This window comes from Homarus americanus, unplaced genomic scaffold, assembly GCF_018991925.1.
Source record: "Homarus americanus isolate GMGI-L3 unplaced genomic scaffold, GMGI_Hamer_2.0 scaffold54679, whole genome shotgun sequence".
Lineage (NCBI taxonomy): Eukaryota > Metazoa > Arthropoda > Malacostraca > Decapoda > Nephropidae > Homarus > Homarus americanus.
In genome coordinates, this window is record NW_024722701.1 from 2,080,792 (window position 1) to 2,152,880 (window position 72,089).

General features: G+C 42.5%; 1 protein-coding gene across 7 annotated transcripts; it reads right to left on the reverse strand.

The window, feature by feature from the left end:
* Positions 1-1,822: 1,822 nt before the first annotated feature.
* On the reverse strand, positions 1,823-38,234 carry LOC121863060 (cyclic AMP-dependent transcription factor ATF-7-like). Of its 7 annotated transcripts, XR_006088314.1 has the most exons (15): positions 30,720-30,821; positions 27,177-27,383; positions 26,208-26,322; positions 22,471-22,604; positions 19,908-20,119; positions 18,223-18,360; positions 17,654-17,812; positions 16,550-16,709; positions 15,627-15,761; positions 15,250-15,374; positions 14,036-14,226; positions 11,329-11,579; positions 7,275-7,499; positions 2,747-2,933; positions 2,375-2,511 (listed from the first exon to the last, which is right to left on the reverse strand). XR_006088314.1 is itself a non-coding variant. In XM_042361538.1 (14 exons), the coding sequence occupies exons 2-14, from the start codon at positions 27,225-27,227 to the stop codon at positions 2,305-2,307; spliced, it is 2,103 nt and encodes a 700-aa protein (XP_042217472.1). In that variant the 5' UTR covers positions 27,228-27,383; positions 38,207-38,234; the 3' UTR covers positions 1,823-2,304. The 7 variants fall into 7 exon arrangements, 6 of the variants coding, with proteins under 6 accessions (XP_042217472.1, XP_042217473.1, XP_042217471.1 ...); XM_042361538.1 differs by lacking the exons at positions 2,747-2,933; positions 30,720-30,821 and adding an exon at positions 38,207-38,234 and having other exon boundaries at positions 1,823-2,511; XM_042361539.1 differs by lacking the exons at positions 2,747-2,933; positions 30,720-30,821 and adding an exon at positions 38,144-38,233 and having other exon boundaries at positions 1,823-2,511.
* Between the last annotated feature and the right edge of the window lie 33,855 nt (positions 38,235-72,089).

Here is a 72,089-nt window from a genome sequence, read left to right on the forward strand (position 1 = left end):
TTGATGACATAAACCACTGACTCTTCAGGCTTCTATGCCCTTGACTCTTCAGGCTTCTATGCCCTTGACTCTTCAGGCTTCTATGCCCTTGACTCTTCAGGCTTCTATGCCCTTGACTCTTCAGGCTTCTATGCCATTGACTCTTCAGGCTTCTATGCCCTTAACTCGTGAGACATAAAGGCAAGCATGAACTTAGCATGCTTCCCTGTTGGGCACTGTAAGCGCTTCTGTGCTTCACCTTACACAAGAATGTAGGGGAGTGCCCAATAATATATTAAAAAAAAAAAAAATAATAATAATAATATATATACAGTATATATTTTATGATCTACTTATTTTTCATGTCAACTGACTAGAAAGTGTGGCGAGAGGTTCTACCACTTGGTGTTGACTGGGAACCAAATGTACCCAGCCAAGGATGAATGTTTATTGGATGGTGGTCACTTGGTTGTGGTTGACACACCTGAAAAACTGGAAGAGATTATCAGCATCATCACACTAGAGGGCATGATGACGAACACCAAATTATTTTTATGATAATTCTAGTGTAAAGAATGCAGAAAAAAATTTGTAAATGGCATAGAAGATAAACTGTCAAAACGAAAATATTAACATTAGTTTCCCATACAGGACTGACCATGGTTTGGATAAATGGTGAACGGGGGGAGGGGATTCATTAGGAGACAGCAACTTCACATATAGGACACAGTACTGTATGATTTTTTTCGCCGTTTTCAGACATAAAAGTGTGTCTTATATGCCATAAAATACGGTATATTTAATAGGATCATCAGCTTCAGCTTGTCCAGTTTGTAGTCACAGCTCTTAAGTTTTTCAGGCTGGATATCAATTTTTTTCTTCTTTTCTAAATATTTTTTATATTGTCAACAACTTTCATTTTTGTTAAAAAAATGCTTAGTTCATCTGTATATATTGAGGGTAAGAATAACTTATTAATCATTTTTTATCTATTTAACAAAACATTTTACAAATATATTTTTTTTTAATTTTTACATAATTAGTATTTCATATTCAGTAGTGGATTTCTTAATGTGTCCTAAAAAAAGAAGCTGATGCAACATCAGTCTCATGTTGTGCTTTATACTGTACTGTTAAGTCCTCTGTAAGTCTTACACTGGCCTCTTTGTACACTACCGTCCAAATTCCAGATTATGGTACAGTGAGTTCTGCTATAACGCGTGTTTTGATAACGCGAATTTGCTCTAACGCGATTTATGAATTAGGAACGATATTTGTATAACGCGAACGCTTGTTTGCTATAACGCGATTTTTGCTTACTATTTCTCCAATTTTGTGGTATTAACTGTGAATATGGTAAAGAAGAATATCTCCAAGAAGCGTTCTGGTGATAGAATTCCCGGTGATGATCGTAAAAGAAAGGATATAACACTTGAAGAGAAGCTCGATGTTATCAACCTCAAAATCACCCTTCTCCCCCATCGTTACAATCATATTTTGTCAAGGTAAAGTATTACATTTACTGTATGATTTCATTATTAGATATGAATGTAACATTTATTTAGACTGTGCTATCCTTTGTGTTAGGCTAAGTACTAAATTTTTTCGATTTCGAGTAATCTGCACCTAACCCTATTTTCTCCATAAGCCCTGTTATTTCTATTACGCGATTTTCTATAACACGATATTTTACAAGAACACAATTATCGCGTTATAGCAGAACTACCTGTATACCTTACTGTTACACGAATTACTAATTCATGGCACTCTGAATGCCATATCCTGATTCTTTATGAAATAGAATTTTGACATTTGTCCCAAAAGTTAATTCTAGGAGATGTTGACTTTTAATGAAAATTTTTTTCGTATATTTTATTTATTTATTCTTTTTTTTTTTCAAATTAATGTGACGACAAAAATATGGAGTCTAGCGAGATAATTATGTGTGAGGTACGATATGTTGGGCCTGCCGATGGAGGGGAATCGGTGGCCCGAGGCAGTCGCCTATGGGTCAGCAAAGAGAGTACAGTACTCGTTCTAGCTGGATCCCCGTATATGTGTACTCAAAAAAAGGTACCAGTGATCTTGTACTACTACATTATTTACCAACCACACAATAATGTAAGACAGATAACTATTTAATGTAATGCATGTTTAAACCCACTTGGCACAGACTAAGACATACTCAAGAATCTTTACCTATAAAAAATGGAAAATCCACCGATTTCTACACTACACAGTAGTGATTATTTGAACATTAATCCATGAACATACTTACCATATATCAGTAAATAAACAGAAACTTAACGCTAAAAAACTAATCCTTCAATAGGACTTGCGAAGAACTGATGGAGACTTGCTTTGAGGAGCATGATGCAAAGTTAAGTTTAACAGTTGTGGTCGGCTGAGAGTTGCTGTGTGAGTGACTGGAGACCCATTGGCTCCCATGATCATGTTGGATGTGCCAGTCATCATTATTGTCTTGGGGTTTATTTCTGCTGTTATTATCTCTGGGGCTCCCATCACTGTTACCTTTTCAAGTAAAAATTGTTATAATTAGTATTGATAACAAATAAAAATTACACAGAACAGTTTTGTCAGGAAACACAATCTATACAGATCATATAATTTTGATACGTTATATCCCCCTACAAGTTTTATTTCCTTCAGTCATAAACTATTTTACCAGACTAATTATTGCACTGGATGGTCCGGAACATTGGAAATTCCAGAGTACCACAATGATGCGTTTATCACACTTCTTCACCTCAAAGTGCAGTAGAAACTGGCATACTTGAGCTGTCCTTGATTGAACCTCCTTCCTGTTTGTCATTGTTTGAATGCCCTCATTGTTGATGTTGAACCACCAAAAAAAGTCGTGTCAGTCCTTTCTCTCCCGTCCATGACACACTGCACCATCTATGGACCCAACACTGTGTGGTGTCTCATACTCACTGAGGATCAAGGGGTTCACTGATGGGACCGACAACATTTTTTTGTGGGTGTACATGTTATACAGATACTAATATCAACTTGTACAATATGTCATTTTTACAAAATTAATATTTTTTTTACAAGGGGATCAGTCCACCCGGGCACAGGTCACTGGCCCACATCAGGGCCTGGGGGCAAAAATATAATTACTGTATAATTATAATAATAATAATAATATCTATTATTATTATTATTATCATTACAACAATTAATAAAATTAATAGCAAATTAATAAAAATAAATAATAATAATAATAGTAATAATAATAATAATACAGTATAGTCTTGATTTACGTGGTCAATTGAACCCGTGGAGGTCCGCGTAAAACGAGAAAACCGTAAACGAAATAACAGAACATACGGAATTAATTGAAATAGAGACTGGGCCGACCCCCAAGCTACCCTTTTTCCGACACAATACGTACGTTGTAGTAAAAATAATATCTTAATTTTATGATGGTATGAACACACACATAATATATAAATAAAAAACTAACACTACTGTACAAATATGAAGGTGTTTAACACTAACGTTAGTAGAAGAGATGGGTGGGCACACGGGGATGGCGGCTAGTTCCGAGGCAGAGGGCAGATTAGTGGCCCTCCGGTGAATCACTTGTATCACTATCCACCACAGAGGTTTGCAGGGCCTCCCTGACAAACCTTTCAAAGTCCATATCGTCACTGTCACTATCACTGACTTGGGCTGGCTGTGGTTGTGGTGGATTGCGGGCGAAGAACTCGGTAATGTTACTTTGACTGCTAGCATTGATGTGGTCGTGATACATCTGGACATACGGCTCCATAAATTTCGAGAGGAAGTTATTAGACACTTCATACCGATGATTGACTGTGTCTTTGTCAAGGATGAGATTGATTTTCTCCGCCAACTCGATGACTTCCTTCACATAACCATGGCTTGGTCCAGGTAGTTCAAGGTTTCTCGGGGGTGGTGGGGGTCCAGCAGACGCCATTGTGAGGGGAATAGCGGGCACAAGAGAGAACAGTATACGCAGAGACTGAGAACAATGAGACTGGCACAGCTTAGGTCAGCGGCTTATTCCCTCTGGTGGCAGGGCACGTCATGTTACATTAGACCAATCACAGCTAGCGGCGGAGGGAGGTAAGGATGCGTGGCCCAATCACAGTCCGATACGTCATATGACGTCAGCGATATCGTAAGAGTGACCTAATGCGCACCCTCCCCGGCTGCTTCCCGCATAACTAATAATTGCCGGTCTGGCCAGGTACCGCGTAAATGACCAAACGCGGAAAGGAAATCCGCGCAAATCCAGACTACTGTATACTGTAATAATAAATAAATACAAAAATGAAAAAAGTAAATTAAGATGATTGAGAGACGATATATATTATTATGTATGTTGTGTTGTCCAAGTAAGAGAAACAATTGAGATCCTGCAATTGTGTGTAAATGAGGCAGAAAGTCAGGTCATAAACCTGGGACTTGGTCACATATGGCAGCAGGGTCTACCATTAGACAACACATTATGCTTCCAATATCTTCCCAGGCAGTAGTTCCTCTCTGTTTGGTAGCTGCTTACTACCTACTTAAACTCTATGGGGCAGATACTTGTTCTAAAATGTGAAAGGTTTGCCTTCCTGCAGATTTATATTCCTATCTGAAATACTCTTATGGTTATTGCAGTCATTAGTAGCTATAAAACTCGTGAGTCTGTCGCTAGCCATTTTGGATGTGTCCAGGAGGTGACAACATGGCAAGGAGATAGAAAAACAACATTAATCAGTGATATCCCTGTGAGCCAGAACGAGCGGTATGTGGCGGATATTATTATGGTTTTCAAGTGACCATATCTATTAGCTGTATGACCACATTTTATTAAAGGTATCATTAGTTATGGCTTTGTTTAGATTTATATGGAATTACAACGCTGGTGGTTGTACTCTCTCTGGGATCACCCTATTGTTTTACATGACAGCCTTGCTCCTTCTTCAAATAAATAATAACATGGAGATGTTTTATCCATGTCATAATCCAAGAAGAAATGAACATTTTTGGAAAACAGTATTGTGTTCATGATGACAGCAGAATACTAAAGTACTGTACATGTAACAGTTATGACCCGTAAATCAACAGCCTTCACAATATATATCCACAGAATCAATTAACTCACAGTTTGGTGGAGGTGAGTAGTTGAGAAAACTTGTGGGCAAAAACTGAAATGCAAAGGAGAAATAATGACAGTAATCCTGTGATTTTCGCGGGAATTACATTCCAGAAACCGCCGCAAAAAGCCCAAACCGCAAATACTCTTTAGGAATCACTGTACCTGTGGCCACCAAACAGCTCAGGTAGGTCATGCACTTAACCACGCCATGCTCTCCTCTCACGGCCCAGTGGTCACACTGATCACTGATGCACTGTACCGGCATTTACGAACAACATTATTTGAAACTAATCATATTGTAGTATAATAATGGAAAAATGTAAACACAGTTATATACAAAAAAAATTTTATTTACAAGTAAATACAAATGTTTATATTTCGCTGAGGTCGGCAACACCCGCATTGCCAGCCTCTCCCTGCCGTCCCGGCATCTGCCCGCCCTCACACAGTCACGCCAGCCAGTCCTCTTCCACCCACATTCCTCCACTTGAAACTTGTATTCTGACAAAAAGACACAAATGACTTGTCAGTCTTCACCACATCTCGAGCCATAGCTCATACCACCTCTGAGCTCGTCCAATAAAACTGTTTTTTCTGTTAAGGTCATCACTATTCTTGTTCTCTTGGTCACTTTAGAGTCTTTGCAAGTAATATTTGCCTTTGATGAAACTGGCTTATGTCCCGGACCATGTGGAATGCACGTGAGAGGACAAACAGAAGAGGTAATCACAGTAGCGTTCACAGTACGGTAGGCACGTGTGGACTGAGGCTTCTCGAAGCAGCGGGTGTCTGAGGCGGGAAAGGGTGGCGTCTGTTTGCCGCACCACACACGGGAATATCAAAAATGGATATTTTATATATATACAGTGGACCCTCGATTAACGAACGGTCCAATTAAAAAATTTCAGTTAACTAATTAGCTCCCATAAGGATTTTCAGTTCAATTAACGAACAAAACTTCGAATAACGAAAGCTTTACTAGAAACACGTTTTGCTGTGCGCATCAGCTGATCGGCCAGTCCGCCAATACAATAATTGGTTCTATGTTTACATTCGTTTCCAGTGGAGTAAATATCAAGAAAGTTGTGCACTTGAGTATTTTTGCATTTTTTTTTTAAATTATTGGTCATTCTAAGATATAGTTAACATATTGATAATATAGACAGTGCATAGAACAGTTTTTGTGCACCCATCAGCTGATTGAATCACCCAACAAAGCTTCTCAGCTGTTTACAGTGGAGTGAACATTGAGTTTGTTGGTCTCTTGACTATTTTCGCATTTTTACATTAAAATTATTAGTCATTCTGAAATTTAGTTCACATATTGATAATACAGCCTCTACAATCAGGTGTTTGATATGAAAACAAAGCTGCCGGTAATACGACATACACACCTCAAAGTAAGTTAAAATACAGTATTCTATTGTTTTTTATTTATTATTATACTGTACAGTATACAGTACAGGTGTACTGTACAGTACAGTTCTGTACAGTAGAAGTCCAAAAATCCGGACTGCTTGGGAATTGTATACTTTTTCTGTGAGTTGGAACAAATTACCCAATATCCCATTGAAATAATATTCAGTTAACGAAATTTTCGGTTAACGAACAACTCTGTGAAACGAATTGTGTTCGTTAATCGGGGTATCGCTGAATAATTAAAAAAAAAAAAAGCTAATGGTCAAAACCGCGATTAAAAAAAATGCAAAAAACACGGGATTACTGCATATTGAAAGAGGTTGTATAAAAATATGATAACAGCATAAAAAGCTAGAAATAAGGGTGCAGTAGATGCATGAGAAATTATAAAATAAGTGATAGGATGGGAACAAGTGTTTGGTGGTACCTAACACAAACAGCTGTGGCAATATATCAAGCAAGAGTTCTATGTTTGGGAAAGGATTGTGACAACTGATGTTTCACATATATGGATGCATTTTCAAATGACCCAGTTGAAAATGCAATGAGTATGTTTCCTAAACACGAGGAGTGAACGAGAAGACACAAAGTGCATCAATCTTTCCGTCATCTTTATCACTGCACTAAGCGAGAGAGATTGGAGTCAGTCAATGAACATCTTAAAACTAATTACCTACATTTCCTGATCACCAAATCTAAATCTTGTGTTATATAATGAACATAAAAGCTCTCTTACCTGAGAGGCTCCTGTGGCTGGGATAAGCAGCTGAGGACTGGAGGTGTGTTTGTGGGCTAAGGGTGCATGTGAAAGCTTAAAGATTGCTCCAGGCTGACTTAGACGGGCACTGGTAGTGGTAGGGTTGAGGGCAGCTGGGTGTTGGCTAGTTGTGATGAGACTGTTAGTCAAGTTGACAGGGCTCATGGAGGCTGCTACAGGAGATACTGCTGGTATAACACCCACCTGTAAGAAACACTATGGTTAATTAAGCACACAAAAATTAGTTGACATATTTCATTAAATGCATGTAACAAAAGACCAGGATGCAGGATATATCTTTATGGCAACACTTGTCTCAACCTGTCACTGATAACATCCAGCTCCCCTGAGTTTATCTAAGATGACTACAGTACATGGATTACTAGACATGGCAGTCATAAGCCACAAACATGGTCTTATCATTAACAATCTTTGGTAATTCCAATAACATACAGTACAGTAAATTAAACAATTATATTGCCATAAAAAAAACTTAAATGTTTCTATTTTGAGACTTAACATTAGCTACAGAATAACCTAAGTACCACATCTACAGCCATTATAATTATATCTAAGAAATATCACACCCAACACATACACACACACCCTCCAACACCACACACACACCCTCCAACACCACCAACACCACACACACACCCTCCAACACCACCAACACCACCAACACACACACACCCTAGCCAGCCACACACCCCCCAGCACCACCAACACACACCCCCCAGCACCACCAACACACACACACCTAGCACCACCAACACACACACACACCCACCCACACACACCCCACCAGCCACACCAACACACACACAGCACACAACACCACCCACACACACACCCCACCACCAACACACACACACACACCCCCAACACCACCAACACACACACACACCCCCCCAGCACCACCAACACACACACACACCCCCCCCCAACACCCCACCAACACACACACACCCCCAACACCACCAACACACACACACCCCCACACACCACACACCCACACACACACACTTGCACTTCTTCCTGCACACCCCAACACCACCAGCTTACCCCAACACCGCCAACACACACACACACCCACACACCCCCTTGCACACCCCCCAACACCACCAGCACCACCAACACACACGCACACACACACACCCACCCACACACCCCCACCACCAACACACACACCCCCCACACCCCGCAACACACACACACACCACCAGCCACACACCCCCCCAACACACACACACCCACACACCCACCCACACAACACCCACACACACCAACACCAACACCACCACCACACACAACACCACCAACACACACACCGACACCACACACACACACACCCACACCACCAACACACACACACACCACCAAACACACACACCCGACACACACACACACCCCAACACCACCAACACACACACCCCGACCACACACACCCGACACACACACACACACCCCCAACACCATACACACACACACACCCCCCACACACACCCCCAACACACACCACACACCGGCACACACACACACCCCGACACACACACACACACCGCCAGCACACACACCCAAACACACACACACACACCCCAAACCACACACACACACCACACACCCACACACACACACACACACACACACACACACACACAACACACCAACACACACACACACACCCAACACACACACACACACCACACACACACACACCAACACACACCAACACACACACACACACACACCCACACACACACACACACCCGACACACACACACACACACACCCACACACACCCACACACACACACACACACACAAACACACACACACACACACACACACCCCCAACACACCAACACACACACACCCACACCCCCACACACACACACACAACACCCACACACACACCCACACACACACACACACACACACACACACACACACACACACACACACACACACACACACACACACACACACACACACACACACACACACACACCCCACACCACCACACACACACACACACACCCCACACACACACACACACACACACACACACAACACACACCAACACACACACACACCAACACCACCAACACACACACACCCCAACACACCACACACACACCCAAACACACACACACACACACACACACACACACACACACACACCCAACACCACACACACACACACACACACACACACACCACACACACACCACACACACACACACACACACACACACACACACACACACACACACACAACACACTGTACACACACACACACACACACACACATCCAACCAACACACACACACACACACACCACACACACCTACACCCCACCAACACACACACAACACCCACACCCCCAACACCACCACACAACACACCCCCCAACACCACCACTACACACACCCCCAACACCACAAACCCACACCCCCAACACCACCACACCCCAACACCACCAACACACACCACGCCAACACCACACCCCAACCCCAACACCACCAACACACACACAACTAACACCACCAACACACACACACACCCCCCCCAACACACCACCAACACCACCACACACACACCCCCAACACCACCAACACACACCACCCCCAACACCACCAACACACCACACACCCCCCACCAAACACACACCAACACACACACACAGCACCCCAACACACACCAGCCAACACCACCAACACACACACACCCCACACACCACCAACACACCACACACCCCCAACACCACCAACACACACACCCACCAACACCACCAACACACCACCACCCCCAACACCACCAACACACACACCCCCCAACACCACCAACACACACACACCCCCCAACACACACACAACACACAACCACACCACCAACACCACCACACACCACACACCCCAACACCCCAACACACACACACACCCCAACACCACCAACACACACACACACCCCCAACACCACCAACACCACCAACACACCCCAACACCACACACACACCCCAACACCACACACACACCCCCAACACCACCCACACACACACCCCAACACCCAACACACACACAACACACCCCAACACACACACACCCCCCAACACCACCAAACACACACACCCACACACACCCACCCACACACACCCCCCAACACCACCAACACACACACACCCACCACATTGATATAAATAATTTTTTGAACAGGCTTTTTCTATAATGCTTTCATTTATTTCAATCTCTCTCTGTTATACTTTTGTTAATAGTAAAAAAATGAATACACGTAAATAATCAACAGGACTCCTCCTTTCTTCTAAAATGAAGGGCCATTATTATTGTCCGTAATTCATTAATTTTACCTCTTGTGAATTACTAGTTATAAATAACATGTAATTCCTTAAGCTGTCCCATTTAAAACAATTCAGAAGAGTTACTGGTTGCCTAAACAGACTTCTCTAAGATTGCTTTCAAGCATTTTGTTCTCTTTCTCTATACAATCTTTATAAAATACCAATATACAGTAATAATAATAATCTTCTGCTCAAAATTCCCACGGGAACGCGAGATAATTTTTTAGAATATTATCGCCAATTTGGGCACACGCTCTCAAAAAGGTTCATTGCCCCTGGTCTAGAGTATAATACAGCTACTTCAAGGATACACAAGAAGAAAGTTATTTGTGGAAAATATTAGTCCAACAGCCCAATGATCATGGCAGGATAAAAGTTTTGCTTCTTGACGTCTAAAAATTTTGATGACGAAACTGCTAAAATTAAGCCGAGAACTACTTTTAGTCCTTCCCTTCCTTTTCTTATCTTTTCTCTCCACTCTCCTCCCCTTCTTTCTTTCCCCTACAACCCTATCTTCCTGTTCTGGTATCGAAACCTGGTTACTTTCTTGGTCTCCCACATACCAATATATAGTACTGTACAGCACATCTTTAGGCCCTGCAAATGATTCCCAATACATTAAGCACAAATCCTGTCCTATTGAAGGGTAAGCACTGGCTAAAACTTTACAATGTACCTTGGTTGACGAAGATACAGAAGTTACCGCTGTACATGCTGGGGAAACGGTGTAAGTTGAACACGATAAGTTCACTGGCAGAGGCTCCATCACTGTTCCACTAGACGAGGGTATCGATGGTAGAGAGAGAGAACGGGTGCGAGGTTTGTGTTGAGGCTGGCCAGAAATGTGAACACCCACTGACAAAGGTGCCAATATTGGTGGTAAGGGAGCCAAGTCACTACTGCAGTTTACACAGTCCAAGCTGCCATCTGTAAGAGGTACAAACAGTGAAGGATTCTATCTGAGCAACATAATAGAATTAGGCTTTACAAAAAATAAAAATAAGAAATTAAATTAATAAAAAAAAAAATCTAAGGTTAAACTAAACTTTCCCATGACCTAAACAAAAATATGCAATAAAGATTGGTTACCCCTTAAAATTGTGGTGAGTATTAATGTAGGGACAAAAATTCTAAAGTTGACAGGAAAAGAAATAGTGGCCTCGCGAGTTTTGCGATTGCTTTGTTCTGGGTACCCTGCGTAGAACTCGTGATATATGTTTACATGTTAAAGGTACTTGTTTGTTCTGGCACTAATGGCAAAGTCCCACTTCTTTTTGTCTTTTCACTCTCCAAATTTCAAGAATACTCTAATGTGACTTAGAAATAAAAGTACAGTACCTGTATAAAATAAAACTATAAAATAAGAAAAATAATGAGTGGAAAGGAATTAAGTGTAGGGAAGTACTAGGCATGGCAGTTGAGGGTGGAATAACTTGGCCAAAGCAGGGATGTGATTGGGTCTTGAAAAAAAAATAATATAAAAAGTGAGCTGGGGAGACAACTACTAGGGAAGATTTTATCACATTTAACTTAATTTCTCACATTGTTACTCATTTCGTGAGCACCAAATAGTTAAAATACACAATAAACAAAATCAAACATGTTTATTGTAACAATTTTAGTTGTTACTAAACTTGAATTTGTTTAATATTTTTAATTGTGCACCATTACTGAGAGAAGATAAACTAAAAGGTAAGCTCTTTTTGCACTGCATTGTGTGAGAATTCAAAATTTAGTATTTATCAAAGGGATTTATCTCTAATGCACCAGGAACTGGAGTTTCAATGGCATTTATAGTACTAAAATAAGAAAAATAACCAAGTTCCATTGGGATTTGGCTTATGTAACTGGGTGTCACCTGGTCATAGAGAGTAGACCCAGGCTCTTAACATGGGTTATTGAAGTAGTATCGGCCAGAAACTTGCCTGTCAACCTTGTTTTGCTCTAAACCACAACATACAAGTTCTTTCATTCTATTTCAGTCACTCTTTTCATTTTATCCCCATTAATCCACACACATTCTAACACCTCGGTATTCTTTAAACACAGAGAAAGACAAATGGTTAAGTAGAGGCTGTAAGACTAGAATGCTGACATAGCTGGATGCAACACCTAAAGTGTTTAATTTTTTTTTATCAACACTGTATTTAGACAAAGTTGTTACAAATGTAGAAAATTGCTTTTTAAAAATAACCCAATAACCCAATACAATAGAATCTCAGTTATCCAATATCCAGTAAACATGCAGAGTCAACTAACCAGCACCAAAATTAAAAATAACAAAAAATTCCTTCCAAATCAGCTAGAATCATAAGTTTAAATACTGTATGCAACAGGGATGAATTGCCGTATTTATTAGTGATAAACAATAAAATATATACATAGCCAATCATAAAATACAATAGCACATACGTTATGTATAAAAAATTGCTCCTTCCACATTCAAACCATCTTGTGGGCAATGTGACACAGTTTATACAGCCAACCAGCAGACTTGCACATGTGTAGCTGCTTTCGCCCCGGCTGTGTGTATACCGTGGCATCACATCGAGAGGGAGCGTAGCCACACAGTTATAGCCATAACTCACCACACATTCACTTCCCACATATACACACCAATGCTCCTCATGTGTTAACCTTCCTGGCCAAGTACTCATAGTTGTTGTGGTCTTGGAAGGGGTCATGATAATATAACAGCAAAATTTATGTGATATTTTATAGTTTCATTTTATATTTTCCCACAACTTTTATAGTTTCCTAACAACTAATAACATACGAGGCAGTTGGGCGAGCAAGTCGACGCCATAGTTACAGTATAGCCAAGGCCTTGGCTATAACAGCCTCCACACACACACCCATACTCTTCATTTTTCTTATCTTATAGTTTTATATTATATTTTATTTATTTATTTATAAGTCATATTAGAATATTATAATGATTTTTCAACAACTTTTATAAAGTAGTTTCATTACAAGTAACAATAAACATGGCAGCTGGGCTAGCAAGTTGACGCTGTAGTTATAGCTCGCCACCTCCACACACGTTCACTTCCCACACACACCCTTGCTCTTCAATTTCTTTATTTTATAGTTTTATATTAAATTTTCTTTATTTCTAAATCACATCATTTATACTGTATCGAGTGGAATAAGTGTTAAAAAAATCTGTTTTTCTGAGAAACGAATTTGTACTGTACAGTCAACCTGTAGCACTGGGAATTGTAGAATTTACTGGAGGATCCTAAGAGTGAGTTCCAACTAACCAGAAAAACTCTTTCCCTGGCACCTCTCACTCCCCGCAGATGCCGGATAACTGGGATTCTACTGTACATAGTTAGCTACACAATAAAAGGTTCACTGTTTGCATAAATAGACACACACACCTCCCTGCATGGCCAGAGTAACTGGACAGTCTTTGTGTTGTAAAAGCATTGATTTTAGGATTGCAACTTCAGAACGTAGAGATGATACTTCAGTCTGTAGTTTCTGATTGATGGATCCCAACTCATCATATTTTATAGACAAATTTTCAATCCATTTTTTCTTTTTTTCTCTACATCTTATGGCAGCTGCTCTGAAAGACACAAAATGAACCACAATTAGTTAACATTAAAACAAAATGATATCGGTTACATTGTTATACTTTCAACCCATTTATCTTAATATAGTTCAAAAGCAAATAACATCGTCCTATCTCCAGTAACATTTAACACATCACATTAAACCACTTCACACAATGCTTCCTAAATTATCTTATTTTTCATTCACATATTTCAGCTTACATTATACTCCTTGTGAGAACAGTACTGTACACAGTACAGTAATACCCCGCTTTACGCGTTTCAGTTTTAAGCGTTTCAGTTTTAAGCGTTTCAGTTTTAAGCGTTTCTACATTTACGCGGTAACCCGCCAGAACCGGAATTCCCGCTTTAAACGGTTCATCTACTCATATACGCGGAGAGCGGCTGGCTGTCATCTCGCGCCGCGCCATTTTTGGATTCAAACCTCCCGCCATGTTGGGTAAGCGGCGCGAGTAGGTTGCGCAGTGTATGTCTTTGTTGAGTTATCGGTGACGTCATATGACGTATCGGACTGTGATTGGGCCAAGCATCCTTACCTCCCTCCCCGCTAGCTGTGATTGGTTTAATGTACTATGACATGCCCTGCCGCGGGAGGGATGAAGCCCCTTGACCTACCTAACATTTTTTTATATAATGGCTCTGAAGAAATCTTTGAAAAATCAAGATGGAACAGATTTAGAAACACTGTCTTGAGGCAAAGGGCACTGAAAGAGGAAGAAATTATAGAGGATATCAAGCAACAAGACTGAAAACATATGGATAAAAAAATAAATGGGCAGAGACTTCTGAAGATAACAAGAGACAATTGATTTAAGAGGAAACAGAGAAAGAGGAGGCAATGGTGGCCAAGGAGCAGATGGTGGAGGCAAAAGGGTGACTACTCGGTTTTCATAATGCAGGAAACTTACAGCTTATGCAAAATAAGTTATAAGTTATAGTAATCTTTGTTGAGGAATCTGCATGAAACTGAAATATTTACAACTATTAACATTTTCAAAATACAAACTCAATCTTACCTGTTTCTTTCTAGGAATTTTTTTCGTTTCTCTGCAGGATCTTCATTATCTGAAGAATGGCGGCGCCTTCGCTCTCCTTTCAAAATGTTACCATTACCACTTGTGCTGTCTTCCTCCCCCTCACCCTACTCAAACACAACAAAAACTAAATGTTTTGGTTTACATTATATACCAATACTGTACTGTACTTTATATTATACATCAGTTATCATGATTTTTTTTAGAACAAATTAAGATAAATCACCTACAAGCAAATATAATGATAGTCAATAAAAGGGTCACAATAAGGCCATAAACTGAGTATGTATGACCCTTAACTCCTTATCGCAATACATCAACTACTGAATATTACTGATTGTGCATCAAAAGCAACTGACCTCAGTACTACTGGTGCCACTGAAATTACGTGACCTGGTCATTTCAGCAATGCGGTCAGCTGTATTGGCTCGTGATATCTTACTACAGCCTGGCCGTGCTGCAGTACTGCTGGAGGCCAAGGCTTGTTTTAACTTCTGAAAAAAAAAACTTAGTTCAGAATTGTTGCTGTTTAAAACATGATGCCTCACACTGACACCTCTCCCATATGTGCCTTCACTAAATACAAGACTTTACACTCTTTCACACCAAGTACCTCAAGTCACTGTGTTGTTCCACCTTAAATCTGGTATCTTTGTCTCTGCCTAATTCAACTTTTCTTCTAAACTAACCTTTAACATCTCAGTAAGAAACACTGTATCCTATACAAGTCATCACTTCTCATGCATTAAATCATAATAGTTTTTTTTACAAAACTGCTGTGATTTTTCTTTGAACTTTACATGTTAATATAATATTTTGAACTCTTTTAACACCAAAATGACAGCCATCAACAGTGGATGTTAGCTACAGGAACAGTGGCCAACATTACTGGATGTTTCATGTTTCTTGCATTCCATTTTTGTGTATGTAGGGGATAAAGCTCACCAATCACACTTAAAATTAATTAAATTTTGTTGGGCAGGTAACACAAATCTTTTTGTAGAAAAATGGAGCACGTTCAAAAAGTTACTAAATGAGGTACAATAAGTTACACGACTTCACCCAGCAGGAGGGACACAGCCATACCTTAGGTCACCCACAACTCCCTACCAAATTTAATCTCTCTATCTTCAAAACTGTTGATATGCATAAGTAACACACAGACAGACAGAGAGAATGGATATTATATACTGTACAGTACACATAGTTCACAAGGAAATGCACAAGGGACAAGAATGGATGGAATAACACAAAAGTCCTTCTAAGGAATCCAAGTTCTTACCATCTTGGCAAGTGACTGATGTGGTGATCTACTTTCTACTGAGTGAGGTAGTGAACCAGCAATGGAGGAGACTGTGCCATTTGTGGTTCCACTTGAATTGGATGAAGAAACAACTGGAGTTGCAGGAATTTCAACTGGGATTGCTTGACCATTGGGTAATCTTAAACAAAACATTTAATAAGTTAATTAAAATATTAGTGAAATAAAAAATCAACTGACCACGAGCCTGTAGAAAGCAAATAAAATATGAAATTTATTCAAAATCTACAAGAGTGTATCAGATGAAACATCATATGTTATTGTGCTGAAAAGTACAGACATAACTAGGTTAAAAAATTAAGTGATATACAGTACAGTAAACCCTCGAAGATCCGGACTCGGGAAATCCGGACAAAAGATTTGGGGGTTCTGGGCTAAGAAGCCTCCTAGAAGCTTCCCTAAGAAACATTACCAAACCAGAGCAAAGAACATTTTAGGCCCGTGGGCGCTGCTTGACCCATCAGTTGCTTGGACACAGGTGCCCAAGGAGGTGGGAAACATAAAACAGAGTTGACAATTGTTGTTTGTGGTAATATTATTTAATTCACTCTAGTAATGATACAATGTTTCTTATTATGTTATCGTAGGTAAATGCTTGGTTTATATATGCTAATTTGTTTATCACTACATTAGTACTGTATTTTTGGTGTTTCTTTTATCATTTATTATTTGCAGGGAAATTCGGACAATCGGCTTTTCTGGACAGGTGGTCCCCCACTTTTAGTCCGGATCTTCAAGGGTTCATTATAATTAAATTTAATCAATGAAAAGATCTGGTATTCACTTAAGTCAAAGGTTCCCACTTACTGAAAACAATTCCTGTCACTTTTGACACTACTCTTGCACCATCTTACCCTACTCTCAATTTTGAGATTCCTAAATCCCTTGATGTGATCCACATTAAATTTTCCTTTCAAAATTAAAATATTCTGAGATATGTTAGTGTATCCATCTACTGTACTGTAAGTTAAGAGAGGAAGATAAAAATTTAAATTTTATATTACCGGAGAACAATATTTTGTGATTTAAGTTGAGTGGAGTACTTGTAAGGTATTGGTAACAGACCTGAGGAGCAGCTGAAGGACAGTGGCACTTGGAGATGGAGGGACACAGCTGGCGGCAGCACAGAGGGCTGGCTGCTGGGGGGAGGACTGTGCCAGCCCATTTATCTTCACACTCCCACCAGCCACATCCACTACACCAAGGGACTGGGTCACTGATGGCCTGCAAGACAATAATCCACCAAAACATTTCAAAGTTGTTAGTCTTTCTTTCCTAACATTTTGGACAACATAATCTACCATCAAAATTATGCAAGTTTCAGAGAACGATAAGTCAGTAAACTTGTTAAACTGTACATTATTATTCCGTATCAGAGCTCATGCTTAACCCTTAAGCCCTGGGTTAAGGTGCTGCTGGCAGTACCCCCCACCCCGCAGGGATAAATTGGAAAAAAAATCAAGTTTTCCAAAAATAATAATAATAAAAAAGGCGGGAAAATAGGCAAACGTTCTGGAACGTCACCTGGGGCCAAAGGGTTAATATTTTCTGTATACATAATCACAATATCTACATAAATTACACCTAAATCCCAGTACGCTGTATTTAGAGATTAGATGACAGATACAACTTACCCTGCAGTAATGACAGGTGTAGGTGTGGATATCACAGAGCTTGACTGTTGACTTGCTTCAGCGGCTGAAGAGACGTTGAGAGAGAGCCGTCTGGGTAATTGTTCAGTCTTGTCTAGGTCTCCCTCGACTTCTATGACTCTGGAAGACAAAGACACACAAAGGACCTACTTAGATTTCATCATTTAGGTCACCTGGTCTTTTTACCAGACATGGGTTATGACCCTCCCTCCACATGTAAGCTTCAGCTGAGTAAGATCCAAGCATACAAGAAAGTTCCAACACCTTGAGCCCAGGTCTGGTACCCTAGGGGGGGTGAAGTGTTAAGGATGAATAATCTGTTAACTATATTGCTCATAATGACTCCATGATGAGTTGTTTGCTATTTATAAATAAATTATCTTCTTTATGGATAATGATTTGATGTAATAATGCACAAAAAAAAAATTAATGGCAAGAAAGAACAACAATATTCAACATTCTGTACTGCCTCATATCCCCATCTTACACAAATAGAACCACTCATCTTTACAGTTTACTGCACTACAGTATTACCCCGCTTTACACTGTTTCACTTTCCACGATTTCTCACTTACGCGGTACCTTGCCAGAACCGGACTTTCACTTTCCGCGGTGCATCTACTCATATACGCGTGAAGTATATTTTTTTGTATTTAGCTCATAAAATTCATACAAATTACCCGGCCAGAATATAATTTACATTGCTGGAATTCTTACAATATGATGATCATTTTGAATATAAACATCATGGATTTGGCATTAAACATACAAATTTTAGATCTAATGTAATAATTTGGTTTACACAAAGCAAATATTTTATCGTTTGTGCAAAATATATGAAGTTTACATTCAAAATATTCCCTGACCTGCAAGGAATCCAGAAATGTCAATTATATTATCCTAACTTTAGTCTGAGGTATTATTTATTACTAAACATTAAAATCTAGTGTTTTCACCGAAACATTTCTCAGAGGTAGGAGCTAGTGAGCTGGGAGGGAATTTAAGTCCATTATTTGAATGGACATTAACCTGGCGACTGTATTTCTCTTAAATATTAATTGTGTGAGCATACCATCATAAAATTAAGATGTTATTTTTACTACAACATAGGTATTGTGTTGGAAAAAGTGGAGTTTGGGGGTCAGGCCAGTCTCTATTGGAATTAATCCCATATGTTCTGTTGTTCACTTTACGTGGTTTTCACTTTCTGCGGTACCCCATGGGTCCAATTGACCGAGTAACTGGGTACTACTGTATATTAAAATAATTGATTTAGAACAATTGACTGTGAATTTTTAAGTTGGCCACTCAGGGTACTACTTAAAATTAATCTAAATAATCTATACATTGTTGCAGCCATCTCTGATTTATGTCCACAGAGCAATATTTAAAATTCCACATAATCAACATAATTTCAATAATGCTCAAATTAGACATTTTGGCCTTGTGAAGAGAGAATAACTTAACAGAACACATGTTACAGCAGCTAGGGAGGAGTGAGTCTTCACCCACTCTAAATTTTGCCTACCTTGTAAAGTATATTGTATACAATAGGAAACAGCATCCCAGACTAATTGATTGATTGTGGTCATAACATCCCTGGCAACGCAACAGCTTAGGTCATATGCCATTGCATTATCCAAGACTGAAGAAAGAAAGTTTCTTACCTTGAAGAGGACTGCGGTGGAGTGCAGCCCGAGGTGGTAGTTTGTAAACGAGATGCAGAGATGCTAGACGTGGTGATGGTGGCAGTGGTCATGGCCGTGGTTGACGTGACAGACACATCATCTCGAGACGTGGAAGAAATAGTTTCATCAGAATCTACAGGTGGGAGTACTCGTGGTGTGTCAAGGCTTTCTCCTCCATTCCCTCCAAGAGCCTGGACGAGAAAAGTGAATATTTACCTAAAAGAAACAACGATACTGAAAAAATTAAACATGAATATTTACCTAAAAGAAACAACGATACTGAAAAAATTAAACAAACATTTGAAATAAAAAAATGAAATAGATGCATACAGGTATAGTTTACATGTATAAAACATTGATGTTTCTTAACACTCTCTAGCCTATTTCTACAATAATAAGGAGCAGCAAAAACTAGGGTCAAAGACAGACTCTCTCATCACTTGTTGTCATTTGTCCATTCTTACTGCTGTACTCTAAAGGATATGTTCCAGTATTAGACCTCCAGAAGCAGATTATCTGTTAGTTGACTCAACATAACATTACCCACCAGTTGTATCTTCATCCCTAAGAATACGCAACCCTTGAGGCTGAAGTATCTCACCATTCACACACACAGCTGTTTCCTGGATGCTTATTACCCTCACCTACTATGACCTTCACCGAACTCATCCATTTCCTTCTAGGTCTTCCCATATTTCTCTTACTATCTACATTTGTTAAGTTTTTCACTTCATATGCTCTCACAATTGCTACATCAGCTAAGTGCACCTTGGTTAGCTCTCTATCTCACAATTCTTACATTCCCACAACTCATTATTTCTGTATTCCAACACACTATCCACCCTGTGTACTGCTCTCAAGAAAATCATTCTCATCACTTCTATATTTAATTCTTGCATGTGTCCTTCATCCATGACTCACAGTCAGACAATAAAGTAAGTGTAATTATTCCTCTATAATTCCAAACTTTTGTCATTTTTTAATATATTTCTCTACTGCCTCACACATGTTCCATCCATGATCAGGTACACATCACTTTCATTCTCTTCATTCAAATTATCTTTTTCTCTGTCTCCTTGATTCACTCTTATTCGTTTTCTTTCACTCATATTGACTATAAACTTCCTATTATTACAAACTTTTCTTTCAATTTATTCACTGACACTTGCAACTTCTTTCTACATCACGTTACAAGAGCCAAATCATCTGTATAAAATAGCTCAATCAGTTCCTAATTTGTGTCTCTTATCCTACTGATTTTTAGGTTCCTGTTGTAATTATGTAAGACTGTATGATGTCTTAACCTTAGTGAGAGAGTGACGTGACCTGAGAAGTGTCTTTACCTCAGTGAGAGAGTAACGTGACCTGAGAAGTGTCTTAACCTCAGTGAGAGAGTGACGTGACCTGAGAAGTGTCTTAACCTCAGTGAGAGTGACGTGACCTGAGAAGTGTCTTAACCTCAGTGAGAGTGACGTGACCTGAGAAGTGTCTTTACCTCAGTGAGAGAGTAACGTGACCTGAGAAGTCTTAACCTCAGTGAGAGAGTGACGTGACCTGAGAAGTGTCTTAACCTCAGTGAGAGTGACGTGACCTGAGAAGTGTCTTAACCTCAGTGAGAGAGTGACGTGACCTGAGAAGTGTCTTTACCTCAGTGAGAGTGAGAAGTGTCTTTACCTCAGTGAGAAATGCGTGACCTGAGAAGTGTCTCCCTCAGTGAGAAGTGATGTGACCTGAGAAGTGTCTTAACCTCAGTGAGAGTGGCGTGACCTGAGAAGTGTCTTAACCTCAGTGAGAGTGGCGTGACCTGAGAAGTGTCTTAACCTCAGTGAGAGTGACCTGAGTGTCTTAACCTCAGTGAGGTGGCGTGACCTGAGTGTCTTAACCTTAGTGAGAGGACGTGACCTGAGAAGTGTCTTAACCTCAGTGAGAGAGCGTGACCTGAGAAGTGTCTTAACCTCCAGTGAGAGAGTGACGTGACCTGAGAAGTGTCTTTACCTCAGTGAGAGTGGCGTGACCTGAGAAGTGTCTTTACCTCAGTGAGAGAGTGAGACCTGAGAAGTGAGTGAGAACGTGACCTCAGTGAGAGAGTGATGTGACCTGAAGTGTCTTAACCTCAGTGAAGAGAGTGAGAGTGACGTGACCTGAGAAGTGTCTTAACCTCAGTGAGAGTGACGTGACCTGAGAAGTGTCTTAACCTCAGTGAGAGAGTGACGTGACCTGAGAAGTGTCTTTACCTCAGTGAGAGAGTAACGTGACCTGAGAAGTGTCTTAACCTCAGTGAGAGAGTGACGTGACCTGAGAAGTGTCTTAACCTCAGTGAGAGTGACGTGACCTGAGAAGTGTCTTAACCTCAGTGAGAGAGTGACGTGACCTGAGAAGTGTCTTAACCTCAGTGAGAGAGTGACGTGACCTGAGAAGTGTCTTAACCTCAGTGAGAGTGACGTGACCCGAGAAGTGTCTTAACCTCAGTGAGAGAGTGACGTGACCTGAGAAGTGTCTTAACCTCAGTGAGAGAGTGACATGACCTGAGAAGTGTCTTTACCTCAGTGAGAGAGTGATGTGACCTGAGAAGTGATGCTCTTCTAAACTGTTCATCAAAGGGGTTCAAGTTTATTTCCTGGAACAGTCCCACTTCCTCACATTGCCGTAAGAACCTTGTTGGAGTAGGTGTCTGGTCTGCAACACAGGAAAAAAAAACTTTAAGTGATTTTTTAAATCTGCAAAGACCTACAATTCTTATTCTCAGGATGAACATTAAAGACATGAAAGAGTTAAGAAGAATGCTTATCTTGGTGAAACCTACAACAGATATTGAAAGGGAATATAAACGACACCAAAGTAATAATCGTTTACAAAAGATGTATAATTTCAGTGAACAGTAATAAGCTTGACAGAGAAGAGCTGACGAGACTGAATGAATACAGATCTTCAGAGTTAATTATACAGAACACCTGCATAATTCGTGGATTTTTATTTCCCGGTCCACTATTATTCGCAGATGACACCCTGGATGTACCCAAGAATGTCTAAGGGTAGTTTTAAAGTTGCTGGCATTTTTGCAGCGGGGACAGAGCCATTCGTTCTAGACAGTAATTTCCTTTCCCTGTACAGTATAGTCTCGTTTTACGCGGTCAATTAAACCCATGGAGGTTCGCATATAACGCGAAACACGTAAACGAAATAACAGAACATATGGGATTAATTGAAATAGAGACTGGGCCGACCGCCAGACTACACTTTTTCCGACACAATACTGTACGTACGTTGTAGTAAAAATAACATCTTAATTTTATGATGGTATGCACACGCAATTAATACTTAAGAGAAATATCAATAATATTAGGTTTTTTAACACTTACGTTAGTAGAAGATATGGCTGGGCACACAGGGATGGGGGGGTTGGTTCCGAGGCAGAGGGCAGATTATTGGCCCTCAACTGTGTCTCTATCCACCACAGAGGCTAGCAGGGCCTCCGCGTCAAACCCCTCAAAGTCCATACCCTCACTATCACTGACTTGGGCTGGCTGTGGTGGGTGGCGGGTGAAGAACTCAGTAATGTTTTGCTGACTGGGCAAGCAAGGTTAAATAGACCAATCACAGTCCGAAACGTCATCTGACATCAGCGGTGACATAAGAGCGACCTCGCACGCAGCTTGTCCGCGCCACTTCCCGCGTAAATTCAGGAATGTACAGCGTAACTTTGAGGGATAGACCTACAACTAAAGAGCAGTACTGGCATGTGTGAAGCATCAGGGGTAGGCCAGATTTGGGACCATGTAGAGGAAGGGAAGCACCAAAGTAGACTACATTGATTACAGAAGTAAGAATGGTTAACTAACAAATTCAAGGAGACTGAGTGTTGTGTATAATTATGCTCTTGATTCTAACCATCTCCCATTAAGTGAGGTAAGGGCTAGAGGGAGCATAAAACTTTCCATCTTCTTACATCTCTCAAAAATATCCAGAAACATTTAAAATACAGTGGGGTATGCTATAACGAATCTTATTGGTTCTAGAACCTCGTTCGTTATAGGATTAATCCGTCCCAGGCCCCCAAATACAACCACTTAACACTGAAAATTTTCTGTGGAAAATGTAAAAAATACGGTACTTTATCTTACCTTAGTGTTGTTAGCATGCAGGATAGGAGGCAGAGGGGGAGGGGGGAAGGGGGAGGAGAGGTGGAAGGAGAGGAGTCATCCTTCCTAGCCCTCTTTGGTGACTGTCTTACAGGCACTTTGTCTGTAGGTTCTTTTGTTACTTTTTTAAAGAAGGAATCCAGGGTTGGCTGCTTCAACCTTGATTTCTTGACCTTCCAAAAGTAGTTCATAACATTGTCATTAAACACAATGATGGCCTTTTGCACAGAATCAACATCAGGATGATAATCCTCAGCAAGCTTGGACAGTTTGCTCCAGCAAAAGAACACATCCTTGAGATCTTTGGCTGGAATGATGCGGCTTTCCTCCTTGTCCTCATCCTCCCCTGACTCCTCAGAAGTTAAGCTCCACTTCAGTGTCTCATTTTCTTCTTTGTGAAGCTCAAGCAGCTCCTCAGTGGACAGCTCCTTACTGTGCTCTTCCACCAACTCCTCAACATCATCATCATCCACTTCCAGGCCCATGGAATTATCCAGAGAGACAATTTCATGTACAACAGCCTCTTCCTCTAACTCTTCAAAGCCTTCAAAGTCTCTTTGAAGCACACATTCAGGCCACAATGGCCTCCAAGCAGCACAGACACACCTCACAGTAACCTCTTTCCAGGCTGAGGTAATTAAAAACACAGCATCTGCTATATTGAAGTGACTCTTCCAAAATTCCTTCAAACTAGCATCACTGGAAGAAGTGGACGCAAAACATTTTCTAAACAGTGCCTTTGTGTACAGCTTCTTAAAGTTAGAGAGGTGTTGTGTTGGGTGGCAAGAAGTGCACAGTGATGAAATTGAACTCCTCTGGCAATTCAACCATCAAATTAGGAGGGTGGGCTGGTGCATTGTCCATCACCAACAAAGCTTTCAGTGGAAGATTATTCTCCCTGAGGTATTCCCGAACACTGGGTCCAAACACCTCAATCACCCACTCAGAGAAAAGACTCCTGGTCACCCAAGCCTTTGGGTTTGACCGCCACATAACACCAAGGCGGGTCTTCCTAATGTTTTTGAAAGCTCTGGGGTTTTGTGCATGGTACACAAGGAGTGGCTTTATCTTGCAGTCACCAGAAGCATTAGCACAAAGAAGGAGGGTAAGCTGGTCTTTCATTGGCTTATGGCCAGGGACAGAAGTTTCCTCCTTGGTAATGTATGTACGGCGTGGCATTTTTTTCCAAAAAAGTCCAGTTTCATCACAGTTGAATACCTGCTGAGAAACAAAGCCTCCCTCTTTAATAATATTCAAAAAAATGTCATGGTGTTCCTTAGCTGCTTCCTTATCTGCCCTAGCAGCATCACCAATTCACCATGTCTCACAACACTATGTAATTTATCTCTCCTTCTGAAACCAGTAAACCACCCCTTGGTACCCCTAAATGCTGGCACATCACTATCACTTCCACTGGGAGTCTTGGCTTTAAGATCCTCAAACAATTGTCTGGCCTTCTCACAAATTATAGCTTCACTAATGCTATCACCTGCCATTTATTTCTCCTTTATCCACACTAAGAGTAAATTTTCCGTCTCCTCAATTACATTACACCTTGCTTTGCTAAGTCTAGAGATTCGCTTAGCCACTTGCACAGTTTTCAACTCCTCTTTATTCTTCAAAATCGTACATATAGTCGATTTAGCCATCCCATACTCATCACTAAGTTTCACAATGCTTGTTCCATTCTCGCGTTTCTTTATGATTTCTTTCTTAGTTTCAAGAGTTATGAGCTTTCTCACTCGCTTTGGACGATTCATTGTTACAATTGTACACTTGTATAACAAAATATTTATACAAATAACTCGTATTTCCACATCAAAAGACGAAATTTCAACAATAACAGTGGTGCACTGGCTACACAATGAGACAAAGATGGCGCCTGACGCTCTTGTTGTGGGTCGCGGTACAACAATATTCATTTGCCAGACGAAATAGTCCCGTATTCATCCGCGTTCGTTGTAGGAGTTGCGTTCGTTATAGCATTCTCAATTTTATAGGTAAAACCGTTCGTTATAGGAATATTCGTAGTAGGATCCGTTCGTTATAGCATACCCCACTGTATAAAGAAACATAAAAATTATTACACTGTATAACTGTACAGTACTTATGTTATTTAACTTCCAAAAGTGTTCCTTACCAATTATGTATCCATGATGTTTGACTAGAGATGATGTGTGATGATCTCCGTTGACTGTAAGTTGCATCTCATGACGTCTACGATGCACTGTCAGATGATCCTCATTAGTGAAGCTCTATGAGAAATACCAAAATTGTACCAAAAATTTATTCACTGTGGTTATTATAACTTGTAAGCTTAAGGGTATTAGCATCAGCAGCCTAAATGTTTTATTTTTAACAGAAGCAACAAATAAATAGTTAAAGAATTTACTTCCAAATAAGATACAGTAATACTGTATTGTACACTAATACCATAGTGTTAGAAAAATGGTTTTGTGTTTGAAGATCCCTAACTTAGACCATCAAGGCAAAAAAGACTTTACCACACAAACACAAGTGATCTTGGTGAGAGTCCAGGGATGATAACTTCACACCATTATTCATAATATTGTCTTTTACAACTATGGGTTTGTTAGTTAAAGAGCCATGGTGACATACCTCAAGAAACATAAACAGTACTGTACTTACAAACTGTAGTTTCTTTAATCTGTAGAGGTTTTTTTAGCCAGTATAACGAATTCAAATAAAAAAAATTATGATGCAAACAAATGTTAACAGTCTTATGTCACTTCCTTATAATCTGCCTCTCACTGTGGTTCAACTGGTCAAACATTTTCTCATAAAGATTTTCTATATTTGCTTAAAAACTCCACTGATCCTCCCATGATATTTCTTGTAGGCTCTGGTAACACAAGGAAAAGCCTCAGGCCCCAGTAGAGTAGTTGCTGTCAGTCACCAGGCTCTCTGATTACATTAATACTGTACTTTTCACCAGGGTTATTTTGTATATTCTACCATACATTCAAATGGTATTTTTGTCAGATAGTCTACCAAATCATTCAATATTTTCGATTAAGTTCTATATTATACTAAAAAAAAATTCCTTGTGCTAGCAATAAAATAAGAAAATTCATAATAATATTCTTACCATGCCACAGCCAGGCTGGGGACACCCAAAAGGTTTATCAACCTCTCCCATGGCTGAATCTGGACTAATGCCCAATTAAGGTTTTCCTTCAAGATATTTGATAGTAGTAGTGTGCAGGACTTGGACCACTTATGTTGGGAGCCTGCCTGGCCCAACTGGATCTTAAAAAATTGTCAATAGCCTGCCAGCGTGATGCCTTTTACGGCTCTGAAAAAAAAAAGACATTAAAATTCTTAATAAGAAACATTAAAATACATACATACATATATAAAGTACAGTGCAGTAAAAAAAAAAGTGTCGATAACCCTGTCGAGCGTAACAATATGAAACACAGTGTGAAAACGGTAAACGGGAACCTAACCCATTTGCATATCAAGGGATACTTGTATACATTAGCTACAGTATACAGCTCCTCCCCGACTTACGACGGGGTAAGGGACCCAAATCCAGGTCATAAGTCGAAAATGCTTAAATAATACATAGACAATCTAAAATGAGGGTCTCTTTTTCTTCTCAGCACCACAGAACTCTCACTTTTAAGCTTGCCAGTCACTTTAAAAAGTGAATAACAAACAAAAATGTTCTCTGTGTACTGACGTTGGGACTCGAAAATACGTAATTTGACAAAATTTTGGTACGACCGAGGCAGGTCGTAAGTGCGGGCGGTCGTAAGTCGAGTAGGTCGTAAGTCGGGGAGGAGCTGTACTCGTATATACAGTAGAGGGCATCTACAGTACAAGGAGTAGTACACTGTACTGTACTCATAAATTGAAACCTTAAAAAGCATGAATATGTATGAGTGTTTTATGGACACCCTACAAACAAGTGTAATGTACAGTAAGTAAAGATCTCTTCCCTGTACTGTTGTGTTCAGTATTTTCTCAATTTTTAGTGTTGTAGTTGATGGAACTTTGAGTTTCCTACTGCAAAGATGAAGTGTACCAATGCCTAGTCATTAGGTAAGGCTAGGTTAGGTTGGGTAGGGTGAGGTTAAGTTAAGCAGTGGGACATTACAAATAGGGTACCCAACACTCAAGATGGTAAGACATTTGGGCCATGGGCCACGACCCCGGATGTTTGGGGCCATGAACTATATGTAGGGAGGGCATTTGGGCCATGGGATTTTATTACACCTAATGATGAAGATTTACACCATACTGTGTAATAGAAGAGTTATGTAAATTGTAAAAAAGAAAAGAAAAAAAGGCAGACAGCTGTAAACAAACCGGTAAATTATAATCCACCTTAATACCTCCGGGAACCTTGAGTTCATCACATCACCAAGAAACATGTCAATATGGATGTTTTTGTTCACATATTTTAACTCTGGTTTTCCCAAGTCAACAAAGGTGGTAGGATGACCATTACATTTAAAAAAATAGTGAATTTCTTTTGATTACTTTGTCCCATGGCCCAAACATTACAGTTAGAAATTAAATATTCTAGTTTGATTCAATACTGTATTTAAATATATTCTGAATAAATTATTCGGGAACGGCCATCTCTCGATTTAGACGATAGTTATGTCCTGGAGATTAGCCGTGTAAATAAAAAATGTGTAAATCAAACTTAAATATCCCATAAAAAATAAAGGCAATGACAGGGATTAGGGGAACGCTCCTTAAAAAGTGTAATTTGTTTATCTACGTACATTCTTTCCTTCAATATGTTTTATTTACAATAATAGAAGGGAAACTAATAAAACACTAGTAAGAAAATAGATTTTAAATAAAAATTTGTGCAAGTATTTATGTTGAACAATGGCCGGGACGGTGTGCGGGAACTAGGGGTGTGGAGGAGAGATGGAGGGGGGAGGGAGTCACCTGACAGAGCTGGTGATGGGGAAGAGAAGTGGGAGCTTTCCAGATGCCAGACGTTGATTGCCGAGGGTCAGGTGCCGTTAGGTTTTCCTTTCTCGTCAAGTAGGAAAGCAATGAGGTACTGAACTACTCTACCTGGCGCTCGTTTCAAAACCGAGCTATTTTAATAAACTTTGTGTTATTTTAAAAATAGGCATTAATTTAACACTAAAATACATGCAGTGTTATTTAAAAACAGTGCAAATTAAATCCATGAAAATCGAGAGATGACTCTATTGTCTGAGAACACTGCTACCACCAGAAGGACTCGAAAATGTGTAATTTGACAAAATTTTGGTACGACTGGGGCGGTCGTAGGCCCGGATGGTCGTAAGTCGGGGAGGAGCTGTACTCGGGTTCATACAAAGAAGTGTTAGTTACAAGACTAGCAAGGTCATCCTAAAACTATATCTTGCGCTTGTCAGACCTCACTTGGATTACGCTGTTCAATTCTGGTCACCGTATTACAGAATGGATATAGAATCCTCGGAAAGAATTCAGAGGAGAATGACAAGACTAATTCCGGGCATTAGGAACCTTGAGTATAGAGACAGGTTAAAGCATCTTAATTTGCACTCCCTCGAGACGTAGAGTGAGGGGTGACATGATAGACGTGTATAAATGGAAGTCAGGGCTAAACAAAGGGGACATTACAAAGGTACTCAAACTATCCAACCAGGAGCGAACTTATAACAATGGTTTTAAATTAGACAAATTTAGATTTAAGCGCGAAATAGGTAAACATTGGTTTGGAAATATAGTAATGCACGACTGGAACAAGTTACCAAACATCATCATTAACTCGAATACGCTGGATAGCTTAAAACGAATCCAGGAAAAAAAATCACAAGAAAAAAGTCACAGATAAAAAGGCACGGAAAAAGCCTAATCTAACCGAAGCTAACCTAACCTAACCTAACTTAACCTAACCTACGTGCAATGCCATCATATATATATTGTGTTGTCAACGTGTACAAGTTATGTGACTTTTTCTCCTGTGGACTTTATTTCAGTCCAGCCTTCAAACATAGGCTGGATGGATATACGAGCAATAGGGGTTGGGTGTAAACGGGACTGCCCAGTATGGGCCAATAGGCCTGCTGCAGTTTCCTCCATTCTTATGTTCTTAATTACCATACATAACTGTTTAAAAACACTCCCAATAATTACCAAACTGCTGACGGTCACAAGTCGTATATTAGCCGGAGAAAATAACACACAGTATATACATACATTGTTAGGTTAGGTAGAGGTAGGTTGAGTTAGGTGAAGGATCACTTTATAATTTTTAGGTAATAACTCTTAGTAGTTTATAACCGGTAATAGACATTCTGAGAATATATGACGGCATGGGAATTATCCTTAATACCCACCTCGTATAGTTGCTCTAAAGTTAACTAGTTTACTATGACGCATGTGTAAATCAAACACAAGGTACTATGCATCATATAACACACATTACATCTACAGAAACACTGGTGGAAGGTTTACACTGGCCATATTACACCTCGAGTCAACTTGTTATGCAATACCTGTCCCATGTCGCCCTTCCTTCACTTACTATCCAACTTAACACTGTTAAACTTTCCTAAACAACTTTTTTTCAGATACTCAAGACATGTTCACAAACAGAAAGCTTTCAACAGTACAACAACAGTGATAATTTCTTGATTATTTATCTTACCATCGCGGAAAACAATATATTCTCGAGTACAAACACCATCCACTCTTGAACTCGTATGACGTAGGCGGAGCTTTGTTTACCTACACCACCGAGCTAAAGCTAACGATAAGGTGCCGAGATCTTTACGACAACATAACCATAACCCCTGAAGATGTGAATTACACGAAAGCGCTTGGGAACTTCGTGTTTTCCTCTTTCCTTGTGGTTATCAGCATATATATATATATATATATATATATATATATATATATATATATATATATATATATATATATATATATATATATAAATAATAATAATTAACGGTTTATTGAAAATTCTGCAGCCCGAAGGCTGAAAATATACATTGGACATAAATGACTTATTACATACATTGGTGGTTTAACAAAAGCCTTCATTAGAGAAAGGTAAAGGAACATACAGTGAACATACAGATTAATGTAGGTGTTGAACAGCAAACTCGTAGTGTAGTAACTCCCTCCCAGATGGTGTTAGGAGGAACTCACGTGCAGTAGTTCCCTCAGATGGTGTTATGAGGGACCTGGCGTGGTGTAGTAATTCCCTCGCAGATGGTGTTATGAGGGGCCTCACGTGGTGTAGTAATTCCCTCACAGATGGTGTTATGAGGGGCCTGACGTGGTGTAGTAATTCCCTCACAGATGGTGTTATGAGGGACCTCACGTGGTGTAGTAATTCCCTCACAGATGGTGTGATGAGGGACTTGACGTGGTGTAGTAATTCCCTCACAGATGGTGTTATGAAGGACATGTGGTGTAGTAATTCCCTCACAGATGGTGTTATGAAGGACATGTGGTGTAGTAATTCCCTCACAGATGGTGTTATATGAGTGAGGTTTGGTCCCAGGCCTTCCTATCGTAGACGGATTAACACATCGCTGGTTGTTGTTGGGTCTCACGGGCCGTTATCACTGGGTACCTGGGACCTCACTGTGTGAAGGTTATCTTGGGTACGACTGTTACTGTTGAGTTGTTCTCACTGACTTAAGCACTGTTCACCACTGTTCACCTCGGTTTAACACTGGTTCCGTTCCTTTCCTAAATGAAATTGTAACTTCTGGCGAGAACTTGTTGATATTCCGGTGGGGAGGAGGGTTCAGGGGAGGGGGTTGGTATGGGCCAACTTAACAGTTGATATGGCTGCTCCGAGAGGAGCGCCAGGTACGTCTTGACCCTTCGGTGGTCAAGGATGTGTGTGTGTGTGTGTGTCCAGATGACCAGAATCTAACAAAATTAAATCAAAACACTGCCACAGCTGACAGTGATGTTTCATCCATCTTCACCCACAAGAAGCCTCCGGAGATACAAAATAGGAATCTCACCTGAGGTTTTAGGTTTGACATCATAGCGGAAGCGTCTGGCGTTATGTCACCCCGTCTGGTCCCCGAGACATGCTAGGGACTGTCAGTTGGTTGAACATGTTCAAAGGAAGGCCACCAGACTGATGCCTGCACTTCGGCACCTCAGCTACCCTGAGAGATTGGAGAGCCTGAACTTGCCAAACTTATACTATAGACGGGCAAGGGGGGACCTAATTGAGGAGTATAAGTATCTCAAGGGGCATTACTCAGTCGAGTGTCCTTGCTTGGAGCTGGCGGTGGGGTCCACTACACGCTCGCTCCACAAGGGGTCACAGCTCAAGATTGAAGAAGCCGCAAGTCCAGAAAAATGTAAGGGCAAACGCTTTCGGAGTGAAGAGAGTCTGAATCTGATACTTTTTTGGGGACCTGTGGGTATGTTTATACAGTATAATAAAAGGCGTTTTTAGTCAGTCTGTGCACCCAAAATAGTATTATGTAAACTTTGAACCTCACAACATATCCATATCGTAAGATACGTATATGTTGGGGGTGATAAATTTTCCCTAACAAACCTGAATTTTCATTTAAATTCAAAGTTTCAAGTTAGCATTACACATGCTTTGCCACCCCCCTCCCCCCTCACATAAACACGAACCAAAACAGTATCGTGCCATATTTGAGCCCCTGATAAGACCCCTCAACCTCGGGCCAAAACTTACGAGGATTACAATACTAACTGTGATGGCACGATGAAGAGGTAAGGAGCGTTGCAACACAGGATATGAGCAGTGTGTGCATCGTCACGGTCAACACCCGTCTGCCAGAAGCTGCTCCTTTACTTTTTTTTACACCCCTTCATTAGTCCCTTTCTTATTTCTTATAATACTTTGTCGTTAAAATCTAGAACAGTCTTATTTTCACCCTTAAGATTGCATGTCTATTTCATTACATCTTTACTCCCTCTTGTGTGCCCTTGTTCTTTCATCTGTTGCAACCTCCCTTTCTTCTTGTCTGCTTGATGCCTCATTTCTCTACCACCATTAAATGTGTCGTTTTTACATACATTTATATTCATATCGTGTTCCTTGAATCTGCATTAGTCTCTCCTTCAGCCTTTTCCAGTGAGTGCTATTTTCCCGCCTCCCTGCCGAGCCACGTATACTAGACCTGGTGTGTAGGAAGGTGGGCGTGTACGTGGTGAGGCTGTGGCCGTGCACCACCCTAACACCAACCAGCGTTTGTGACTCCGCCCACATTAACATCCCAACTCACTTTTTTATTGTTCGTACCCTTGTTTTTCGCTGTCAGCTTCTCTCTCTTTATTCAGTACTTATTTCATAGTGATATTATATCTGAAAGCCAGCTGGTTCAAAAGTATGGGGACTATTTTGTTTACGTGTCGCGAAAGGATTAAAACACTTGCGAGCATTCATCTTCTAGGGGAGTATATATTTCACGGGGGTAGTTTTATCACTTGTCCCAACACTATCACTTCCCTCCAGACAAATAAACTCTACTTGGATGGTGTTTCACTTACAGAACAAATAATAAACAAGGTAGTGTAGCTTTCTTGAACGTTTTTATTTTTTTGCGTGCGCAAAGGAAAAATTATGTGTAAAACAATCACAGTAACTATTTAGAGAATATTTAGCATTTACACACAGAGCGCACCTGATAACTATAAATTTCTCCCCCTTTCCAGTAATAATTTCATCATTCGCCAAATTATACGTTTCAGTTTTAAACGATCACGAATGATTGTGCATAACATGTGTATGTCAGCTTCTGGGGAACATTCGGGGTTGGCTGTTAGTCTTGCAGAGTGGGTGTGCATATGCCTTCCTTCTTACAGGCGCACATGTGCCTTCCTTCTTACAGGCGCACATGTGCCTTCCTTCTTACAGGCGCACATGTGCCTTCCTTCTTACAGGTGTATATATACCTCGGCTCTCACTGACCATCACCACGATCTCATCTGCAAACTTGGTGTGAAGCTTCTGCACCATCCTCGACACCGGCTCCTACTACCACCCGAGATCCCTCGTCCGCGAATTACTATTCACCACCACAACCGCATTCAACCCACACGAGTACGTATTGATCGCTATAAGAACAGCCCAGTCCCAACCATTGTAAAAATTATCAACAACTCGTAATCAACCAGTGTATTCATTCACTCCCAGTCAATATTACCCTTTTGAACTGTCACTGTTGAAATGCCGTGTAGTATAACATCCTCCCCACCTAGTTATTATATATCATATTTGTAAGTGTATATTTTCAGCCTTTTGGCTGCCATGCTCATTCAATAAACCGTTAATTATTATTATTAGTAGTAGTAGTATTTATACCTTGCTCCATACAGGTGTACATATGCTTTGCTTCTTGCAGATGTACATATGCCCCTTTTCTTACAAGTGTAAATATGCCCCTCTTCTTTCAGGGAGAAAGCATGGCACATAGAAACTACAAGTATAAAAAGATAAATATAAATTTAAATATAAATATTTAACACATTCCGTAACATATGAAAGAAACAGAGGAGAATGTGTTCCAGTGTATACTGTGAGGAGGCGCCACTGTCACAACAACAAGGTAAGCTAATGCACCTAAACCTCATGATGTCACTATTGATACATATTGCTTCTATTTAAAAAATACAGCTCAGAGAATAATAAAATCTCAAACCAGTGAATTACCGATTGGTTTCTTATGTTATTTTTGTTTTTTGCGGAAATATTATAAACAGCGACCAAACAAATACCAGCAAACAGAACAATGGGTGAGATTTCCTTACCAGCAAACAAGATACTGTTATAAGAGGGAAAAAATGCAGTGAAAACAAATAAAAGTTATGTTGCATTATATAAGATGAGCAAGTGGAGAAATAAACAAGAAAAACACCAAAATGGTGAGAACAAAACACAAATACAACACCAATAAAACATAAATAAAACACAAATAAAACATAAATAACACATCAATAAAATACAAGTAAAACACCAACAAACCCAAATAATACCCAAACAAAACACAAAACACGAATAAAACACCAACTAAAACTAAAATAAAGCACCCAAAACCCAAACAAAAACATACATAAAACACCAACAAGCTTAATGTACAGTACAATACTATTACAGGACGACACATAATTGAGTGACCAATGGAAAAAGAGGCTACGTGTGGATATCAGTAGGTAAAATGCCACACACACACACACACACGAATAGATGAAATATAAATGTTTTTTAGTCATATTTTCAATGAAGATTTACTAATCATATATTTGTACATATGTGTCAGGTGACTTGTGTGTGTGTAGCTCTACTTACATTTACTTAACTACAGAGGAGATGACCACTCATACCCCTCCCTCTTACCACTCTGTCCACCACTAAACAAACTTATATTTCTTGAAGATTTAAGAAGATATAAAATCTGTCCTTAAAACAACGATTTAATTTAAGGAATAATAAACCTAAGACATTGAAACTATAACCATAAAGTTTTAGGCTCGTTAAACACAGATTGGTGGAGAAAACCAAAAATAGACAAGATAAGGGATAACACATATAATGGTCTGAAATTACTATACATGCAGCAGGAACCATGCGAAGGAAGAGTTAGGGAGAAGTGGAGGTAAGGGGGGTAGACAGCGGAGGTGGAAGTCTTGGGCGTTTGGTTGGTGGAGCCAAGAACAGCCACAGCAGCCTCACGCCCTTGACTATCTTTAGCGCCACACCGATTCTCCCAGAGACGCAAATGTGGACGACGACGCTCATCTGACGCTCCAATAGTTTATGGCGGGAATATACAAGTAATGTTGTTTATATCCCGCTTCACCTTGCTGCCCCACGAGGGATGTTGGTGGTGACATGTGTGGTGTAGGTAGTGACTGTGTGGTGTGGGTGGTGACTGTGTGGTGTGGTGGCGTGGGTGGTGACTGTTTGGTGTGGGTGGTGACATGTGTGGTGTGGTGCCGTGGGTGGTGACTGTGTGGGTGTGTGGTGGCGTGGGTGGTGACTGTGGTGGGTGGTGACTGTGGGTGGTGGCGTGGGTGGTGACTGTGTGGTGTGGTGGCGTGGGTGGTCTGTGTGGTGTGGGTGGTGACTGTGTGGTGGCGTGGGTGGTGACGTGTGGTGTGGTGGGTGTGTGGTGTGGTGTGGTGTGTGGTGTGGTGTGGTGGTGAGTGGTAGGTGGTGACTGTGTGGTGTGGTGTGGTGTGCGTGGGTGGTGACTGTGTGGTGGGTGGTGACGTGTGGTGTGGTGGTGACTGTGGTGTGGGTGGTGACTGTGTGGTGGTGAGTGGTGACTGTGTGGTGGCGTGGGTGGTGACTGTGTGGTGTGGTGGTGACTGTGGTGTGGGTGGTGACTGTTTGGTGTGAGCGGTGACTGTGTGGTGGCGTGGGTGGTGACTGTGTGGTGTGGTGGTGACTGTTTGGTGTGGGTGGTGACTGTGTGTGGTGTGTGTGGGTGGTGACTGTGTGGTGGGTGTGTGTGTGGTGTGGTGGTGTGTGGGTGGTGACTGTGTGTGTGTGTGGTGGTGTGGGTGACTGTTTGGTGTGGTGTGTGACTGTGTGGTGGTGGGTGACTGTGTGTGGTGTGGTGGTGACTGTGGTGTGGGTGGTGACTGGTGGTGTGGGTGGTGACTGTTTGGTGTGTGTGTGGTGGTGGACTGTTTGGCGGGTGGTGACTGTGTGTGGTGTGGGTGGTGACTGTGGTGGTGTGGTGGGTGGTGACTGTGTGTGTGGGTGACTGTGTGGTGTGGGTGGTGATTGTGGGTGGTGACTGTGGTGGTGTGGGTGGTGACTGTGTGGTGTATGGTGTGGGTGGTGACTGTGGTGGTGTGGGTGGTGACTGTGGTGGGTGGTGACTGTGTGTGGTGATTGTGTGTGGTGGTGGTGGTGGTGACTGTGGTGGTGGGTGGTGACTGTAGTGTGGGTGGTGATTGTGTGGTGTGGGTGGTGACTGTGGTGGTGGGTGGTGTGGTGTGGTGATTGTGTGGTGACTGTGGTGGTGTGGGTGGTGACTGTAGTGGTGTGGGTGGTGACTGTGGTGGTGTGGGCGGTGAGAGGTGAGGAGGACGAGGGAGGAGGTGAGGAGGAGAAGCAAGGTGTTAGTTGGGGTGGGGTGTGACCTCTTCAACAAGCATCGTACTATGAACCCTTTAACAGAACGAGTATTCATAACCTACATAAATTTGGTCAATCTATTGGATCTTCAAACTAAGAGAAAAAAAAAATAAGGTAAACCAGAAAATTTTCATGAAACATAACTACGCCAGATGACACTGAGCGGGAGGGAACAAGTCGCCACTTACTGTTGTGCCCCGCCCATGGTTGCAGAACTTTAAAACATATTTTCAGCACATTCTCGCAGAGCTAACATGCCAATTAAAATTCTTATCTAGATCATAACTAAGGTTACTCTCACTACATGACAGCAACACAAGAGTTGGCCAGAATGTAAACTCCTTCTCGTCCTGGCCATTAATGAAGCACCTACAACTTCAAGAGGCACAAACTCCTCATCTAAGCCTCTGTTTTTATTGATATTTTGTTTTACATGTCAAGAAACCAAGACTGGACAATGTTATAGGGTGTCGTTTTTCATCTTTACCAATACACCAAGGAACCAGATTCTAAAAGATGAGAAATAAAAAAAATGTAAACCCTTTTGACAAACACATTACGGTCCACTATTTTCAAAGACTTTTCAGGAACACAGGTAATCCCGACACTGATCACGTGTTCAACACACTTAAAATTCTTTCGTTCTCGTTCACGTCTCTCCATCACAACGAGGATATCCCTTCCACACCTCACAAACCACTTTTCTCGTCATATGTCAGACACTAATTTTCAGCGCACCGGAAATTATTACAAGCGAGGCAGACGTCAGTTCACTGTGGTTGATGAGTTTTAAGATGCACAAGTATGGAAGAAAACTCCTTAGTGACTGAGAACCTTGGTCAATGGTTCTTACTTATTATTTGGGAATGAATGATAAGCGCACACGTTTCACTACCCCTAGTACCATAAAACACCTTGTTTCGGGCCTTTACGATTGAACAGGTCACAAACAGGGATGATTATTCTATTACCTCACTGTATATCACTTCAACAACACATGCTGGTGGATACAGGGGTGTTAAGTCGCGTGTTACCTCGTCTAGAGATCACCGCTGCACTGGCTGAACTAGGCTGATCAAGAGTTGCCTAAACTGCTTCACTCACCGAGTAGACCATCGTAATTCCCAATAAGCATCGTTCACTTCTAATTATCTAACATGAACTCGGTCTACATTGTATGTCCTTTACCTCGTTTACTTTTATTCTCACTAAAATACTAATATTTTTTATTATATGCTTAATATTTTGTTAGTTTATATCTAGTATAAGAGTTATACTGTCCAGGAACATGTTGTTCATTCTGAAGAGAAACTCAGTTAAACAGAATGAATAAAAACTTATTTCGCTGTTGCTTAATGTAACTAACAGTGAATTATTTCTTTAAATTACTTATTCCGATCCAACAAACCCGATAAAACAGAGTAAACAGTGAAATTCTTTAGTAATGAATAAAGTTTAGCTGTACAAACGGCTCTAGCAGCCCTGGCAACAGATAATATAAACGAAAATGAAGATCGAAATATCTGGGATGTGACTTGCCAAGTAGCACTATGGCTTGAAACAACACAGTCGGGACATGAGTTTTTTCCCCGCACCCTTATATAAGTAGCTTTATGGAGGAGTCACAACAGGATGTGCATCTGTATCATTAACTCCAATAAACCTCCAAGGAAAGTAATCACCAAGACAACTATTCCTGTGTAAGAAACACAAAGTAACATATTTATATAGTTCGTCTTTATTTACCCAAAGAAAACAAATATATTTCCTTCATTGCTCATAGTCTTACCATTTGAAGTATTAATTATTCTGATTAGTTTAAATTAAAGACATGATTTAGGTAGATGTGTAGATTTACAAGAAATTTAGCTACCACAAAAGACTTGTTTCAGAGTCGAAATACAATAACAACGACAAAATCGGGAAAGAAAAAATCCAACGTGTCACCCCTCAGCTGTTGCCTGCATGTATTAATTTCAAGGATATAAACAAAATTAAGCTAAAGTACAGTGCAGGTATGCTTGATTTTAGCAGAAACGAAGCACTGGGTTACGTTTAACTTGAATATTCATCGCTCAGTGCTTTATTATATCAAATGAAAGAGCGACTTTATTCGGGCGCTGCGCCCGAAGTTAGCAAGTAATGAGGTAGGAATAAAACACTTGATAATGTATTTTCGTCATAATTTGTGGACCATAACGTGTCTCGACTCTTAAATCAATCCCGCGAGAGCTCTACTGGAAATTTACAGACCAGATGTTCCTTAAAAAAAGAAAGAAAAGCGGTGAGAAAGGAGATGATTATCGCTGTCAAATCTGTTCTCCGAGACACCGACCTCCTGCCAACGACTGAAGATATTTGAAGCAGGAAGGTTTGAACTGTAAAGTTTATGGGACAAAGGAATAACACTGTGAGGTAGGCAGTTGCTCGGTATGCTAGTCCATGGTCCATGCTAGTCCATTTCGGTGTTCTTCTTTCCTCCATGTTTGTTGACCCTTGCCTTCCTTCTGCCGCCTGAGTCCTTGGTCTCACTCATTTTGACTTCTTCTTTATTGTATATACAAAAATTTGATGGGCTTACCTTCCTGTATGCCTCCGTATATTCACAGAACTGCGTATCTACTAAATTTCCACTTATGTTCCTTTGTTATTCATAAATTTGGGCAAAATTACAAGAACTCTATCTTATCCTATCCTATTACCTCTACACATATATACTTGAATATATATATATATATATATATATATATATATATATATATATATATATATATATATATATATATATATATATATATATATATATATGTATATACATCTATATATATATATATATATATATATATATATATCCATATAAAATCACACGGGAAAATGGAAACAACGGAGTACCTTAGCTTTCGTCTTTATTAAAGACATCTTCATTTCTCTTATGCAAACATTTCTATAAATTTTGGGGCCCACTCATGAGTTTAGCTGGAGCCCACAAGGAGGTGGCGCACCAATTTCGCTCCATTTTCAGACGAAAACCGGTTGGAGGTCGTTGACTAGAAGCTGCTCCAAAAGGTAAGTTGATATCCTTATTTCTGTGTGGATTTTAGCTGTTACTTAAAATATTTCATGTATGGTACTTATAGAGACATTCTGTTTGACTGAAAAGTGAATGTAAGTGTTGAAAGCTCTAAGCCGGAATTTACTTTTGGCCATTTTAAAGGGACCTCAGATGCCTTGAACACTCATAGCGATGTTTTGCAGATATATAACTTAATATAAACGAGAATCTCACTTCTTGGTGAGTAAACAGGAACACTTCGCGTCTATTGAAGAAGATAAATGAAAAGGAAAAGTAATCAGAGACGTGACCGATCGCCCAAGCGGCTAACAAGTCGAGCAGTAGCGAAGAGGATAAATAAAAAGTATTGACATTATGCACTGAAATATAAGCCAGGTGGAGGCCTCTCTAGCCAGGCTTGTTTATTGGAAATTAGCTTTATAGAAGGGTAAAATTTTGGGTAAATTTTCACTTGTCACAATACAAAATCGAAGATGAAACTTTTTCCCGTGAAAGTATCGTTTTGGTCATTCACCTATTGGGAAGAGTAAATTTAGTAGGTTATTCAAAACATCACAAACCATCGGAAAAACATATCAACCTAAACTAATCTCGTATGGTGATAACATAAAATCCTAAAATTCGCTGAATGACCAAAGCCATAATAATATCGGTTTTCCGGTGGTTTTTGATGTTTTATGAACGAATTTGACCTCCATTTCAGACGCAAGTCAATGGTTTTTTAAATAAGCCCCATCTTGGAATCTATAGATTTACTATAAAAATCAAGGTAAAAAGTGTTCAAACCACATTGAAAACCACTGGAAAAACAATTTTAAATCTAACCTAACCTAACCTAACCTAACCTAACCTAACCTAACCAGGGGAGCTCCACAGTTCAGTGTTCTGGGTGTGTCTCACCGTGTACAAACATACCTAATAAAATGTTAAATATCTCACTTAAACGTAATTTGCACCCGAAATGCTTATGAAGAAAAGTCTCAGAATTGTCAAAATTACCAATTGCAACTAAAAAATTCCAGAGAATCGTTATGCGGCAACAAGTGAAGTACAGTAATACCAACATTTTTGTTTGTATTATCCTTGTACAGTATTTAGATATCCAAACTATATGATTTCCGACAGATATGAAGGTTCAAACTGTTCGAAACACATAAAAAAGTTAAACTATCAGAAAAATCTAATTCCTAAGATTCCCTGGATGACCGAAATTAAAATAATACCAATGGAATTGCTACATGCATAAACATTCTAAACCTTGCTAATACTGTACACACAAGATTATTCTCACCTGGAGCAGATTCATTAATATGTGATTATAAATTTTAGGAAATTTGCCTTGAAAAAAGTCATCTTACAGAATGCTCTTTATACAGTAGTAAGTAAATCACTTGAGTTTTATTTACTGTATTCAGTTCTTAATAAATCATTCATGTTATTAACGAGCCGATCAATGGTGAAGAGGATAAGAGTAAAAGTAGGCCTATATGAACCAGTTGACAATCCCTTATCATAAATTCCAAAAACCGAAAACCTCGAATACCGATTTCAGATAAGGGATTGTCAACCTGCTTATTCCATTTGGATTATTTTGAGAATGCCCACCACAGCTTATTTCACCTGAAGATGAACCACCCTAACACTTTTTTATGGTAACCCTGGAGCAGATGGCAATAATGTATAAGAAAAAGCTACCACCAGGAGTAGTTTGGTTTCGTTCATTTATTTCACCTGTCTTTATCGTAAGTATTTTAAAAGAGGCATCATCGGTAATTATGTGGGACGTTACCATTCGCTGGTTTCATTGATTTTTTTTTTAAATACCCAGTTTTCACTTAAATAATTAGGGTGTACAGTATATATTAACGCGTCTATATCTAGAAAACTAAGCATTTACACACACAAGAATATAGAACTGAAGGAACTGTCTAAAACGTGTGTGCATCAGAGCTGTTTCCTCAATTCTCTTGGTGTTGTCTGGGTATTTTTCTTTACTTATGTGGCTGACCTGTATTCAACTCAACATATAAGTTATTCTTGTTATCATTGTTAGGTATAATATTTAGGCTGTTCAATAGGAATTTAAAATAAGTTACCATTCTCAGGGCGTGCTTGTGTGTGGCCCCCAGGAGGTCATGACTGTTGGGCGTGTTTGTGTGTGTCCCCCAGGAGGTCAGGACTGTTGGGCGTGTTTGTGTGTGTCCCCCAGGAGGTCAGGACTGTAGGGGTGTGTTTGTGTGTGTCCCCAGGAGGCCAGGACTGTACGGTGTGTTTGTGTGTGTCTCCCCAGGAGGTCATGACTGTTGGGCGTGTTTGTGTGTCTCCCAGGAGGTCATGACTGTTGGGCGTGTTTGTGTGTCCCAGGAGGTCAGGACTGTACGGTGTGTTTGTGTGTGTGTCCCCAGGAGGTCAGGACTGTTGGGCGTGTTTGTGTGTGTCCCCAGGAGGTCAGGACTGTTGGGCGTGTTTGTGTGTGTTCCCCAGGAGGTCAGGACTGCATGGTGTGTTTGTGTGTGTCCCCAGGAGGTCAGGACTGTAGGGTGTGTTTGTGTGTGTCCCCAGGAGGTCAGGACTGTACGGTGGTTGGGTGTCCCCAGGAGGTCAGGACTGTAGGGTGTGTTTGTGTGTGTTCCCCCAGGAGGCCAGGACTGTTGGGCGTGTTTGTGTGTGTGTCCCCAGGAGGTCAATGACTGTTGGGCGTGTTTGTGTGTGTCCCCAGGAGGTCAGGACTGTTGGGCGTGGTGTGTGTCCCCAGGAGGTCAGGACTGTTGGGCGTGTTTGTGTGTGTCTCCCAGGAGGTCATGACTGTTGGGCGTGTTTTGTGTGTCTCCCAGGAGGTCAGGACTGTACGGTGTGTTTGTGTGTGTCCCAGGAGGTCAGGACTGTTGGGCGTGTTTGTGTGTGTCTCCCAGGAGGTCAGGACTGTACGGTGTGTTTGGTGTGTCCCCAGGAGGTCAGGACTGTAGGGTGTGTTTGTGTGTCCCCAGGAGGTCAGGACTGTTGGGCGTGTTTGTGTGTCCCCCAGGAGGTCAGGACTGTTGGGCGTGTTTTGTGTGTCCCACGAGGCCAGGACTGTTGGGCGTGTTTGTGTGTGTCCCCCAGGAGGCCAGGACTATACGGTGTGTTTGTGTGTGTCCCCCAGGAGGTCAGGACTGTAGGGTGTGTTTGTGTGTGTCCCCAGGAGGTCAGGACTGCATGGTGTGCTGGTGTCCCCAGGAGGTCAGGACTGTTGGGCGTGTTTGTGTGTGTCCCAGGAGGTCAGGACTGTAGGGTGTGTTTGTGTGTGTCCCAGGAGGTCAGGACTGTAGGGGTGTGTTGTGTGTGTCTCCCAGGAGGCCAGGACTGTTGGGCGTGTTTGTGTGTCTCCCAGGAGGTCAGGACTGTAGGGTGTGTTTGTGTGTGTCCCCGGACGTCAGGAGGTTGGGCGTGTTTGTGTGTCCCCCAGGAGGTCAGGACTGTTGGGCGTGTTTGTGTGTGTGTCCCCAGGAGGTCAGGACTGTAGGGTGTGTTTGTGTGTGTCCCCAGGACGTCAGGACTGTAGGGTGTGTTTGTGTGTCCCCAGCAGGAGCGGGTTGTGTGTCCCAGGAGGTCAGGACTGTTGGGCGTGTTTTGTGTGTCCCCAGGAGGTCAGGACTGTTGGGCGTGTTTGTGTGGCCCCCAGGAGGTCAGGACTGTAGGGTGTGGTTTGTGTGTGTCCCCAGGACGTCAGGACTGTAGGGTGTGTTTGTGTGTGTCCCCAGGACGTCAGGAGTGTTGGGCGTGTTTGTGTGTGTCCCCCAGGAGGCCAGGACTGTTGGGCGTGTTTGTGTGTGTCCCCAGGAGGTCAGGACTGTAGGGTGTGTTTGTGTGTGTCCCCAGGACGTCAGGAGTGTTGGGCGTGTTTGTGTGTGTCCCCCAGGAGGCCAGGACTGTTGGGCGTGTTTGTGTGTGTCTCCCCAGGAGGTCAGGACTGTAGGGTGTGTTTGTGTGTCTCCCAGGAGGTCAGGACTGTAGGGTGTGTTTGTGTGTGTCTCCCAGGAGGTCAGGACTGTATGGTGTGTTTGTGTGTGTCCCCCAGGAGGTCAGGACTGTTGGGCGTGTTTGTGTGTCCCCAGGAGGTCAGGACTGTTGGGCGTGTTTGTGTGTGTCTCCCCAGGAGGTCAGGACTGTAGGGTGTGTTTGTGTGTGTCCCCAGGACGTCAGGACTGTAGGGGTGTTGTGTGTGTCCCCAGGACGTCAGGAGTGTTGGGCGTGTTTGTGTGTCCCCCAGGAGGTCAGGACTGTTGGGCGTGTTTGTGTGTGTCCCCAGGAGGTCAGGACTGTAGGGTGTGTTTGTGTGTGTCCCCAGGACGTGGACTGTAGGGCGTGCTTGTGTGTGGCCCCCAGGAGGTCATGACTGTTGGGCGTGTTTGTGTGTGTCCCCCAGGAGGTCAGGACTGTTGGGCGTGTTTGTGTGTGTCCCCCAGGAGGTCAGGACTGTAGGGTGTGTTTGTGTGTGTCCCCCAGGAGGTCAGGACTGTAGGGTGTGTTTGTGTGTGTCCCCCAGGAGGTCAGGACTGTAGGGTGTGTTTGTGTGTGTCCCCCAGGACGTCAGGAGTGTTGGGCGTGTTTGTGTGTGTCCCCCAGGAATGGGACCTGTGTGTCCCCCAGGAATGGGACCCTATGATGTGTAGGAACATAAAGAAGAAGAATTATAATTGATAGATAAAGTTTTTGTCTCTTTTAAAAATAATGTAGTTACTATAAGAACATGTGTGGAAATATGAATGAAATCGAAAAACTCCCTGATGTCTAACACAGAAACCTTTGTACATTTCGTTTACTTTTTCTACAGATGTTCGTTGGATGATTGTAAGTAATAAAAATGATACCCTGTACTACAACTTTCTTCTAAAATTTTTACGTATTTTTTCCCATATACGTATACTATCATAAATCACCTGTAGTGGCCAGTGTATGAAGGATGACGGAAGTTGCAGGGTAAATCACAATGAAAGGGTGCTCCCATGATACTAAAATGATGTCTCTACGTGCTTTGTGCACAAATAAATAAGTTATTTACCGTAAATATTCTGCTGAAAAATCTTGTGTCAGCACATGATGTTGTCTGTTCTTTGTTTTTCTGTGCGTACTCTCACATCCACCTGTAAGGGTGCGTGTTTTCCAACACCTACACCACCCTTATCTTACTTCTCTTATCTTAGTTCTTACTCTTACACAGTTCTTTTGGAAGCATGGACATTCTTTTGGTAGCATGATCGAGGGTCTAGGCACATGGGTATGGTAATTCTGGTATCAAGTCACTTGGACGGAAATAAAGGTAAAATACTGTGGGAGAAATGAATACACCTAAAATACTTTAAGAACAAATTTATTAATATGAAATCAAAGGGAAAAAAAGATATTATTAATTTATAACTACCAGGCTCAACTCCTGGGCTTATTGCAGACTCAGTACTTTCTTCTTTACTTATTTCTTATTTACTTATTCTCTTATTTCTTTACTCAACAGTAATTACTCAGATCTTACACTCTTACTGCACACAACCTTACTGGTGTTACATTACCTGGCATAATAGGACCAGTTCCTTGGCCCTACTCACAATACATAGTACATGGCACTCCTGGTAGATTACTGTAATTTGCACACCTACTGGTGGTACGTGACATTGCAGTACAGATACAAGACTTTACTCATCACACACGTAAATACTAAAAATAGCAGATACAGGGGTCCACTACCCAACATGGGATAATTATTTCCAACTAATTATCCCTAACATACATGTTACAACACTCTCTGTGGACATATACTTCCAGGGTGCGTCCCAGGGTAGAACACTGAGATTCACGACCGTTGTTATGGTCGATGGTAGCCAGACACATGGCGAGTCTGGGGTCGGCACTACGAGGCAGTGGAGCAGATTAATCAGGCCGCATCGATGCCGTCGTTTCATATATGGTCCTTGCTGGGTATCTACTACATCAGGGGCAGTTGTTGAGTGATGCAAGAGTCACAAGGGGATCTGGAGGCAGATGGGAGAGCGGGGCGTCAGGGGACGCTCGCCCTGCGTGATGCGCGGGTATATATATCCCTGAGTTGCCAGTGATCGCTACTCACGCAATGACAATAATTACAAACAACTCTAACTGTTACTCATTCAAAGATGACCCTCAGTTGACAAAGGTCTGGCGAATTATTTGAGTTGATTACACAGACTAATTCAAGATTGAGTTTCACAGGAGAAAGTGGAATAACAGCGCATTGATAACTGTCTTCACAAAGGCGGGGCAAACTAGGAGGGAAACACAAGTGTAGCGTCTTTGGGGCAAACACGTTGTAGGGGTATCGAGATATTAATGTTGTCTAGCACTCAGGATGGAAGGAAACACTAATGTGGTTTTCTTGTATAATATATAAGTTATATGAAGACAGTCTGGTGCTGGAGATGCTGTGGTGGGGAGCTGCTCAGTAGAAGACGTTCAGTGAGTAGCGTGTTGAAGGAGGTAGATGTGCAGGAGCTTCGTTAGAGAAGATGTTGCCTGTTGCTGGCCTCCTGGTTGAATAAATGTAACAGCTAGGAGCTTGCTGGAGGAGGTGTTGCTTGTTCAGGAAAATGGGCAGAATGAGAGTTGGTTGGTGAGGAAGCTCAGAAGGACAGCTGGTGGGTCGCCATGCTCGCTGGCGGGAGCGAGGACCGCCAGGCAGGCGAGGAGAAGCGAGGGGCCGCCAGGCAGCGGCGGAGGAGGAGGTGTTGCTTGTTGAGGAAGAATGGTCAGAATCTATCTCAATGGAGAGACAGAGCCTATATACCCAGCAGCCGCTATGAGTCATGTTGGGAAAACACGAGAAGTCGCCGGCCTTTTGGCTCGGTTGCTAGGATACGGCGGGCATTGGAATGCGGACACGCTTGGTTGCTAGGGAAGACGGTAACAGGTGGTGGCGTGGCTACGCAGTTGTAGGCAGTTGTAGGGGAGACGTCCACTACAATACTCCCCCTCCCCTCCAGGCGGTGTAGGAGAATTGTTGTTTGTAGAGTTGCTTAGCACATGTGAGGAAGACCAGGCGGTGCATGCCTCATGTGAGACAACGGCGATGGCGTGATGAGCCGATCGCTGAAATACAACTGTCTAGATACACACTATCTGTGGGAGAAGGGAGAAAAAGGTGTGTGGAGGCAATGAATGGTGTGCTTCCCTCACGACAGGTACAGGGTAGTCAGATGCGCCTGCTGGGGTGTGTGTGGGCCTGGGTCAGGAGCAGGGGCTGCGTCAGCAGAAGCGGATTAGGGCTCGTGACAACAGCTGGGTCCACGACAGCAGCAGGGTGCAGGACATAGGCAGGGAGTACCTGAGGGAGAAAAGAGGGGGTGTGGAGGCGATGGATGTTGTGTGCTTCCCTCACGGCAGGTACTGCTGGGCCGGGGTCGGCGTCTGAGGCAGGACGGGTGTGCTGGGGTCGTCAGAATGTGGTGCGTGGAGCAGGAAGAGGAGCCGGTGTCTGCTTGAAGACTGGGAGCGTGATCAGTGTCTCCTCCATCCTGTGTGAGTGCTAATCTCCGGGAGTCACCATTGTAGGGGTATCGAGATATTAAGGTTGTCTAGCACTCAGGATGGAAGGAAACTCTAATGTGGTTTTCTTGTATAATATATAAGTTATATGAAGACAGTCTGGTGCTGGAGATGCTGTGTGGTGGGGAGCTGCTCAGTAGAAGACGTTCAGTGAGTAGCGTGTTGAAGGAGGTAGATGTGCAGGAGCTTCGTTAGAGAAGATGTTGCCTGTTGCTGGCCTCCTGGTTGAATAAATGTAACAGCTAGGAGTTTGCTGGAGGAGGTGTTGCTTGTTCAGGAAAATGGGCAGAATGAGAGTTGGTTGGTGAGGAAGCTCAGAAGGACAGCTGGTGGGTCGCCATGCTCGCTGGCGGGAGCGAGGACCGCCAGGCAGGCGAGGAGAAGCGAGGGGCCGCCAGGCAGCGGCGGAGGAGGAGGTGTTGCTTGTTGAGGAAGAATGGTCAGAATCTATCTCAATGGAGAGACAGAGCCTATATACCCAGCAGCCGCTATGAGTCATGTTGGGAAAACATGAGAAGTCGCCGTCCTTTTGGCTCGGTTGCTAGGATACGGCGGGCATTGGAATGCGGATACGCTTGGTTGCTAGGGAAGACGGTAACAGGTGGTGGCGTGGCTACGCAGTTGTAGGCAGTTGTAGGGGAGACGTCCACTACAACGTCTTCTTCTCAGGGGTTGCTAACCCACTCATGTTTTGCGGTCGTGGAGTTTTGAAAGAATCATTAGTTAAATAGACTAGCAGTCAACGTGACCATGACACGCCCCAAAAAAATTAAATGACACCTTTCCTCTTCAAAACAGTTGCTTTCATTGGGACCAAATATCAAAGTATTTCCTGTTTAATGTAGTGTGCTCTGCCCCTTGGCTAGTAAGTTAGGTTAGGTAGGTTCCTTTGGTTGGTTAAGTCAGGTTCTATTAGGTTCTGTACATTCTTATAATTTGTATTACCTACTATCATGCAAAGATCATCTGTGGAAAAACATGTATGAAATCAAACAACTCGTTCTGGTGTCAACTGTCTGGTCCAGGTTTACCCTTTTTATGGAGTGAGTTAAGGTTACATTATGGTAGGGTGGTTAATCTTTAGGTGAAATAAACTCATTTCACAGAAAGATTTACGAGCTTAGTCCATTTTTTGAGGTTGATATCCACTAAAAATAATGACAAAGCTTGGAAAGAGGAGGATAAATGTGAAGAATTTAATTTTTCCCAAGTTTCCTGTAAGCTTCTTCATGATCCAAAATGGTTTTCTCTCTTCCCGTCTACATACTTTATCCCTTTTCTATGTTCCTAACCTGTATCTTCTCATTTTCCCCTCTCCTCTTTATGCTGCCCTCTCCTCTTTATGCTGCTCTCTCCTATTCTTCATTACAGCCCCTCCCCCAGTGACTATAAAATTATGAGGTTTCACTATTTATATTTATATTATTTTTTGTATCTTTTATTTAATTTTATTTATAATATTTTAATCTATCATCAGGGCTTAACGTGAAGATTAGTAAACGCACATCAGGGCTTCACGTGAAAAAGAGGAAATACACATCAGGGCCTAAAGTGAAGAGGAAACGCACATCAGGGCTTAACGTGAAGATGAGTCAACGCACATCAGGGCTTAACGTGAAGATGAGTCAACTCACATCAGAACTAAGTCAATCGCAGGAAGAAATATTGCTCTTGTGGAAGACCGGGGTTCTTGTGCCTAATCAAACCTGTAATTCTTCAAAGGTAATTCTCCTTTTCATTATATTCCATTGTCAAACTTTGTCACTTGTAACATTTCATCATTTCCATGACTAATTTGTTTGACTGAACAGCTGAAAGAGCTGTTAAGAATAAATATTTTGCATGTAAGAAGTTTTAACTAAGAACAATAATGAAAAACTGGGTTACAAAACATTTGGAGAGGTGGGGAACTGAGTAAAATGAATTAGGGGAATTCTGCAATGGGTAAATGAGTAAACAGGATTATATTATCATAATTTACTTTTATAAAAGAAGTGAAAAGTACTTTTACTTTTTTTTTTATCCTCTTCACCACTGATAAGAACATAAGAATGGAGGAAACTGCAGCGGGCCTATTGATCCATACTGGGCAGTCCCGTTTATACCCAACCCCTATTGCTCATATAAGCATCCAACCTATGTTTAAAGCTATCCAGCGTATTTGAGTTAATGATGATATTTGGTAACTTGTTCCATTCATCCACTATTCTGTTTCCAAACCAGTATTTACCTATTTCACGCCGAAATCTAAATTTGTCTAATTTAAAACCATTGTTACGAGTTCGCTCCTGGTTTGGATAGTTTGAGTACCTTTGTAATGTCCCCTTTGTTAAACCCTGACTTCCATTTATACACCTCTATCATGTCGCCTCTCACTCTACGTCTCTCGAGGGAGTGCAAATTAAGATGCTTTAACCTGTCTCAGGTTTTTTCCTTGGGCGATCGGTCACGGCTTTGTTGCGCACTGTAGGCAAGTACTGGGCATGCACCAGCTCCTGAATGTACCTGAACCCGCTCCAGTGTTGGTCAAGTCTTGTCTTAAAAGAGCTCACACTCGGTGCCGTCACAACACTCTCAGGTAGATTGTTCCAAGAGTTCATAACTCTCACTCCGAAAAAGTTTGCCCTCACAGTTTTCTGGACTTGCGGCTTTTTCAATCTTGAGCTGTGACCCCTTGTGGGGCGAGTGTCCGCCAGCTCCAAGTAAGGACACTGGACTGAGTAGTGCCCCCTGAGATGCTTATACACCTCAATTAGGTCACCCCTTGCCCGTTAAGACTGAATGTGAGAAGGACCTAGGTGTGTATGTTGACAATGAGCTGAAGTTCTCGGGCCATTGCGAGAAGAAGGTAAACAAGGCAAATAAATTATTGGGTCTTATAAAAAGGTCGTTCAGATATCTAGACGGTCCGTCCCTCGTAACGATCTTCAAGAGTGAAGTGCTTCCCCATCTGGAGTACTGTCACCCCGTCTGGTCCCCGAGATATGCTAGGGACTGTCAGTTGGTTGAAAATGTTCAAAGGAGGGCCACCAGACTGGTGCCTGCACTTCGGCACCTCAGCTACCCTGAGAGATTGGAGGGCCTGAACTTGCCTAGCTTATACTACAGACGGGCAAGGGGGGACCTAGTTGAGGTGTATAAGTATCTCAGGGGTCACTACTCAGTCGAGTGTCCTTACTTGGAGCTGGCGGACGCTCGCCCCATGAGAGGTCACAGCTCAAGATTGAAGAAGCCGCAAGTCCAGAAATCTGTGAGGGCAAACTTTTTCGGAGCGAGGGTTGTAAACTCTTGGAACAATCTACCAGAGAGTGTTGTGACGGGACCGAGTGTGAGCTCTTTCAAGACAAGACTTGACCAACACTGGAGTGGGTTCAGGTACATTCAGGAGCCGGTGCATGCCCACTGCCCAGTATTTGCCAACGGTGCGTGACAGAGACGTGACCGATCGCCCGGGCGGCTAGCGAGCCGATCAGTGGCGAAGAGGATAAAAAAAAAATACCTCGGAGCTGGCTGGGTCGGTAGCTCACACTAAGGTTCATTGTGGGTAACACTCTGATCTTAGTTCACCACTTCAGATCCAGCCTACTATCTGACATCGTGTCTCACTTGGCTACCTCCCAAGGTAGCCAAGAGAGACACACACACATTGTAGTACCTGTTAGACATGGGGCAGAGTGTATGAGTTGCTATAAACAAACATTCATGTGTCGGTTTTACAAATAATTTTGAAACTGATTTGAAATTACAGTAACACATTCTTAGGGGATTGCCGTACAGGTTCTGTACGGCAATCAATAATTGATTATCCTGAATTATGTGAAAAAAAAATTTTTGTGCTACCTTGTTTTAGTAATTGTGTTCATGAATAAGAAAGTTTTTGCATTTACAGCACTTTCATGAGAAAATATCATGCGTTTCATTATGATCTAAAAAAAATGTGTTACCCAGTAAATGACATCATTATCATTTTGTGGCCATTTTCCACGCTTGCTTGGGTTAGCATGGTTAAGGTTACCTAATGACAGCTCTCCATGCTGCACATCTCTTGCAGCATCACATAAGTAGGTTTGAAGTTATATGGGCTAGGAAAACTACACTCATATGTACATACCTTGTCTCAAGGGGAAATACAGTTTAGTATTTTTCAAAATTATGTTTCAGGTTGACGTAGAGAAATCATGTGGTAGAACTACCGAAGTAATGAAGCAGCAAAAAGACCATGTAGTTGATTATTCTGAGCGTACAGGAGCCCCGAGTACGTCAAACATTATAAATTTACAGGAAAAAACTCCAATAAAGCCTATAACTCCTAGACAGCCTTCTCCTTACAACTTAAGAGCATTAGCAAGTTACTATTTCGCTGAGAATCCTAATAATGATGATATGACCTGTGAGTATGATGGTCTATCCTGTAGCTATGTCATGTTCTCTCTGTTAAAATGTATGGTACCGGTTCACCAGCGGGATTATTTAACCTTTGATTACAGCGTCTCCATTGCATGTATTATATTTTAATTAGTATTACAGAAATATGTTATTTTGAGTAGTAGAACTGTATCTTACTCTCTTCCTGTGCTGTGTTTTTCGTACTGCTACTGTACTGAACTGAGTACATTTGAATATTGCAGATTGTAAGGTGCATGATAACCATTGTGTGGATTCCTGCTCCGCCAATTCAGTTCTGATTCTTAACAAAACCGTAAGTTGTTCTTTTTATATACCTGTGTGTGTGTGTGCATATCACTAAACAGGGACTGTAGCGTACTGTTGTGGCAGGTTGTCAGGGTCTCTTATTTGGCCTCACAACGTACGTACATGTAATATATCCAACACTCAGGATTGAGGTAGAAATAGAAAATCACAATGTGTTTCCCGTATATATATTGTTGCACAGCACAGTGTTAAAGAGATACTAAGTCGGGCGAAGCTTGCTCAGAGTTCCTGTGGGGCGAGGAGCTATCTGAGGGAGCGTGTGTGTGTGGAGCTGTTGAGAGATGTTGCTTGTTGGTGGCGGTAAGTAGAAAGAGGTTGATGACGGCCAGGTGAGGTCTTATATAGCGGAGGTAGGCGTGGCTTGATGGTAGGCCCCCGCTTTGTTCGGCGTCGCTGGTTACCTGACCTTGACCACGAGGGATACGCCGGTAGATTCGTGGGGGGTCGGCCAGTCAGCGACACACGGCGTTTGTAGGGGAGGAGTCTGTGGGGTATGATATTGTTTGGTTCACACTCAGGATTGGATGGAGAAAGGAAACTCACAATGTGCTCTCTATATACATGTTGTATTGGATGTACAATGCAGCTTGGTGCTGGGAAGGCAGCATGGTTACAAGCGTGATGTAGAGAGAGCTGGTTGGTGAGGACGCTCAGAGAAGGACAGCTTGTGGGTCGCCATGCTCGCCAGCGGGAGAGAGTACCGCCAGGCAGGCGGAGGAGGAGCGAAGGCCGCCAGGCAGCGGCGGAGGAGGTGTTGCTGGCTGGTTGGTGTAGGTAGAAAGAGAGAGATCACCACGAGGTCAGGTCTTAAATAGCGGGGGTAGGCGTGGCTTAGCAGTTGACCCCCGCTCCGTGGTGTATGGCGGCGCTGGTTGACCTAGACCACGAGGCATACACTGGGGAATTGGTGGGGTCGGCTAGGCAGCGACAAACAGCGTTTGTAGGGGAGAATTCCACTACAATACTCCCCCTTCCCTCCAGGCTGTGTAGGAGACTTGTTGTCTGCAGAGTTGCATAGCACATGTGAGGCAGAACGGGCGGTGCATGCCTCATGTGAGACAACGGCGATGGCGTGATGAGCCGGTCGCTGGGGACAACTGTCTAGATACACAATATCTGTGGGAGTAGAGAGGGAGAATAAGGGTGTGTGGAGGTGATGAATTTTGGCTTCCTCACGGCAGGTACCGAGTCGTCAGATGCGCCTGCTGGGGTGTGTGGGCCTGGTCAGAGCAGGGGCCAGGTCAGCAGCAGCGGATGAGGGCTCGTGACAGCAGCTGGGTCCACGACAGCAGCAGGGTGCAGGACATTAGCAGGGAGTACCTGAGGGAGAAAAGAGGGGTGTGTGGGTCCGACTCAGGAACAGGAGGCGCATCAGGGCGGCAGGTTACTGCTGGGCCGGGTCGGCGTCTGAGGCAGGACGGGTGTTGGGTCGGAAGAGGAGCTGCTCTAGGGTGTCTAACTGTGTAGAGACAGTAGTTGTAGAGTCGATGAGAGCTGCTTGTGTGGATAAGCCAGTCTTCCATGTTGCTTGAAGACTGGGGAGCGTGATCAGTTTCTCTCCATCCTGTGTGAGTGCGACTGGAGTCACCATTTGTGGGGTATGAGATTGTTTGGTGTTCACACTCAGGATGGGATGGAGAAAGGAAACTCACAATGTGCTCTCTATATACATGTTGTATTGATGTACAATGCAGCTTGGTGCTGGGAAGGCATGGTTACAAGCGTGATGTAGAGAGAGCTGGGGTGAGGACGCTCAGAGAAGGACAGCTTAGGGTCGCCATGCTCGCCAGCGGAGAGAGTACCGCCAGGCAGGCGGAGGAGGAGCGGGAGGCCGCCAGGCAGCGGCGGAGGACGTGTTGCTGGCTGGTTGGTGTAGGTAGAAAGAGATCACCACGAGGTCAGGTCTTAAATAGCGGGGGTAGGCGTGGCTTAGCAGTTGACCCCGCCCGTGGTGTATGGCGGCGCTGGTTGACCTAGACCACGAGGCATACACTGGGGAATTGGTGGGGTCGGCTAGGCAGCGACAAACAGCGTTTGTAGGGGAGAATTCCACTACAAGTCTGGACAACCATCTGATTTAGCCGTCAAATGCAACTACTGTACTGTACTGTTTTTACCAAATAAGAATAACTTTAAGCTTTTCTTGTTTCAGTATACCAGAAAGAAAAATGATATATATAAAGTTTAATTTACGATTTTTTCTCTTGTCACCTTAATTATGTAAAGTCAATAATGATGCTATTGATTGATACTTTGTTATTATTATCTAAATCTTCTCCCAGATGTAAAACACTTCACATCCTTTTATCTATCCCCACATAAGGTAATACTTGTTTCTCCCTGTATCATCTTTATTTATTTTCATCACTGTTTTTCTTCACACTCACTACAGTATTAACCCTAAGGCTTCGGGTCAAGTCATACGATCTGCGTCTGTAGAGATTGTCAGTTGATTGAAAATGTCCAAAGGAGGGCCGCCAGACTGGTGCCTACACTACAGCACCTCAGTTACTCAGAGAGATTGGACCACCTGCAACTACTTAGCTTATACTACAGACAGGCGAGGGGAGACCTATTTGAGGTGTATAAACATCTCGGGGGCATATACAGTAATACCGCTTTACGATTTTTTTTTTTACGCGTTTCTACATTTACGCGGTACCCCGCCAGAACCGGAATGTTTACTTTAAGCGGTGCATCTACTCATATACGCGGGAAGCGGCGTGGGCATGGTGCGCACAAGGTTGCCCAGTCATCAAAACATTACAGAGTTCTTCACCCACCACAGCCGGCCCAAGTCAGTGATAGTGATAGTGAGGATATGGACTTTGAGGGGTTTGACAAAGAAGCCCTGCAAGCCTCTGTGGTGGATAGTGATACAAATGATACAAGTGAGGGCCAATAATCTGCCCTCTGCCTCGGAACGAACCCCCATCCCCTGTGCCCAGCCATCTTTTCTAATGTAAGTGCTAAAAAACCTAATATTACTGATATTTCACTTCATTATTAATTGTGTGTGCATACCATCATAAAATTAAGAAGTTATTTTTACTACAACGTAGGTATTGCGTCGGAAAAAGTGGAGTTTGGGGGTCAGCCCAGTCTCTATTTCAATTAATCCCACATGCTCTGTTGTTCACTTTACTCGTTTCCCGCTTTAGGGCGGCCTGTTGGTTCAATTGACCGCGTAAAGCGAGGTATTACTGTACATGGAGCTGGTTAATGTCCGCCCCACGAAGGGTCACAGCTCTTTTACTTTTATCCTCTTCACCTTTGATCGGCTCATTAGCCGCTTGGGTGATCGGTCATGTCTCTGTTACACACTGTTGGCAAGTACTGGACATGCACCAACTCCTGAATGTACCTGAACCTGCTCCAGTAGTCTGTTGAAAGCCGTCACAACACTTTCTGGTAGATTGTTGCAAGAGTTTACAACCCCCAAGTCCAGAAAACTGTGAGGGCGAACTTTTTCTGAGTGAGAGCTGTGAACTCTTGGAACAATCTACCAGAGAGTGTTGTGACGGCACCGAGTATGAGCTCTTTTAAGACCAGACTTGACCAAAACTGGCACAATGTACAGATACATACTGGAACCATACTTGCCAGCACTGCATAATAGAGATGTGACCAACCGCCCAAGTGGCTGACAAATCGATCAGTGACGAAGAGGATAAAGTTATTCATTAGTTATATTTTCCATAAGTAAACCTGAACATAAATATAATGCTGGTGGCAATAATAATTTCTGATTCTAGTGTTCTAATATGATTCTGCTTAACAGATTTTCCATCATCTTTGCTACTACCATTCTAAGCAGCAGTTTGTTCATATTTTAAATTACACTATTTTTCTTCAGATTCCTCGTGATGGGAGTGTAAGTGATCGGGCACGTAGGACAGCCCCATGGCCACTGTATATTTCCAAGTCAAAAGTGAAGGGTGCAGGTGAGGGTGTGTGGACCAGTGCCACTCTTCCCCAGGGCATTGTCTTTGGCCCCTATGAGCAGCTAAAAAAGAATTTTTATGATGATTCTGTTTATTCTTGGATTGTGAGTACCATAATACTGTATATGACATTTTTTATATTTTTGAAAATACTGTTTGTTTAGTTTTCATTTTCATTACCTAGCTTTTATGTTTGATTAGAGTGTGAAAGTTTCTATGGTATTACAGTACTTTTACTTTACTTTTATCCTCTTCACCACTGATCGGCTCGTTAGCCGCTTGGGCGATCAGTCACGTCTCTGATTACTTTTCCTTTTCTTTTATCTTCTTCATTGAACCTTATTGCTATACAGTAATCTCCTCGTGAGCCGGAACTCTCCAGCAGCCACAATTAAAATGGCACGGAAATTATTTGGGAAGCTATCCATTCCGGGTTTGTGAATGAATAAACTTTTCTGACTTTTTTTTATAAAAGAATCGAGTCACCATCATTATAGCATGGCAAAGTATTTTGTTTCAGGATCTTTTAATGAAACAGTCTTGTAGAGAATTTATTCAGGATCATTGGCTGTAGAGTTATCGGGTCGGAAGGAGGAAAAGAAGGAGTGTAGAAGTTATTACACATGTTTTTGGCTAAGGACCAGAAGGATTTACTGGAGGAAGAGTTAGTCAGGACATTGGTCTTTGTTTTTATAAAATTCGCTTGGCCCTACGAATAATAGCCTTACAATGATTCCTAGAAGTAATGAAAGAGGAATGGGTAATAGGAGGAGATAGTTTCATAGATTGATATGGAAGGAACGCACATGCGTGCGTAGTGTCAACAAAGGCTGTAAGAGACTGCTCCTTAAAATTCGTATTTCTGACGAATTCAGCGCGTCTACCAATCCCAGCCTGTGCAGACAACTATAGTAAGACCCAGTTATCAGCACAGTGGCATATATTTTTTTGTTACTTTTGGACTTTGTCATTTTTTGGGGATAAAACATCTGGTCCTACCACCCGATCCCTCTGAGCAAAGTTTTTCAAGTTTGCGCATGTGCAATGTGATAGTGTGACGTAGCAGTGACGTCATTACCACTCCACCTGACTGCAGTGTTGCCAACGTGCCCTATGCCCGCCGTTAAACGCTCCCGTTCGTTGGAAACGGCGGCAGTAGGTGACAGTGATGCTGACGACTTTCTTCTTGAAGACACGTCAAAGAAGAAGCAGAAACCTCAGAAGTCAGGGTCTCCAGCAGGGGCCACGGCTCCCCCTTGCACCCCTTCTGGGGCTGTAGAGGGTGGACTCCTGTCATCGGGGTCCCCAAGTGAGCCTACATGTGGCTCAATGACCGACCCTCCGCCGACGATGGACATAGGGGATTCCCTTTGTCTCCCTGCCCCGTCGCGCCTTCGTCGTCTCGCCTTCCCTCGGGACTTGCCTCTGAGCACACGGACGACCTGGTTCTTCCGTCACTGCTCTCCACTTCAGGACTCAACACTTCGCCTCCGCCGAGGTCCCACAGCCGTGATAGTCACCACACAAATGGACGAGACGGTACGCCTGCTCACTCAGGTGGGCTTTCCTGCTCCCCAGGGGGAGGTGATGCTGAAGTTCACCATCATCACCCCAGAAACTCGTCGTACCAAGGTAATGGTTCGCCACGTACCCTGGGAGATCCCTATCGACGATCTTCGCCCTCTTCTCCCACAACTACTGGACATGGAACGCCGCATCAACCCGGTCTCCAAACGTCCATCCAACGAACTCATCGGCTGGTGGGTGGGCCCCCTCCCCCCGAAGGTGAATGTAGGACCAATTCACAACTGTCCTCTCGACCGATTTATCGGAACCCCGAAAATCTGTGGTCGTTGCCAATCGTGGAAACACCGCACCTGGGAGTGCACGAGGATGGTCGCCTGCGGTTTCTGTGCAGGTCCTCACGACACAGTGGAATGCAAATCGAAAATTCAGAACAAAATCCCAGTTATTCCACGGTGCGTCAATTGCCATGGCAGTCACCACGCCTGGAATGCCAATTGCCCACAGCGTCCTGGCACTCGCCCGGGGAAAACTTACCTTGTACCACCGCCCTCGTCTCTGACGAAGCCCCTGTCAACCAAACCTCAATCCTATCCACCACCGCCTCTTCCATCCACCAAGGATTTCCCATTGATCTCCTCTCCTCTACCACCCCCTCCATCACCCCTACCACCCATCCTTTCTCCCCTCCCTCCCTCTCCCTACCGTTCTTGGAACAAGGTCGTTGCCGGCCCTGCCACACAGTCACCACCATCTCCTGCCCACCCGGACCCCCGCTGTCTCTCACCAGCACCACCACCTCTTACTCAACTGAACCCTCACCGTCCCTCTCCGTCGCTACCACCACCACATGCCCAGTCGGGCCCTCGGCAATCCTCGCCGCCACCTCCAGCTCATGCACAGGTACACCAAGTTGGTTCTATGGAAACAATCACTCTCCGTCTGGATCGCCACTCCAAGCAAATCAACCTTCTCTCAGCCCAACTCGACTTGTTTGTGAAAACAATTGCGACATTGCAGAAGCAACAACAACTCATTCTGGACACCCTGACCCAACAGGGGCGCGCTTTGCAAGCCCTGATGACCCGCCTCCTTCCATCTCCCGAGATGGAGGATCCATCCCTCGCTCTCCCACTCCTCCCTCTCCATTTCTCTCAACAGAATTTGGTACCTCCTCTGGAGCCCTGTCTAGCCCCTCCGACTCATCTCACACCGGAGGCCGTTCCCTCCTCTTCTTACAATGGAACATCCAGGGACTTAGACCTCGCCGGACAGACCTCGCCCAGTTTGTGCTCTCCCATCAAGTAGATGTTGCTCTACTTCAGGAAACCATCACAGACGATGTTACTCCACTCCGCCTCTCTGGCTATTCTGTTTACACCCTGCCTCGGTACCGTGGGCAGGCTCGTGGCCTCCTCACCCTTGTGCGTAACACCATTCCATCTGTTCGTCTCCCTTCACCTGACTCACATGGACCCCCGTCTGAATTACTTTCTGTCTCCCTTACTCTTGGTGACCGGACCCTTCGTGTAGTCAATGTTCATTTCAAGAGTGATTCTCTGGACCCCCAGGTTCTTCACGACCTCCATGATGGGGTTCCCACTATTGTTCTTGGCGACTTTAATGCCCGCCATCCCACTCTTACTCCGGATCATCCCACTCCATGTACCCTTAATGGATCACATCTCTCACAGTTTCTTAATGGGGATGATGATGTTCGCTTTCTTTGTCCTGACGATCCTACTCGCCTCCCCCATAGTTTCCTTGATGTTGGCTTACTATTGAACGGTCGCCTGGTATATCACTTTCTTTTACGATAATCACTGGGAATTCTATCATCAGAAGCGCTTTTTGGAATATTCTTCTTTACCATATTCACAGTTAATACAAATTAGATAGTAAGCAAAATCGCGTTATAACCAAGCAAGCGTTAGCGTTATACAAATATTGTTCCGGAATTAAAAGCCATCCGGCGTTGGGGAGCAAATTCAGCGTTATCAAAACCGTTATAGCAGAACTCACTGTACTTCCTTTTGGAATCCTACCGTCTTACCGAAACCCTGCTCTGTATAGTGACCATCTTAGTACTACCCATCTCAGGCTCTCCTTCTCTGCCCGACATCAGCTCGCCCTTGATCCCTCGCCTTGGAAGTCTCACAAGATGCTGCTCCTTCCTTTACCCAATACCTTTCTACCTGGGCGGATTCCTATGTTGTCCTCAGTCCTTGACTCTTACAGCACTGATTTTGTTGATGCCGTGTATGACTCTGTCAATTGCGCTACCCCTCCACGCCCTCCCCGTCACCCCAGAAGTGCCACCAACTACTGGTATCGTATCCCTGCCGTGAGACATCTCCGGCAGGTAACCCGTGATCTCCACTCTGCCATACGGAGGTCTCGGTCTCCAGAGGACTGGGAAGACTTCAAAAATTGGTGCTCCTTTGCAACTCAGGAGCGCCGTCGGATACGTGAGGCGGACTGGCTATCCTTCACGGGGTCTCTATCGTTCCAGTCATCACTCTCTCATGTATGGAATCGGATTAATGCTATACAGGGTACTCGACGGAGGCCCCCTCCCCAACCTGACCCCACCTCCCTTGCCTGCCCTTTAATGGAGGACTGGGCACGAGCTTCCTCCCCTGAGGCACTTCCAGATCCAATGCAGGAGGCAGTGCAGGCCCACATCGATGCGTCTGAGCCTGTTGTTCGTGCTGCTCTTACCTCCCCTGCCCCCACTGATCATCCCATCACACAGTTCGAGCTTGACAGTGCTCGTCGCTCTAGAAAAGACAGCTCTCCTGGGGATGATCAGATAACCTACTCCGTCCTCATCGCCTGTACTAATATTCCTAACGGCCCCTTGCTTGCTCTCTACAATATGCCTTATGAACATGGGGTTCTCCCGTCCAACTGGAAAAATGCCACTATTATCCCCATCCCTAAGCCGGGAGATCCTGGGAAATATCGACCCATTAGTCTTACCTCCTGTGTTTGCAAGATGATGGAGAGGATACTCCATCGTCGCCTTCTTCACACCATAGGCGGCTTCCACAACTCCCTCAATGGTTTCATTCAACATCGCAGCACAGCACACTCCATTGCTTCCTTTTATTGCAATCAGACTGCCCGCGTCTCCGTCTTCCTTGATATCAAGGGAGCCTTTGATACGGCTCAGCCTGCCCTCATTTTAGCTGAACTTGCACGGTTAGGGGTTAAAGGGAGACTTCTACAATGGATCGCCTCTTACCTCACTGGACGTCAGGCCCGGGTTCGCGTTGAAGGCTCTATGTCTCCTGTTCAAGAAATGAACCTCGGCACCCCTCAAGGTGGAGTCCTGAGTCCCACCTTGTTTAACACTCTCATGCACTCCATTGCATCACTCCCGTGGCCGACAGAAGTTGTCCACTCAGGATATGCCGACGATGTCCTCCTCCAAGCCCCTGACTACCTCAGCATGCAGGAAGCCCTTGATCTGGTCTCCAGAGAGTGTGATTCACTTGGTTTCCTTCTTTCAACTGCGAAAACAAAAGCCATGTGGCACGGTCGTGTTGTACCTCCACCCCTTCTCTTATCAGGAACGCCCTTGGACTGGGTTAATGAGACAAAATACCTGGGTGTGTATGTAACTCGCACACGTTGTCAGATCCCTGAAGTCCGCTATCTTCGAGACATATGTTTTCGGCGTCTCGCTCCCCTCTCTACCATGTGCAGGGGTTCCCTTGGTGCCAGCATCCCTGTACTTCTCACCATGTACAAGTCTTTTGTCCGTTCCTGTGTCGACTACGCCGCCCCTGCCCTCGTCAACATTAGTCGGACTGCTGTCAACCGTCTCGAAGTTATCCAGAGGAAAGCTGCTCGTATCATCCTTGGGGCTCCTCAGTGGACACGCTCTACTTCTCTATATAACGAACTTGGTCTTTCCCCCTTACAGGATCGTGTCCAGGAGTTTTACCTAAAAACTGCCGTTTCCATTCTACGGGATCCTAGGGGCAACTATGTCCAAACCAACTTGACTACTGCTGTTCGAGACCGACCTCCATCTAGAAGACAGTGGCGAGGGTCACTCATCCGAGCCCTTCAGGAACACGACCTCCTGCCTGATATTGTTGTCACCCCTGCTGTTGGTTCGTCTCCTTCTCCCTGGCTGGATTTTCAACCTGAAGTGATTGCCCTCGGTGGACCGCTCCCGAAATCCCAGGTGAACCCTGTTATTCTCTGCAAATACCACCTCTCCAGGATCGCTCACTGGTCCCCAGGTAGGGTCGTCCTCTACACTGATGGTTCTGTTGACCCCGCTACAGGTAGGGCCGGGGCTGGTGTCTACATCTCCCGTCCTGATGCCCCTGAGCCTATCAAACTGTCTCTCAGAGTTTCTGACGGGGCATCCTCCACTCAGGCTGAACTAATAGCCCTCCTTGCTGCCCTTCTCGCTGAGGAAGAAGCAGATGGTTTCTGCCCCTTGCTTGTCTGCTGCGATTCCAGGTCTGCTCTCGACGGGATCGCATTTGGATCTGGGGAAAATAAGGACCTCATCCTCCGAATACGAGGGTTAACATCCACACTTCAGGATGCAGGCCGCCCTGTGACATTCCTATGGATACCCAGTCATGTCGGTATCTTGGGGAATGAGGCAGCAGATGACCTTGCCAAGACTGGCTGCAACAAGGCCACACCTGACTACGTTGTTCCTCGAACACTCTTACAGATTAGGACCCAAATCCGCCGCAAACAGAGAGAAGCTCGGGAAGCAGCCATCCCCCTGGACTCCCCGCCCACATGGTACGATGTCCTCCGTAAACTTCCTGACCTCTCGTACGTCTACGGGAAAGGGTCGCGGAAGGGGGACGTGATTGCTGCCCGTATCATCATTGGGTATGACTTTGCTTGGGAGATTGGTATCCCCACATCCCCTGAGCAACGCTCTTGTGCGTTATGCAGAAGACCCGACAGCCGCACCCTTATTCACTACCTCCTAAGATGTCCCCACACACAACGCTTCCGTGACGCCTGCTGGACCACCACTCCACGACCCCCTGACGGAGACACGATGATCCTCCCAATACTGGCCAGATATTTTGTAAATAATATTGATTATGTGTTAAAGGAACATCCTTCCTTCCTTAGGCTTTAGTAAGCCCCTTTATAATATTTATACTGTATATACTTTTCACACTTGCCAGATGATTCTGGTGTCATTGTACAGGGGTACCTAGTGACAGCACTAGGATCCCGCTTCCTCTATCAAGGAATAAACAATTGAAATTGAAATTGAAATTGAAATTGATTGATATGCCCTATCTCTCACCCTACATGCAAGAGAGCAGGGGCGATCAAACCATGATTGCAAAGTGAAAGTTTTGGTAGAAGATTTATAAATACACTCATACCGCCCTGTATAACCCCAGCAATGCTGTCAGCACATACCGAGGCATCCCGAGTGGAAAAAGCAACATTTATCCCAAGGAAATTCGGTGAAGAATTCTAGCAAGGTTTGCCAGCTTGCCCTCCGATAGTGCCATAGTTGACGTTTAGAGGGGGGTGGGGTAGGTGGTCGTTCCCAGTTTGATTTAATAGAAATAAGATTGTGATCAGAAGACCCTAAGGGGACAGAAATTAAGTATGAATAGTGTGAGGGGTTAGAGGTAAAACAAAGATCAAGAATGTTAGCAAGTTGATCGTGTCGATCAGGAATGCGTGTAGGGTCTTTAATTATTTGTTCCAGATCATTAAGTAAGGAAAAATAGAGCCTCAGCTCCACCTGGGTCATCCCTTGCAGAGCCAAGCCACTCTCTGTGATGTACATTGAAATCCCCAGGTAGAGGATCTCGGTGTTGGGGTGTGTGGATAGCAACGACTCATGGCAAGAAGTGAGATAGTTCAAGTTCCAAATAGTTGGTAGAGTTGGAAGAACAGTATAGGAAACAAAGAAAAATAGTCAGAGTTGGTAAGAGATATTTAGAGCCAGATGACATCATAAAGAGAAGATTCAAGATCCATGAGTCGAGCTATCGGTGTACGTGTGTTGCAGGAGGCGCATACACCTCCCTTAGAACGGAAGGAGGTATAAAGGTTGTAGTTGGAGACTTGAAAAGGTTTGGGTGAAGCTGCTTTGATCAGTTGAAGTTCAGATAATTGTAAGAGGTCGGGGGAAGAGGTTACTAAATGGTGCTCCACAGAAGAAAAATTAGATCTCAGGCCACGAATGTTGGAAAAATGAAGTGTGAAAAAAGCCGATCCTCCAGCAACCATGGTAACGTCAGTTGAGGTCCCAGCAGTTTGATGATGATCAGGTCGGCCCTGGGGTCCACAAGCTTCCCGACCAGTGGGACCCATCCGAGAAGGCCCCGCTTCAGTATTAATATCAACTGACATAGGAGAATAAAATAGAATGAATAAAACAGATCAAGAATGAATACGGTTTTATTTGTGGTGTTGTCAATAGTGAGAGAGACAGTTGAGACCTTGCGATTGTGTGTAAATGAGGCAGAAAGATAGGTCAGCAACCTGGGACTTGGTCACAATTTTTGTAATGTCATATGGCAGCAGAGTCTACCAATAGACAACACATTATACTTCCAATATCTTCCCAGGCGGTTGTACCTCCCTGTTTGGTAGCTGCCTACTACCTACCTACTGTACTGTATGTATAGTATATTAAAATTATTATATAGCTGTGGGAAGAAATGTAGGATTGATTCTGAAATGCCTTTTTAAGACTGAGCCCATACCATAGTGACATGAGTTATACACCGACCACAATTATGGCCAAGGAACCTTTACATTATTGTGGTTGAGACTAATACACCTTCTAGGTGCAGCAGGGCCTTCAAAAGACCATACATAAAACAGAGGTTATTCAGAGGGAACCAGGATCACTCATTCAGGCCTAATTAACTTTCATTATTTACTGAGAGTAGGAAAGTACAGAATATGAGTCACCATGCTATGGTTGTTATAAAGCCATATATATGGGGCCAGCATTTATGACTTACAACCCTCTACTTTGTGATTCTATTAACTAAATTTATCCAGCTAGACTTTAGAAAGAGACAGACAAAAAGTGCCCCAAGTGACAGCATCTTGGAATGGGAATAAACATATCAAAAGTAGGTGATAGAGAGAGTTTTTCAACACTTTAATATGGTACATTAACTTATGACAGATTCCTACATTTTTACAGATAAATTCAGAAGGAAAGTCCTCACTCTTGGTTGATGGTATCAACCAAGCTACCAGTAACTGGTTGCGCTATGTCAACTGTGCTCGTACTATGTTGGAATTGAATCTTCATGCTTTCCAGTATATGGGCAACATGTACTATGCTACTCTTCATAAGATTGAAAGGTGAGTCATCATTCCAATTTGGAAAAATATTCTTTTTATTTTATGGCTAGTCACCAGTACTAGGTGGCTCATGTTATGCACACTTGTGGCCCAACTTCATTTCTGGCCACACCCTCTACCAAACAGGTGGTCTCACTATTTTCTTTGCTAGCGGCTTTGGAGATACAACTAAATACTGTATATTACCTTAGTTATTTGAGCACCATTTCATGTGATTTGGTCAGGCCACAGTCCTCAGTGTTAATATTTAGTCATAGCCTATGTTATTCACATTACAAGGTTGATTATGGTACTTTAACATTCTTCTGTGGGCACAATTCATGAAAGGTTTTCAGGAACAGAACCTTTTCATAAATAAGGGATTGCCTATACAGTACTTCATTGGTAGTTTGGGTTTCTTGGACCTATTTTTAAGGACTAAGGTTACTCTGGGAGGAGTGGCTAATATTTAGATCATCCTCCATCACCTGAGTTTGGGGTTACCTGGGCTTAAACCTACAGGTTGGGAAAGGAATGTAAGTATAAGTAGTTTAGAATTTGTGATGGATCATAAAATGTCATTTCTTACTTCAGCTTTCTATAAATTAGTTAAGCTGAGCAGTCTCCAACTGTTAAACCAGTAATTTTTCTCTACACCTGCCACTCTAGGCACCCATGTTGATATCATGTACTGTATTGCTGACAGTTGCACCACAAACATTTTATCTCTGAAGTGCAGTACTGTATATACTAACTTGTCACTTAACATTTTTATGCTTTATTAAAGTCTCTTTGGCTCTATTTAAACTTTTTCTGTTTCTGTGATCATTTGGCCAGTGATAAATTTTATCTTAATAAATATGTACTGCTGATATTTACAGAAATACGGAGCTGATGGTCTGGTACGGTGATGGATATGGGAAGGCACTTGGAATACCTCCTCTGTTTAAGAAAAAGATCTCCAAATCTGCAGTAAAGGGTAATGTGAAAAGCTCTTCTGTCCAGCTATGGCATATACTGTACTGTATATCCTTCACTATCAGTGGCGGGAATATGAAGATCATCCCCAAATAACTCATTCATTGTCTGGATCCACAGTATTGTTAAAGGCTGTGTATTACAGTATTATATTGTGTTTGCGGTAATTAAGACGTGCACAATTGTTAATTAATTTTTAAAAAGCAAAATACAGTAGGAGGCTTACCTCCTTCTCCACCCCCCACGAATTCCACCTTTCTCCTGGCAGTAGTCTCAGATACTTAATTTACCATAGGAAGGGTTTATCAGTACTGTACTGAAGATCTATGAAGACTTAAAGCAGCTGTTATTTGAAGTGTTGAGGGACTTAGACAGAATGTACAAGTAAAAACAATAACTTGAATCTTATAGGACATGTACGTACTTTTTCTCTCTCTGGGTGTGTATACAGCTCTGACTGTGTCCCACACCATCAGTCATTGTCTTACTTTTTCTTTTATCCTCTTTACCACTGATTGGCTCGTTAGCCTCCCGGGCGATCGGTCACGTCTCTGTCACGCACTGTTGGCAAGTACTGGGCATGAACCTGCTCCAGTGTTGGTCAAGTCTGGTCTTGAAAGAGTTGGAAAACACTCTGTTGACACATCACACTTAACTAACTTATTAGTTTAATGTATACTTGTTTAACTGTTATATCTTATTAATTGTTGATATGCAATGGGAATTAATTATTGGTCTATTTATATAAACTATTTTATGAGATTCAAAGTAAATGATGATAATAGTCAACTTGTCTCAACCCTGTGAACCATCTGATGGTCATTCACATTCATCAGACTAATTATTTATAATAGTAATAAACCGTCATCACTGTTTATATATGTGTACACGTGAACCTCGGACTACAGGTATCCCTAATTTACGTTGTGTTTAAATTCCGGAAAACCCATCGCAGGTCAAAATACCGTAAATGAAGTTCAATATATCATGGGGTTCAATGGGACATGTTCCCAGCCAGTCTGACACCCACTTGTATAACCAGAAAAAATTATTACACTGTAATAATATGTATAAAACAATTAAACAACACTCACCACATTAAGAACAAGTCTGATTGTCATCACATGACCCCTTTGAGGCTAAGGGGCTCTTGAAGGTGCAGTGGAGACACACTCTCTGGAGCCTCTTCACAACAACAGAGACAAAGTACTTTACAACTTTACAGTCACAAAAACAGCAAAAATACTTAACAATTACCAAACCAAGAGTACGATGTGAATTTTAGTGATGTCCTCTCACTGTAAGGTAAAAACTAAACACCAGTGATAAGTAACAACACTGCTACTGACCGATAATCAGTGAGATAAGCGCTCGTGGCCATGTGTGGTCACCATGGAACATAGCATGGTAATTTAGTGCACTTGTAAGGGGCTCTTTCTTTTATATTTCATATTTATTATCTTTATTATTCTTCAATACTTATACACTTGCTTCATATCTACATTTTCTACTAATCTTATTTTCTTAGTATTTCTTTCTATCAGAATATATCTTATATTTCTTTGTTTATATTTTCTAAATTAATATTCTTTTCTATACTTTATTTCTTGTCATATATATTATTGTATTTTCTAGAATTTATATCTTTTCTTTCTCTCAATGTATTATTATGCCTTAGTTATATTCTATACCATGGATTAATCTGGTAAACCATGTCAGTCTTACTACAACACTTATTATGCTTACAACGGTAGCCTGCCATCACCCAGACTTTTATTACAATATAACATATCTCATTAGCGTGCTAGCGAGCTATTAGGCACGAGAGATACAGTAGTTATTTTCTGAGAACCAACGGTTAGAAGGAATAGAGCGGTGATACTCGTAGTTTACTAATTCAATATTTATTAACATAATGAGTGAACAAGATGTTAAATCCGTACACTCGGACAAGACTGGACCACTTAGGTCTTACTTTACAATTCATAAAATAGATCTTCCATTACTTATTACATCATTAAGCAACTGTTATAGTATTTCATTGTCAATACAGATGGTTATATGACACACTTGACAATATCTCAAATTAAGACATTATTTAGCACATCATGTTATTTCGAAATGAATAACATGGCACTTTAACTATGGTAAAATTCAATTGGTAGCACATATGAAGAATGTACTCACAACTCATAACAAACTTTTGACTGGTCATAATCAATATTTATGAGTCAACAGTGTGTAACAAAGATGTGACCGATCGCCCAAGCGGCTAACGAACCGATCAGTGGTGAAGAGGATAAAAGAAAAAAAAAGTTAACAGGAGACGCAGTGTTAATTTTTAAATTCGTCGGACCCCTCCGTAAAGATACTTTTAGAGTGACTGTACACACAATAGCTCCTTCCACACTTAAGTCATCTTCTGGGCGATGTGACACAGTTCAGCCGCTTAGTTGGGCTGTCATCCAGCCGACTCACATTGGGGGAGGGAGTGCAGTTACAGCTCACTGCCTCTATACACAAACATTCACATCCAACACATACACACCCAAGCTCTTCATTTATCTTATTTCATAGTTCTATATAGTATTATATTTCAGTCACATTAGAGTAATGTAATGCTTTTATTTTTATTTTTTCAAACAATAACAGTTGAGTGATAAACTCGATGAGCTAGCAATGGATGGTGGGTGGGCTGGCTCATGCAAGATGGAGACCCAAGCATCAGACACGTATAAGTGGGGTCGCGTACTATGGATACATGTACTCTGAGACCCTACTGTATTTATAATCATATTATATCAGAAAATAATAAATGTATGTGCTTGTATTATGTACTTCTTTTTGCCAAATACATTTCATTAGGAATGCATCTCCAGTTACATAATGGAAGTAATTTGGAAAATGGCATTCATTTTAAGGAATTTCACATTATGGTCAACTTTTCATGGAAGCATCTCTTCCGTAACCCGGGGATTATTGTATGGTTTGTGAATGTGCTGTACTATATAAGTTTGGGTATTGTGTGTAACATTTTGGATACATATATGGTTCTTGTGTGGTGAAGGTAGCAGTAAAAGTTGACATTAGTTCAGCATGTCCTTTACAAGTGTACAGTGGTGGTGGTAATTATTATTTTTTCAATATTTGATGGAGAATGTATTCAAACATTACTGTGTAATTATTTGACTGTGTTCAAGAATTGTTATGTGTGTCAGTCAGATTGACTACTTTTTGTTTGTTTATTTAGAGAATCTTTTTTAAGATTGCATATATTATTTATATCCAAAATTTTACTTACAGGACAAAAACGTCATAAGAAAGAGGCTGTATTGGCAAACAAGAAAGTCTTGAAGACAGTTAGGAGGAAGCAGCAAGAGCCAAGGGAGCCTAAGCGTTTCAAGAAAGAGGAGCCAGCTACCTCTACACTCAGAGGTATAACAAATAATCATAAGAAAGATGCAACACAGTTGAGTAAACCTCAATCAGCCTTAAAACATTTATTTAAGACTGCAAGACTTGAGCAAGGGGAGGATCACACTGTTAAGGTAAGGGCTTATTTGACCTGCTCACTTATTTGTACTTGAGTAAATCACACCTTTATCTTCTCTAAATTCATCTTCAAAATAATTATGAAGAAATGTAAATGATTGACAGATAATTATAGTCATTCATTCATTGTGTCCCTTCCAATATGTCTCAAATTTTTCATATTTATATTTTCCTACACAATGACAAGTTATCAATAAATCTTTAAATGGTTGAACAATATACCTATGTAACTGTTATGATCACTAAAACATAATTATATATAACTGTACATTACCAGTACAATATATAACTATACAGTACTACGAATTTAGGTAAATTTCTCGAAATCAATTGCTCGACAGTAAATTGCTCGAAATAATTTCTCGAACTCGACAGTAAATTGCTCGAAATCAATTATTTAACGGTTGAATACTGTAGCAGTTCGAAGCTCGAAGCACCACGTCAGTTGAGCACTGCGCCTGCGCCGTCTAACGACACGTCAACGTAGCAGGTTATATAAGGAGCCTCAACACTCTCCTTAGCAGTCAGTCTTCTAGGGCTTTCTCTCTGGGCTGACTTACCACACGGTGGCAGGGCTACTCTCTGTACGTGTGGTTCTCCCTTTCTTCCCATAGCAACCATATTCATTGTCATTAGACAATTGTGTGTGAGTCTAAGTGACTTTGTATGGTGCTGCAAGGGCAGTGAATAGAAGAGTAGAAAGAAAAACTAAATATTTACCTTATTTATCCAATGGCCACCCACCAGAGGTGGCCATGCCACGGGAAGGAGGCCATTGGCCTCTGTAGGATTCCTCCATTGTTCTTGATAATTTTGCCAATGGCTATTTTGATGCCTTGTACTGTACTCTAAAAGCAAAGAGAATGCAATCCTTTTTGGGGCAGCAGAAGTAAAGGAGGGATGGGCAGAGTATGTTGACAAACTATATAATGATAAGGATAGAGTACAGGTAAGGAACAAAAAAGAAATAAAGATCAAACTACCAATTCTAGAATCAGTAGTTGAGGCAGCTGTTAGCAAAATTAAAAATGATAAAAGTCTGTGGGGTTGGTCAGCTTCCAGCATAATTTATAAAACAAATACAGTATAGTCTGCATTTACGCGGTCAATTGAACCCGTGGAGGTCCGCGTAAAACGAGAAACGCGTAAATGAAATAACAGAACATATGGGATTAATTGAAATAGAGACTGGGCCGACCCCCAAACTCCACTTTTTCCGACACAATACATACCTTGTAGTCAAAATAACATCTTAATTTTATGATGGTATGCACACACAATTAATAATTAAGAGAAATATCAATAATATTAGGTTTTTTAACACTTACGTTAGTAGAAAAGCTGGGTCGGCACACGTGGATGGCGGCTGGTTCCGAGGCAGAGGGCAGATTAGTTGCCCTCTGGTGAATCACTTTCACTTTCACTACTCGCAGAGGCTTGCAGGGCCTCCCAGACAAACCTCTCAAAGTCCATATCCTCACTGTCACTATCACTATCACTGACTTGGGCTGGCTGTGGTTGTGGTGGGTTGCGGGCGAGTAAGTCCTCAATACTACGTTGACGACTAGCATTGATGTCGTCGAGATAGATCTGGATATACGGCTCCATAACTTTCGTCAGATGGTTATTAGACGCTTCATACCTATGCTTGTCTGGGTCGATGTCAAGGATGAGCTTAAGTTTCTCCCCCAACTCGATGATTTCCTTCACATTACCATGGCTTGGTCCAGGTAATTCAATGTTTTTCTCGGGTGTTGGGGATCTCGCGGAAGCCATTGTGAGTTGTGAGGGGAATAGCGGGCACAAGAGAGAACTGTATACGAGGACTGAGAACAATGAGACAGGCCCGGCTAGGTCAGCTACTTCTACCCTCTGGTGGCAGGACATGTCATGTTACATTAGACCAATCACAGCTAGCGGCGGAGGGAGGTAAGGATGCATGGCCCAATCACAATACGATACGTCATATGACGTCAGCGATAACGTAAGAGCGGCCTAGTGCGCACCACTCACCATGCCGCTTCCCGCGTATGGTCAAGAATGGACCGCGTTGGTAAAAAATGGCGCGGCGGTCTGGACCTCTGCAGTCGCTCGCCGCGTAAATGACCAAATTTACCGTGTAATTAAAACATTTTCGTTCTGGCAAAGCACCGCATAAATGACCAAACGCGTAAACAAAAAAAGCATAAATGCAGACTATACTGTAGGCAAGAATGGGTTCTACTGTTTTACTTAAATATGTACAGTAGCTGTAATTCT

Bases quoted from the DNA above. Each gene is read 5' to 3' on its own strand.
- LOC121863060 (XM_042361538.1), bottom strand. From the start codon at position 27,227: ATGGGAGAGGTTGATAAACCTTTTGGGTGTCCCCAGCCTGGCTGTGGC. The intron at 22,605-26,207 runs GTAAGGAACACT...CCTGTGTTGCAG, and splicing joins ACATCATGGATACATAATTG to ACCAGACACCTACTCCAACA. The intron at 17,813-18,222 runs GTAAGTTGTATC...ATTGTCTTGCAG, and splicing joins ACACCTGTCATTACTGCAGG to GCCATCAGTGACCCAGTCCC.